This window comes from Paramacrobiotus metropolitanus, unplaced genomic scaffold, assembly GCF_019649055.1.
Source record: "Paramacrobiotus metropolitanus isolate TYO unplaced genomic scaffold, Prichtersi_v1.0 Parri_scaffold0000088, whole genome shotgun sequence".
Lineage (NCBI taxonomy): Eukaryota > Metazoa > Tardigrada > Eutardigrada > Parachela > Macrobiotidae > Paramacrobiotus > Paramacrobiotus metropolitanus.
This window is the reverse complement of record NW_026570308.1, coordinates 84,457-155,079: the sequence shown is the minus strand read 5'-3', so window position 1 is coordinate 155,079 and position 70,623 is coordinate 84,457. Positions and strand designations below refer to the sequence as shown.

The following is a 70,623-nucleotide window of genomic DNA, read 5'->3' as shown; positions in this document are numbered from 1 at the left end:
TACAAGTGCTGCGCTGCTTAATTAAATTTTCAGGGATATGTTTCTTTGGTACCTCAATTTTGGCATTTCGCGTCACGATCTCAATCTTACGATCTAGCAGATAAGATTATATTGCGTTGCCCGAAAGTACGGAAAAAGTCACAGCTGCTCGATGTGACAAGCGCAATACCGGCATGGGTATCTGCGTCCTTACCTGACAGCAACTTCATGGGGTGGCTACAGTAGTCATTATTCTAACCTGCAAGTATTTCCAAAACCATATTTTACCACCAGCCCGAGTTGCGACAATAAAATTTTGATATTATGCCGGGAAAGTTATTAACTTCAATAGGGAGCAAGTAAAAAATTAGGCTCGTGCACAGATACAACGTTGTTCGATTCAAGTTTTGTACTGACATGCTGCGTAATATGTTCATGGGACAAATCGCAACAAGGAGGGTCAGCCCGTTCCGGTTTTGAAACGAAGAAGGTAGAATCTACACACCAGATAAATTAAGAAATTGATTTTGGGAATTGATCACAATAAATACCTGTGTCGAAATACAAGAGGCGGTTCTTTGACCATATCAGGAAATGCACTCTTCGTTTTTTGTGAAAACTGCGCGATTATTAATTCTTTGACAAATTATTAACTTTGAAGAAGGCAGCTTTAAATGGTTCATTCCGGAAAAAAACCGTGATGCGAGCACGCTACGCTTCGGTCATGCAGTGCCCGCAAAAAGCGAGTGCACTTTCCTAGTATAATTTGCGACTGCGCTGGAAATGGGTAAACATACACCAGTACTAATAAGTCCGAAATAAGTACGAATAACTAATGAGTACTAGTAAGTTCTCATAGCACGGTTGTATATTTGATGAAATTGGTTAATAATTTTAAATCCACCGGTTGTATGCTTATAAAGATTACTGTGTCACTTTGCAGCTTTATATGGTATCATATAAGTACGTAGCGGCGGTGTTATGACATACAGAGACACAGTAACAATATCCGGCCTCCTTTACTGCCCGTCTGTTTCTTCTGTCTGTTTTTTACGTGCTTCCTTCCGCGAACGAAGGACATCCTGGAGACTCTGCCAGTTGAGCCAGGCTCCATACACCGCTAACACCAGCAGCAACGCCCACAACTGCAGCGCTTCCGGGGCAAATAGAGCCACCAGTGGATAGGGCAGACCGATAAAGCACAGCAATCGCCGGAACATAATCCCCCAGTAGGTGATGAAACTAGCGGCAAAAGGACAGGCACAGGAGAAGGGCGTCTTGGGGTCATTTACCGTCTTCTCCACGAGGACAACGGTATCGGTAGTGGGAGAGGTCGTATTGGGGTCGGTCGTACCAGTGCTGTCGGCAGCCAGCATCGCTTCCTGGAGCTTTTCGCTTTGATTAGCCGGGATAGCGTCCGTTGTGGCAGCACTGCATATACATGAAACAATGTCTGTCAACCTAAACTGGAATTCCGAATATGTAACAGATTTTACGGTAGAAGCGTTGAAATAAAATTTCAGCGCAAAACGAGGGTAACCGACCCGGGCGTCGTTTTGGTCGTTAAACTTAAACCGACTCAACCGTCCGGGGATAAAAAAATGTCCGCCATAAATTTTGTTCACCTAGCTTTTTTTGCGCTCTTAATGCGAATTGTACCTGGTCACTTTGGTCTGAGCACGATTTAAGCTTTGGTTGGTTTAACGATCAAAACGTCCGCGGACGTCTTCGTCGGTTTCAGACGAGCTGCCGTTGCATACATAACTGCGTAATACGGAGGGGCTCTGGTAATACGTACGACACATTTTACGCCAAACGGTAAGAACACCGGTTTCTCTATGCAGTAGAACATTGTTAAACTCAACCTCATATTCATGGTTTACGATTCGACGGTGAGTCCTCATTGTAACTAATTTGTCTTCCCACCCAGGAATCACTAGGAGGACATTTGCAGACCTGTTTTTTTCTTGACGAGGACGTGAACGAAAAGTAGTCCAAGCACACATGCACAAAATGACGAGGCTTATGACACCATTCAGGATGATCAGGGTTTTCGGCGATGCTCGAAAACACACGAACCATACTGGCGAATAGGTTGTGGAGAAGAGGGAGAGTAGCGCGGGATGGCTGGTGTTCCAGTGCGGATAGTCCAAGTCCACCCAATACGACAGGATTGCCTGAGGGTAATTCATACCCTGTGGCGCAAAAAATAGCATTTTACGTTACGTTTTTGCACATGACCGGACGCCAAACTTGCCGTAAGTGTGAGCGTCCCAACCAGGTTGCCATACATTGCAGTGCGTCGAATAATTTTTATTTATTTAATAGTGCGAGTACCGTAATATAATAATAAAACTGCTTCTTGCTTAAGTCGGTGCGGCAAAAAAGAAACAAAGTAATTAATTTTTTAATTTTTTGTTATAAGTACATTTAGTGTAAGAATGGGGGCTACGAATTAAGTGTAAAATGTAATAAATATCATTGGACGCCGAGCTGAATATATTATATTCTTACCGTTTTATAATCTTTGCAGTACGCTCCGGTGGGGTCATGGCCCCGCAGGTGTGGTCTCCACGACTCTATCCCAGTAATTCTAGGAGGCTGTCCAGACCGGTCTGTACATTGGGATCGACCCGCGTGTTGCGCCATTCCGGGAAAAATCGCGTACCCAATTTCAGCACAATCTGCCATGTCAGCCAGAGAACGAACAGCGCCTCGGTTAGGATCTCCTGATAAGCCCATACACCTTTGCGATTCAAGATGTTTCTGGCTGTCTTTGGATATGTGCTCATTGTCAAGATAGCACCATCAGGACCGGAAACGGTCAAGGTCAACCGGCGCCACAATACTAATAATTGTAGTTAAACTAGCGACAATTTTTTTACTGTTATTTCCGTAAAGAATCTTCTGCTACCAGCATCGACGAACTAAGATCGATTATCACTGCGCAATCACTGCGATTATCACTGCGCTGCGCAAAATAGGTTGCCCGGGATCGGCTGATGCGGTACAGTGCATGCTGGCGGAGCATCCCTTCACGGTGGGATCCTACGCGGTCGTACGTACGCTCTTGTGCGTGGTATTTCTGCTCAACACGCTAAACTGGAAAATAATCAATACAGATGACCTATCTTCAGTTGACGGTGCACACCGTACGTGTTCATCAAAATAATGGGTGCTTGGAACTTGGAAGTAAAGATGGATCGCCCGGCAGGTGATTGCTCTGTCGGAGGTATCCAGTGTTCCTTAGCAAATCCTTTCAACGATTACTACTGTACTATCTGTACATGCTTCGGAGAGTGAGGCATGCGGCAGCCATTAGTTCTGCATTGTTAAAAGTTTAAAGGTCATGGTAACAATGGTACACGATATTTGCCGGTTCTGCTAACGGTTTGTTAACTGCGTTGTGTGTCCTGTTGCGGCAAGGTGATTGTGTGACACGGCTAAACAGCTATTTCCTTCTCCTTTTGTTACAGTATGTGTAATATTGCGAGATAAAGAAATCTGCGCTAACGCATCGCCATTCTGCAGCTGCAGTAATGAACCATGATGTATACTACGAAACAATTTCGGACAACCAATAACTGGCTGCCGGTTGATGGATCTGGCGTACGTGTTTCCTTCCGTAACACAAGAGCGGACACTTGTATGCCGACTCTACCAGGGAATCCAGGCTCCACATGCGATAAACACTAACAGTAAATTTGCAGAACGTCCGCGATCAACCGGTTTTGCGAAAACGATAATTCTGGCTAACTGATTAACTGTTTGATGTATGGTACATTAACATTTGATGTACAGATTTGTAGCTCCTGCTACAGTATCGGTGCACCAAAGATTTACTGTAGCCGCTAGATGAAGTGGCTCCACTGTTAGATCCGACCGCTGCCTGCCTCTGGCCGGGCATTGAGCACGAGCCTTCCCCCCACTGAGAGGCGCACACTTTGCTTTTCGATAAACTGTTGCCTGCCCCTGCCAGGGGCACCCCAAAAACCACAACAAACCAGGTTTATAAATTGAAAACTGTCAGTGCTCTGACATTATGCTCTTACAATAATTATTGTACTTTGCTAAAAAATAATAAAACTCAGTAAAACATGTAGAACGTCAGCATCAGAGTCAAAATTGTTTGAAACCAAAAACAATTCTGCACGGAGCAATGTGTGTTTATTGGGCTTGCATTTTCCCGTATACCAGACTCTGTGGAGCCACTTCATCTAGCGGCTACAGTATTTAAACCATCCGTACAGGTCTGTTAATTTGCCGGTTGACTGCGCCTTCCTTGGCGCACGCAATGCAGCGCCACCATCTGCTCTGACGTCCACATATTAACGTGATCTTTCTACAATTTCTGCGTAATCTGTAACAGTGAATGCGATGGTTAATAGTTAATACGGTTTGCAGTGCGGTTCAAGGGGAGATCCGGAGCGCATTAAATGTTGTGTTTTGATCGCTCGGCGATACAAAATTCTCTTGGTTAGGGATAAAAGGAGTTCCGTTTATTATATTGGTACATAGTTGGTACGCGCGTGTATGCCGGCATTCTTTACGTGCATGTAGCAATTTCTGTTATTTGATTTTTCACAGACAGCGGAACCGGACGGGCGGTATACGAAAGTCTTAGTTGGTACTAAGCAGAATAGTTACTCGTATAGTCGTATATAGGATGATTTATATCTGGAGTATGTAAAACAATTCTACTGCCGCCACGCTAATAACAGTTGAACAGTACTTTAATTATACGTTAATTTCTTTTGACGGATTTAAGGGGATGGCTATGAGGGCTTTAGTTCTAAAAAGTCATTTTGCAAAAAGAAGCCGCTATACAGATCGACCACCGCTCTATTAGATGGCAAAAAGACCGAAATGACAATACTGCAGGGTTATGAAATATGAATTTTTTAAGCTGGCTACCGGATTGGCGTAACGGTGGAAGCAGTGACTAGCTCGGCTCACCATTACGTACGCATATGCGAGTTTGCGCATGTTCAATGAAGGCAATGGAGAAAAAAGATTTGTGATCTACATCTTTTGTTTTACTGACAGCCATAAATCGAGCACTGGTCAGTGGGATGAAAGCAAACACCGGAAGACAATAGATTTTGGTCACACATACGTGTGGTAGGAATCGGACAATCGGCTGTCTGGACAGTCTCTTTGGTTTGGTACACATGGTGGGCTGTAACAGTCAGTATGTCCGTGACTGATGTAAACTTGCATGAACGTCCAAAGGCACCCGTTTAAAACGCGGTCGATAAGCTTTGAAATGCAACTAGTCATTAACGGAAGACATTTTTTATTACAAAAATCCCGCAGTCAGTGGGTGAACATCTCAAAAGTTTAACTGCGAGAGCGATTTTGAAAAAATTAAGTTTTACTGAAGTTATTGCTTAAAGAAGCAACTAGAAAAGTGTTTATCGCCAATAACAACTTTAAAATTTTGTTTTTTCAAAAAAGCTCTCGCAAGGTGCTGGGGATTTTTATTGTCCATTTTGTGACGGGACTTCCCCAAATCTCCCTTGAGTGTGTTCGGACTAGTTAGTTTTTTGGGGTGGTAACTTTGAGACCGATTTTAAAGTGACTGGCTCAGTTTATGTTTGGGGTTGTTAGTGCTGAATTTTCCTTGGATTTAACTATGTAAACAGGTAGAGCGAGAAACTGTTTACGTTTTGGAATAACTAGGAATGTTATACTTTCTAAACGAATAAAGCCCTCATAGCCATGGCCTTAAATGAGCATTACCTACTGGTGTTGGACGCTCATGCCATGCAGCTCTTGCTACTGGGTTATCAAACGTCATATTTTCTGACGTGTTATAAGACTTACAACAATCAAATTGGCGGCATGATGGACTAAAAGCGCATTCTGAGCAACCCGACTGCTTCTGTCCATCGAATGAATGAACTGCGTGCATTTTAAAAACACCAACGAATGGCAAAAGTTTTGCCAGCCAGCTTCGATTCGGCACGGCCGGCAGCTTGTCATCGCAGTCGGTCCAGTAATACGGCCACCCCGCCGATATCGTGTACCGACTGCGGAAACGTTTTGCAAACAAATGTTAAAAAGAAATGATTTTTTATTTTCCAATTAAACGCTACAAACCAATTTTTTTTATTTTGAAACCAATGTTTTTATTCACAAGATATTTTCACTACCACAGAAATATCTTGATCAAATGTTTTCTAAAAATGTGACATGCAGTAACAGAACTACATAACGGCATGAGGCGGTATTAAATAGTAATCGTTAGCGCGACCCGCTTATTAGTTAGTGCACCCCACGGCAGGGCAAGCCGGCCATCTGCACAAGGCTTTATTGCTCGTGGGCTATTTGCTAAGCGCTTTTAAATTTCTTTTTAATTTTTTTAAGTTCAGAGCGAGCGAGTTATATGCATACTGTAGCTTAAAAGATGATAAAATAATTCTAAGATTTTTGATATACAGATGATATTGATATACCAATTCTAAGATTTTTGATATCAGATACGTTAGTCTGCGCTGTATGTACAGTCAGTACAGAGTACAGTGAAGCTGATCAAAATCATTAAATTACTGTTGAGAAAAAAGTTTAGATTTAAGCAAAAACACGGCCGCAGTTTTAGACATTTGGATGGACACCATATAATTGTTTTAATGGAACCATTTTGACTGAAATCAAAATTCGTAGCCATAGTAATGATTAATGAACATTGCTAGCGTATCAGAAAAAAAAAGTTTACTATAAAATAGAAATCCAGATTTATGTAATTTGACTTTACTTACCTAGTGCGTCATAAACGAACTGTATTAGGCAACAGCCATAATATCCATTAAAATTATGGCCCAACCAAATATTTTGCAAATTGCTGTGCAAATCAGTTTAAGCTTTTTTTCCTTTATACGGTAGTTTGTTTTGAAACTTGGCATAAAATTGTGATGTATACAGAAAGTAAAACACTCACGTAATATGCTTGCGAAACTTTTTTGCTGAGATCAGTGTAATGTACGGGTATCTGTACAACATCTTTCTTTGTATCTGTATGCTTAGTTAGTTTAGTCTATTCAAGAGCAGAATAACCCTGAGGCACTCGCTAGTCTGGTCAGATAATAAAATAAAAATTACTAAAAACAACATCCAGATGGCAGAACAGTCTAGGTAACATATTATTACAGAAGGTTATTCGAACGTAAAATAGCCAGGTAAAGGTCCATAGAACCACAACCGAACACCTCTTCCCCTCGTAATTTTTTAGTCCTACCATCAACAATTTTAGTAAACATTCTCCCCATTATTTTATTATACAACTGCTTCAGCCTCATCTTCAGGGTTGTCTTCCCGATGCACAGCCTTGTGGTGGCATCGATCCGCTCTGTGCGGCGAAGCTCGTACCTCGCACTCGTTTCGTTGAAAGTCAGCAGGTTGGTCATGTAGGACGGCACTTTAGAACTGCTCCGGTAACCTATCTTGTACAGCCATACCGCTTCCTTTTGTCGCCATCGGTCGTTCGCAGGTGATGTTTTTTTACCCGACTGCCGCTTGCGCGTCGCGTAATGCTTACACAGAGCAATTGACCTATGCCATTGTTATGAGCATTCACGCGCAAAATTTGAAAGGGATCGGTCCATAATGAGACTTTTGGTACACTTGAATGCATTTAAACTTTTTGGAATTTTGTAACCCTCACAACTCAGCAACCGGATGTTGCGCGCGAAAACGGATTTCACGCCCATGTACACCAATCATTTGCCTACACAATGTCAAAAAGCAACCCAAAAAAGTGTTTGAAAGTGCGCGAAAGCGAATATTCCCGTCAAGGTACACAATTTTAGCGCTATGTACCGGGCCAAATCCCTTAAATGCAGTGTACCATAAAGAACCGAATTGAATGAACAATTTTGGCTTGGCTTTTGTTCTTCTAAGCGGATGCCATATCACATAGTAATATTTTAATATACATGATGTAGAACACGTATGTGTATGTGTAATGCATTAATGAGTTTTGTATGGCATAATAACAGGAAATTGCTATCAACACTGCAATTTATTTATTTTATTATGTACCAATTATGGACGGCCGTAGTTTAAGTTTTGCATGACCAGGATAGTGGAGAAATGTTTGCCAGAATTCCAAAACACGTAGCTGAAGTCCAAAAAAATCTCACAAGGTGAACGAAGGATACGTAGAGTTCACGCAGTAAGAATACATTTGAAAATTTACATAGGTAACATAAAATAACAAAAGCCGTAGAAGTTAGGATTAATGAGTAAAACCGTGGTTAATGGATTTGGCTCTATACATAGGACCAAATTCGTGTACTAGTACTCCATGGGAACTTTTGCTGTCGAGCACTTCCAAACACGTTTTTGTATTGCTTTACGATATTCTGTAGCCGAAAGATTTGTATACATAGGCGTGAAAACCGCTTGCAACATCCGATTGGAGAGTTAAAGGTAAAATAATATTCCAATAGTTTATACGCACGGAGGTATACCAAAAGTCTCATTATAAACCGCTCCTCTTCAAATTTTGTACAAATGGTGATTGTGACGTACGTTTTCTTGCAAAATTTGAAGAGGACTTGCAAAATTTGCAAAATTTGACTTTTGGTACACATCCGTGCGTTTAAACTTTTGGAATAATTTTTTACTTTTAACTCCCCAACCGGATGTTGCCCGCAAAAACGGTTTTCACGCCAATGTACACAAATCATAAATGGCTATAAAATGTTATCAAACCACGCAAAAAAGTATTTGGGAGTGCGTGAAAGCTGAAGTTTTAGCACATGTATCTGAATTTCGTGCCATGTACCGGCACACTTTCTTAAGAGAAACAACCACAATAACAAAAAAAACTTATTACTTGCAGGATGCCAGGTGATTAATTTGCATGCGTGAGAACTCCAGAAACCACAGTGGCCCATCGTTTTCGCACTGCATACGCACAATATCACCGCATGTACATGATCTCTGTTTGGCTGTTTTTCAAGCCGTGTCCAGTTAGGATCCCACATCAGTAAGCTGGGATACGGGGAATACAATTTAATTTGCGCAGAAGTGCTTTCTGAAATGCATTTTTTACCGATTGTGCCATAGGTGCTCTTGAAAGCGCCATAAAGTGTTACGGACATACGGCACATAACCAGACACAGTCATTGCCGGCGAGATAAACAGCCGTCTTACGGCCGCACTTATGGCCAGTGTCCATCACCAATAGCAATTAACGTATATATCTAGTAACGCGTATCGAGTAAACAGCGGTCTTGTGCCTTAAGGATAATGTGTAGTAATTATCGTGCTGTCTTATCAATCATAAGCATATGGGCTAATAAAGATGTACGTACTGTCCGTTGTCCACTCTGGGTGTATGTGCGACTGCAAAACATGGCAATTACCTATTCGTGCACTTGACCTAAAATATTTAAACGTAGTGTGAGTGTGCATTGGGATTGAATTGGTTTTAGTTTTCTCTTAGTCCGTTTCTGAGTTGTTCGGTACTTTTAAATTAAAGTTAAAATACAAACTTTAACATTGCCGCTTAACTGCTGCGGAAGGTCTGCAGCGATACGTAGTAGTGGAGCGTTTAATGTATCATTTGGTGCTGGACTAGGACGGGCAATAATATTGTTATACTAGACGCAGTGTGATAATATTATTTGAGACTTTTGATTCAGTCTAATAACTACTGGGATTATGTCGACAAACGGAGCGCCACCACCGCCCCCGCCTCCGCCGGTGCAGAATGAGCGCAATGCGACACCGGTCGTAGTGGATCCTGTCAATCTTGCACAACAGATGACAAAGCTGTCTTTGACGGAGCCGCCCTCCTTCAGCGCGTTGGCAGATGAAGACGTAGAATACCGGCTACACCGGTTCAACACCGTATCCACCGCCAAAGAGTGGAATGAGGCCAAAAAGATACAGAACGTCGGTCTGTATCGTATTGGCCACGCTGGTAGTTGGTACAGAAAGGTCACCTCTGACGGAACGGTAGCCCCATACGCCACGTGGAAAGCATTCACCGATGCTCTGATCGCACGTTTCCGTAGTAAAGACTACGAAGACCAGGCAAAGCGCCAGCTGCGCGAATGGAAGTTATCCCCTAATGAAAATGTGGGCAACTACTACAATGATATTCTGGCGCTATGCGATAGAGTGGACAGCTTAATGGACGACGAAGAGCGCATCCATCGCTTGCCAAACGGACTAACGCCGGCATTGTTCGACGCGGCACTGAAACCGCAACGACGCCTGCGGAATGGCTCAGCCGGATACGGCGTGCATTGGAGAACATGCGTTTGGAGTTGCGCAACGCACCTGAACGCGCCTGCCCTGGTCAGGAAGACACCGGAAGAAGTAGCTGAAAGGGCAACAGACGGGAATGGAGGCACAGTAACCGGAATAGTAATTACAGCAACAATTACCAGCCGGAAGCCAGACAAGGAAGTGGGTCAAGCATGAACCAACAGCGTCGAGGACCGGTCAGTGAAGGTCACAATGGCGTGGAGGTGGAAGAGGTTACCGCGGCCAGCGTGGAGGCCGCGGCGGGTGGAATCGCCCGCGTGTGCAGTGCTTTAACTGTGGCGGATTGCACACCCAAGAACAACAATGCCAGACAGGGCGAAAGTGGAGCCCATGCGAGCAGTTCTGTAACCCCCGGCACAGAAGGTGAGCATGCAGCTTATGCAGCGTATTATAACGCCCAGTACTCTTCGATGGCTAGCAAACCCGGAAATGCCAGATGGAGCGTGCTGGAAGGGGGCAAACAGTACCCCGGCGACCCGACGTCACCGATTTCGGTGGACAAAGACGGCATGGATGAAGCTGCCGGAAGAGCCGTCGAGCGGAACAAGAGCCGCGTGAGTTCTTCTCTTGGGATCGGGTCGGGAGTAGTCGGCCAGCCGGTCACGTTCTTGTTGAACGGCCGCTCCGTGACCTTTCAGATGCAGGCGAACGCGACTGTAATGATGAAGATGCCGCCGAAGGTGTTTTTGAACCTCATGGGCGTGGTGGTGCCAGTGGCCGCACCCGTCGTAATCGACCAGAACGGCGATAACCCCGACGATCTTGCGCGCCCGTTTGGACAGCCAGAGTTGGCGATGGCCATGTCACCTGCGTCGCAGGTTGGGCGCGAGAGAGGCGTGGCTGTGGCAGCAACCAGCGTGGATGGCAGCGAGGTAGGAGTCGGTGGTAGCTGTGGAGGCGGAGTGGACGCCTCCGATGACCGTGTCGAGAAGTGGGTTGACGCTGTTGACCCCGGAGCCAGGGTGGACCGGTTGATAACGGATGTGGAGAAAGCCCTGGAAAGTGGGCGGAGATGGAGAGCGTCAGCAAAGCGAGTTTTACCAACGACACCGCCAGCACCGCCACAGTTAGTGAAGATGCCCGGCGCATGGAGGCGGTGGTGAGTGAAGTTGTGGCGGTTACGGCTGGCACTAGCAACGTTGTCTCTGAGAACGGGATGGAGGCAGCGACTTACAGCCCACCATCGTACAGTATCCCGAATTACTGTACATCACCATATTCGGGGTTGCCATCACCAGGCCTGACGAGCGAAAAGAGCTGGCACAAACGGTAATGGTGGAAAGGTCACCAAATGGCACCGAAGTGGTGTTCAGCAACAACCCGTGGTTCGACGAGGAGACACAGCAGTGGTACGAACCGACAGGAATGGTCAACATGGTGCGGAAAGTGGTGCGCGCTAAGAACCCACAGGCCCGACATGTCGCCGGCCCGCCGGCGGACTATCCACCTTTTGGAGGCTCAAAGGAACTGCTGCCACTCAGCCGCGTAGTATCTATAGTGGACCTGACCATAGCCGGCAAGGCAGCCACCGCGTTGATCGACACCATAGCCAGCCTGTCGATTGTCAACGTCAGCTTTGTTCGGGGCCTGGGTGTTGAGGTTCTCCCACACGCCATGGATGTTACAGTAGCAGATAACCGGGTTGTCCGAACTGCCGGTATGGTCCCGCTCAACATCACACTCGGTGGCATGCACGGAGTCGTGCCATTCGTGCTCTTTGACAGCTCGGCAGCGGCAAATATGATGCAGTGGCTGGCTGCAATGTGCTCGCCATCCCAGGCGTAGTGGTCAACATCGGCAGCCGGACAATAGAGCAGGCAAGCTCACCAGCTAACAGTCCATACGATTCAAACACACTACAATGCCCTCCCAGGGACGCGGAAGGAAAGGTCGGCGTAGGGAAGAAGCAGCCCCAGGCCAGTACCGTACTGGCAGGCGACTTTGCCCAATTTGCCCGAACCGAGGTGAGCCGACAGCAGCAACTACTTGCAGCCACATCACCGGGAACGGAAATGAATTTGAGCCACTTGTAGTGTCAAAGTTGGCCAAATGTCTCGGTAGACGCTTTCGACATAGTTTACAAACACACGGCGTCATTGGCTGGCGAATGTAAGGAGCTGCTACGCCAGTATGAAGATATTTTCCATACGGAAGGTCGAAGGCTAGGTAACGCGAAGGTCCCTCCTTTTAAAATCGAACTTCGCCCAGGTACAAAACCACGGTACCGGAACCAGTATCGCCGTGCACCAGCGGAAATGGCCGAGATAGAGCGACATGTGCGAGAAATATTGGCAAAGGGCGTGTTTCGCGAGTCTAACAGTGAGTGGTGTTCACCATCGATTCTCGTGTACAACAATGCCAAGACCGACCCCAGACTGTGCAATAACGTTAGGGCAGTTAACGAGGTAACTGTCCCGGACCGCTTCCCACTACCACGGGTAGACGACTCTCTCCAGGTACTCGCCCGCGCCAAATTCATCTCGACCCTGGACTTACAGTCGGGCTTCTGGCAAATCCCACTCGCAGAGGAAAGTAAACCAACTACATCTTTTCAAGCGGGAAACGGTCTGTACGAGTTTGAAGTGGTTTTCTTCGGTCTCCGCAATGGCCCGGCATACTTCCAGCGCGTTATGTGTGAAGTTCTTGCCGGCTTTCTCTGGATCTATGTATTTGTAGTGTATGTGAAAGTACGCAGTATGTATCGGGAAGTACGCATCTTTAATGGAGCTTGACATCTCGCAACTGAAAATGAACCGTAGTAACTGCAGCCAGTACATCATAGCGCTGCCAGGTAGGTAACATTGCAGAATCTCGAGAATCTCGTGTACGTACATGTCGTACGTATACTCGTACATCACAGTATTCGTTTACATAGATGACATCGTGATCGCAACGGAAACAATTGCTCTACTTTGGGAAGTCGTCACAGCCGTTTTGGAACGCCTTCGAGCAGCCGGTCTTATCCTTAAGCCGTCGAAATGTCACTGGATAAAGTCCGAGGTAAAGGTTCTGGGATTCATTGCCAATACTGAAGGAATGTTACCTGACCCAGCCAAGGTCGACGCCATCACGCATTTTCCCGATTCATCAACATTGAAGGCATGCCGTTTGTTCCTTGGTCTCTGTAGTTACTACCGAAGGTTCATTAAGGGATTCTCCCAATTAGCTGGCCCCTTGTCATGACTGACCAAAAATGACGAACCGTTCATTTAGGGCGAAGCTCAGAAACAAGCGTTCGAGGCGCTGAAAATTGCAATGGTGTCTTCGCCAATCTTGGTACACATTGACGCATCAAAGGATGTTGACATGCACCCACACGCATCGGGATACGCGTTAGGACTAGTCTTGGTATAGCGCGACGACGAGGATATGGAAAGGGTCATCGCTGATGGCAGCCGTCGTCTTTTGCTTGTGGAGAAAAAGTACTCCACAACGGAAGGCAAGTGTTTGGCAATTGTGTGGGCTTGTGACAAGTACCGCTATTACATGATCGGTCGGAACTTCAAAGTGGTTTACTGACCACCATTTGCTTTGTTGGCTTGTATCGCTACAAAGTCCTATCAGCCGACTTGTCCGCTGGGCCTTAAGACTGCAGGAGTTCGTGCTGGAAATTGTGCATTAATCGGGGAAAACGCACGCCGATGCCGACTGTCTGTCCCGATATCCACCGGAAGAGCCACAGCAATGGCACGTCGCCGTCGCCGTCGCTGACGACATTGGATTGGCCAAATTGGATTTGAAACGGGAACAAAAAGGTGACGCTTTCTGCAAATCAGCCCGTGACCTTTTCGAGTACAACAAAAGCGTCCAAAAGGTTCACTCCGTGCGGGACGGTATACTGTACCTTCACTGGAAGTCACAAGGAACCCTGCACTGGCTGTTGGTTATACGCAAGCATCTCCGCTACGAAGTCTTGGTGTACGTGCATGGTGACCCCCTCGCCGGCCATCTCGGTTCAGTCGCACGTATGAGAAGCCGCGCAATTGTGTCTACTTTCATGGAATACTCTCGTTTGTCAAGTGATACGTGGAAAGTTGTGGACCCTGCCAGCAGCGGAACCGTCCAACACAAAAGGTCCCAGGGCCACTGCAAAGTTTTTGACCTGCCGGCCCGTTCGAAATCGTAGCCGTTGACGTACTCGGTCCATTACCTCGTTCAAAGCGAGAAAATACATGCATAGCCGTGTGCACCGACCTGTTTGCCAAGTGGGTAACCGCGAAGGCACTTCCGACGCAAAACTCAAAAACCATCGCTCGGTTTATGTTTTTTGATGTTTATCTACGTTTTTTCCTGCCTCATAAGGTGCTGTCGGATCAGGCACGCCTTTCGTCAACCAGTTGGTGAAAGAGTTGTACGATTTGCTAAAGGTAAAACGGGTGACCACAAGCGGTTATTACCCGCAGTGTAACGGCACAGTTGTGCGCTAGAACCTGACCTTGGCTCACATGTTAGCCAAGTGTGTTGATGCCGAACAGAAATCTTGGGATGCAACCCTCTCTTGTGTTACTTTCGCAACTAATACAACAAAACACGAATCTACCGGAACGGCCTCTTTTGAGATGGTCTTTAGACGCACGCCGACACTGCCTTTGGACTTGGCATTACCCACCGACAAACACCCGACTTGAAACGACCTGCAACAGCGGCTAAAAGATATACACACTAAAGCATTTGCGAAGATAGAGATGAAAAGAAACTATGTCTACGCGCACAAAGATCGTCTGGATATCGACTTTTTGCCCGGCCAAATGGTCCTGATATACAATCCGAGCGGAAAACCCGGCCGAGCCTCGAAGCTCTTGAGCCGTTGGTGCGGACCGTACCGGAGCATTCCACGACCGGAATGACCTCTACATCGATAGCGAAGACGAAGACGGTGAAGGGTGGATCCCGGTCAATCTTAGGAAAGTGTTGCCTTGTGCATCGCCGGCAGACACGCAACCCCTTGGAGAAAGAGACGAATCACCCGGCTCCGGCTATAGGCCCGAGCACCCAGGCATCGCAGTCTGAGTCGCTCGAACCAGAAGACCATGGGCCGTCGGAAGGCGAACAGCTGCCGGTTATTTCTACGCCCGAAGGAAGCGAACACGGCACCGACGATGAGGAAGCAGAAACTACCGGTCGTCCACAGCGAATCCAAAAGGAGCCGGATCGCTTCATCAAGCATTACAAAGTGTCGGCTTCATTTTCCAGCATTACCGGCTGGGAATATTGGCTCTTTGGCTTGCTTCTTGTTAGTTGCATCCCGACCGCGATCGGAGTTCCGGTCACGGCCTGTGACTGTAGCACCCCCAAAACGGTTGGAGTAATCAGTTTTGACAGACTGTTCTCCACATGCTATAAACACCAAGCACGAGTGCAGGCTCTGGATGTTCGTTACGTGTCGTACGTGGAAAAAGGAAGTGAAAAGGCGCTTAAAGGTCACGCACGTCGCATATGGACGCAGGAGCAGCAGATCGCCGAAGGAATTTTTTCAACACGGACACGATTTATCGGACCAGACACCGACAGGTCTCCCCCACGGAGTGCTGAACGCTAAACCAAACACTCAAATGTGACGACCACCAGATGGAAAAGGAAGGTAACCGGTGGATTTACGAGGCCGAGCCGACTGGCCACGGTTCTTGGAACTCCGTTTCGACTTACAAAACAACAAACTGCGAGGTCATGGACGTCACAATGGAACAGAGGTGTGACAGTTGTCAAATCTTCACGGTGATGGGCAAAGTCTCCCAGAACCGCACAACAGGTCATGTGATTCAAGGGCACCATACTTTTGTTTGGTCAGACATCGGAGTCGCTGACATCGGATGTAAGGTAAAGAAAATGGAGGAGCGTCCTGATAAATTGTTTGTTGAAAAAGGGGCGATACGGGTTCGGGACCAGGAACGACAAATTGACTTTCTCCTAGCCGATAGCAGCAACTACAAAGTATGTCCAGCCGTTCTTCGTGGAGCTCACGCCGTAATGGGAGAAAGACAGTATGTGCAGTTTAAACAACATTTGCAAAAGAAAGAACCCAGGAGCAGAAACAAAAGGCTACGAGTCCGATCGAAGTCGACACAAGAAGGCGAAACTATGAGCGAAGAGGAATTTCTGCCGCATCATCTACAATGGATTATGGACACCTTTGAAACACAAGAAAATGCAGCAGCAGAGGCATTAAATTCTTAAAAGTGCAAATTATCGGCGGTACAAATTCTGGAGTTATTCAACCAGGTTGTTGTATTGCGCAAATGCAGTACCGTGAATGTTGACGTCACAGTGGACACCAAATCGCCATGTGGACCGCAACCACGTAGTGGTCAATACGGAATCGGCCCAGACGGCTTCCTTCTTCTACCATATGCACCTTGTTTGTGGCGTTCTGGCATCATGAACTTAGCAGGAAATGCCTACATCGCACGGGATAATAAACGTGAACCTGTGTGAACGTGAAACGTGAATCCACCATCCATGCTGAGCATAAATGGATTTCGATGCATTTCGATCGTCATATCGACAATTGGGCACCATGCCTTCATTCCGCGCTGGAGAAAGAACATTCGAACACCTTTAACCTGCTGGCACAACTCGGAAGCGCAATGGAAGAGCACGGCCTAATCAGTGTTGGTCAACTAGCACAAGCCGGCACACGCACAGCTGAACTGCCCAATTTTTTTACCGGCTTTCGGTTTCTTTGAAACGGCGTTTATATTGGTGCAACTTTATTGTTTGTGACTGCATTTGGCTTTGCCGCTTGGTTCTTTAGATCGACGGTTCTAACGTTCTTCCAGTGCTGCAGTAAACAAAAATCCAAGGTGTCAGCAGCCGAAACACAAGCATCGCCTTACAACCGGAAACACAGCTTTCTACTGAAACAATTCCATGTGACACTATAGCAGCACCGCGCATTTATCCTGACACTGTTACTTTTACACAGGGATCGGAAAATGTCGTCATCGGATACGCGCAGTAGGAAGTGCTGATGGTTTGGAGGGCCAAATCCTTTAAGGAGGGAGATATGTTACGGACATACGGCAACCGGACGAAGTCATTTCCCGCGAGATAAACAGTCGTCTTAAGGCCGCATATATGGCCAGTGTCCATCACCAACAGCAATTAACGTACATATTTTGCCAACAGACTGGATGTTTCGGAAAAATGCCGTCACTTTATCATAATACGGATGTTTCTGCGAATAGTCCGCAGAGTGCGCAAAAATGCAGTCATTGGTTCGGAAACTTCAGTGTTTTCGCGAATTGTCCCAAGCTTTCGCGAAAATACCGTCACTTTTCCAGAAAAACGATGTTTTCGCGAATAGCCCGGATATTTAGAAAAAAATACTGTCTTTCTCACGAGGACATCGAAGTTTTCGCGAATGGTCCGGATGTTTCGGAAAAATGCCGTCCTTCTTACGATTATATCAATGTGTTCGCTAATGGTCTGGAGGTTTCGCAAGAATGCCGCTCTTTAATCGGAAACATCGATGTTTTCGGAAATGGTCCGGGGATTTCGACAAAATGCAGCCATTTTTTTAAAACAACGAGGTTTTCGCTAATAGTCCTGATTTTTTGGACAAATGGCGTAAATTTTTCAGAATAGCGATGTCTCTGCGAGTAGTCCTAAAATTTCTCGAAAATGCTGCTCTTTAATCGGAAACATCGATGTTTTCACGAATGGTCCGGAGGTTTTGCAAAAATGCCGCTCTTTAATCGGAAACGTCGATGTTTTCGCTAATAGTCCGGAAGTTTTCGAAAAATGCCGTCGTATTTTCAGAATAGCGATGCTTCTGCGAGTAATCCGGAAATTTCGCGAAGATGCTGCTCTTTAATCAGAAACATCGATGTTTTCACGAATGGTCCGGAGCTTTCGCAAGGATTCCGCTCTTTAATCGGAAACATCGATGTTTTCGGGAAATTTCTCCGGGGATTTCGTAAAAATGCAGTCATTTAAAAAACGGCGATGTTTTCGCTAATAGTCCGGATGTTTTGGAAAAATGCCGTCATATTTTTAGAATAGCGATGTGTCTGCGAGTAATCCGGAAATTTCGCAAAAATGCTGCTCTTTAATCGGAAACATCGATGTTTTCGCGAATGGTTTGGAGGTTTCGCAAAGATTCCGCTCTTTAATCGGAAACATCGATGTTTTCACGAATGGTCCGGAGGTTTCGCAAGGATTCCGCTCTTTAATCGGAAACATCGATGTTTTGGGAAAATTTCTCCGGGGATTTCGAGAAAATCCTGTCATTTTTTTAAAAAAGCGATGTTTTCGATAATAGTCCGGATGTTTTGGAAAAATGCCGTCATATTTTCAGAATAGCGATGTTTCTGCGAGTAATCCGGAAATTTCGCGAAAATGCTGCTCTTTAATCGGAAACATCGATGTTTTCACGAATGGTCCGGAGGTTTCGCAAGGTTTCCGCTCTTTAATCTGAAACATCGATGTTTTTGGAAAATTTCTCCGGGGATTTCGTAAAAATGCAGTCATTTATAAAACGGCGATGTCTCGCTAATAGTCCGGATGTTTTGGAAAAATGCCGTCATATTTTCAGAATAGCGATGTTTCTGCGAGTAATCCGGAAATTTTGCGAAAATGCGGCTCTTTAATCGGAAACATCGATGTTTTCACGAATGGTCCGGAGGTTTCGCAAGGATTCCGCTCTTTAATCGGAAACATCGATGTTTTGGGAAAATTTCTCCGGGGATTTCGAAAAAATCCAGTCATTTTTTAAAAAAGCGATGTTTTCGATAATAGTCCGGATGTTTTGGAAAAATGCCGTCATATTTTCAGAATAGCGATGTTTCTGCGAGTAATCCGGAAATTTCGCGAAAATGCTGCTCTTTAATCGGAAACATCGATGTTTTCACGAATGGTCCGGAGGTTTCGCAAGGTTTCCGCTCTTTAATCGGAAACATCGATGTTTTTGGAAAATTTCTCCGGGGATTTCGTAAAAATGCAGTCATTAATAAAACGGCGATGTCTCGCTAATAGTCCGGATGTTTTGGAAAAATGCCGTCATATTTTCAGAATAGTGATGTTTTTGCGAGTAATCCGGAAATTTCGCAAAAATGCTGCTCTTTAATCGGAAACATCGATGTTTTCACGAATGGTCCGGAGGTTTTGCAAGGTTTCCGCTCTTTAATCGGAAACATCGATGTTTTTGGAAAATTCCTCCGGGGATTTCGTAAAAATGCAGTCATTTACAAAACGGCGATGTTTTCGCTAATAGTCCGGATGTTTTGGAAAAATGCCGTCATATTTTCAGAATAGCGATGTTTCTGCGAGTAATCCGGAAATTTCGCGAAAATGCGGCTCTTTAATCGGAAACATCGATGTTTTCACGAATGGTCCGGAGGTTTTGCAAAAATGGCGCTCTTTAATCGGAAACGTCGATGTTTTCGCTAATAGTCCGGAAGTTTTCGAAAAATGCCGTCGTATTTTCAGAATAGCGATGCTTCTGCGAGTAATCCGGAAATTTCGCGAAGATGCTGCTCTTTAATCAGAAACATCGATGTTTTCACGAATGGTCCGGAGCTTTCGCAAGGATTCCGCTCTTTAATCGGAAACATCGATGTTTTCGGGAAATTTCTCCGGGGATTTCGTAAAAATGCAGTCATTTAAAAAACGGCGATGTTTTCGCTAATAGTCCGGAAATTTCGCAAAAATGCCGTCTTTCATGAGAAAACATCAGTGTTTTTGCAATAGATCCGGTGGATTCGCTAAGTTGATGTCATTTTTTTAAAACAACGATGTTTTTGCTAATTGTCCGGATGTTTTGAAGAAATGCCGTCATTTTTTCAGAATGGCGATGTTTCTGCGATTAGTTCGGAAATTTTGCAAAAATGCCGTCTTTCATGAGAAAACATCAGTGTTTTCGCATCAGGTCCTGCGGATTCGCAAAGTTGATGTCATTTTTTTAAAACAACGATGTTATCGCTATTTGTCTGGATGTTTTGGAAAACTGCCGTCGTTTTTTCAGAATGGCGATGTTTCTGCGATTAGTTCGGAAATTTTGCAAAAATGCTGTCTTTCATGCGTAAACATCAGTATTTTCGCATCAGGTCCTGTGGATTCGCAAAGTTGATGTCATTTTTTTAAAACAACTATGTTTTCGCTAATAGTCCGGATGTTTTGGAAAAATGCCGTCATTTTTTCAGAATAGCGATGTTTCTGCGAATAAACCGGAGATTTCGCAAAAATTCGCAAAAATACCGTCTTTCTCACGATTATATCGATGTGTTTGCTAATGGTCCGGAGGTTTAGCGAAAATGGCGTCTTCCATGCGAAAACATCAGTGTTTTCTCAGTTGGTCCGGTGGATTCGCAAAATTGTCGTCATTTTTCCAAAACAACAATGTTCTCGCTAATTGTCCGGATTTTTTGGAAAAATGCCGTCATTTTTTCAGAATAATTAGGCTCAAAATTCAGTCATGAAGATTTCAGCTAAGGAAATCTGTGACACACGCTTTAAAAAATCGAACTTTGAACCTTAACAAACATCAAATAACTGCACGACAATGATGCATCAGATATCTGCATCGAGCGGGCAATTGCTTTCCCATAGACTTAAGCATTGATTGCAAGCCAAACGGTTATGAGCACAGATCCTATGCTGTGCCTACGAGAAAGCAAAATGGCTAGAATTTGTGCTGTTCGCCATAAACAGCCACAGGTTTAGTATCAAAAAGTTTGAAATTTTTTTCTACACCTTTTGATATGCAACTAGTATAGCTGCACTTTGATATTCACGGAGCGCGAGCGTCAGAAAGTAGTGAGTAAGCGTCCAAGTTTTAGTGGTGGCGTGTCGTTGCGAGGTTATTTTGAACCGCGGACCGACTGATCGGTTCAACCTCTTTTTGTCGTACATTGTATGTTTGTAATCCATTTACCGCGCGCGCCTTTAATTAATATTATAACTGCTACTGACGTAAAGAATCCTGTTGGCACTGTTAAGTGTTTCTATTACTCCTCTGTGTGCTAGATTGCTGTACTTGGCCTTGCTAATTCCTCCTCCGAGCTTGTGTTACCGTGTTTGTTAATTGCCGCCTCCATTTTACGTACAAAATGCAGCACGGTTGGCGTGATCTTCCCACAGTTTAATCGGCTTAATCGGTAGCAAACGATACAATGGTTCCTGCTGTTTCGACAAGAGTACTGTAAATGGGTTAATCGGCGAGAGTAAATCAGTGATCCTCAAATCCATTCGAGGGATATACACCGGTGGCGTCGGATTCCAGTGTTGCGGTGACCTTTGCTGTTGCAAGGTTGAATGTCAGGATGACATTATTGTGAAGGTTTTTGGAGAAGATAGAAGATAGTTTGTGGGTTGTGATGCTTGCTCGGGTTCGATTATGAAAACAAGGCAGGTACAGATACATAATTCAGAAGTTCACATCAAGCTGGAGTTCAAATACTCATGACACGTGAATTGTGAAGTGTATGTTACAGTATGTATAAAGGTCATACTTTAATGGCTAAAAACAATTAACGGCGCAAAGCAGCATATGTATTATTCTACCGTTGTTATCACATTCCGATTACGCTGCACCGCCTAATTTAACAATGTCGACAGACAGAAAACAGTGCTTGGTTTGTCATGAACTACACATACAGTATGAAGCGTAAAAATCAGTGATTTATAGTTTTCGCGATAATAAAAAGCCATATTTGTTCGGAGAGGCAACAGAACTGATTGACAATTTGTCCTTTAATCCTCAAGCACAAAGTGATTATGCAGTAGATAATCATAACTGAAAATGCAGACCGTTTGCGATCGTTGCATTTTTGTCGTATTCACTCACTTAACCGGTAACAAACTACAAATTTTTAGACATTTTAAATACTGTACGTATTACCAGCTTCAGAGCAAAGCAAAACAGAATACCGAACACTTATTTAAATATCCATCAGGCAAGATGCATATAACACACAATATATACTGTATAAATGCCAATTGTCAAGAGCGGTAAACGGTGCCAGAACAAAAGCCGCAGAAGTGCTTAGAAAGCGGTATTTGTTTTTACTTTTGCGTATGTAGAAGAAGTTTCTGCTACTAGCATGGATGTCGACGAGCTGAGATTAACTATCACTGCGGAAGAATGTGCTATGTACTATCATGCCGGTACTTATGATGCATTGTTGTGCTTGCTGACTGTGCCTATGCTTATGCACGGAATCCAGCGCGGAATAATGTGTGTGTACTGATGTCGTATGAATGTGCAAAAATTACGATAAGGGAAAACGCGGCCTGCTAGACACAATTTAATTGGTTTAAAATTTTAAGGTTTAATTGAATTTTCCATGAATTTGAAATTCGTTGAATTTGAATCTTAGTAATGAACATTGCTTGTTTACTGGAAGGGAATCAGATTAGAAATCTACATAGATTGGATTTGGCTCGACCTGGATGTAATAAATAACCTTCATATGATGTATAAGAATTTGTGACCGAATACAGTTTCTTGTTCGGGCGTATTGGATCGTTGCGACCCATTTTTGCGGTACATACGGCGAGCGCGCATCGTGACGAATAACATTTATTCGCAATCCGGTAGTAATTCAAACAGGGAAAACTGGAAAGCATGGTCAGCATGCTATGCCGGTTATGTAGCCTTATCCAAGACAAACAATGCTTTTCGTACACGTACACTAATAAATATTTATGATTTTAATACTTTCAATACTACTGATTAGAATTTAGAAATAGTTTTTAAATGCAACACCGTAGTGGTGATACCATGCAGTACACATGCTGAGTTATGCAGAGATTTCCATACACACTGAGTAATTTCCATAAGCCCTGGCATAATACTCTGTCGACTGAATCGATAACCAAAATCACCCACATATACAGGAAAATTAATAAATGTGTAAACCTTGGATTACTATATCCACTGGCGACTGCTCTATATCCTACTAAATGTTTCACAAGTTTTTCACCAGCTGTAGGCAGTCTGTATAATTTTTTATAAGGATATCTGTTTGCTTCTGCGTTGACGCATCGTAACTGCAGCGTTATATATCTAAGGAAATGGGCTCTGACCACCATCCTTCACCGGCGCCAGTTGATGGAATCGACGCCGCTGCCAGGGTTTCTCTCCGCAACTCGATAACTTCGTGCAGGTGCTTCCAGCCAAGCCAGGCTCCATATACGGTTACCATCAGCAAAAGCGCCAACAACTGCAGCGGCTCCGGAACAAGCAACTGCACCAGCGGATAGGGCAGACAGAAAAAGCACGCAGTTCGCCGGAGCATAACCGCCATAATGGCGATGAGGCCGACGTACAACGGGCACGCACAGAAATCGGGCTCCGATGAGTCGTCCACCGGGTTCTTCACCGGGATAGCGGTATCGGGAGCACAGCATGGCGTATAGGGACTGGTCGCCCCAATGCTACCTTCGTCCACCGTTTCCTGCGGCTTTTCTTCGTGACCAGCCTCGAATTCGCTGGGTTCGTGGGCCCTGTAATGCCAGTACTTCTATACAGCTAAGGACAAAATAAATAGACATTGCCTCTTGATGTTTTGAGCAGCATTTTCACGTTTCAGCCCGGGTGGACTCTGCAGTAAATACTGCACCAACCTGTTTTTGCGCAGATAGGCACATGCCCGATCCAGAGACCTGTGGCCAAGTCCGTAGATGACGAGCGCGAACATCGTTGGTAGATTACTTAACCAAGGCAGTATCCAAATCCATCGCCATAGAACCTCGTATGTTAGCGGTGAATAGGTAGAGGAGTACAGGGACAGCAGTGCCGGATGGCTGGTGTTCCAGCGCGGATAGTCCAAATCCACCCAGTAAGACAGCATAGCTTGGGGGACGCGCATCATACCCTGTTGGGCCCAAAACGCCGGTCAGTGGCTCTGTACACGTGTCTGCCCGCATAAAACTAAGGTCACTTCTATGCGCACGTGTATGCCCGCATAAAATTAAGGTCACTTCTATGCGCCAGTCATAAAGGTCACTTCTACGCAAGCTGTAAACCTGAGTACTGTGCAGTGAAGGAAATGAAATGCACATTTGAGTGCCCTTCCGTCCCGCAACAAGGGACTGGTTCCACTAATTGTGGGATATGTTCAGCAGCGTTTTGCGTCGACCATGTTCTCTCAAAAAGCGCAAACATCGAAAGCGCGAATCATGGCAAAGAGTCCAAATTTCGAGACTGGCCAAACGAAATTATTGAGACGGAAATGTTGAAAAAACAAGACATCAATAATCACGCAAAGACCGAGACGCAAAAAATTCGGCGTATGTTTCCGCCAAAAAGATTGATGCAGCTTGAAAGTCTTGACGTAAATAACGATATGATGTACTAACGGTGTGAAGTATTAACACCTGAATTTACAGCGTATATGGTCTAACATTAGCTGATATATACTTCCTACCAGCACCGTTGGCGACTGTATTAAAAAAGAGATTTTTTTAAGTACTGTAGTGATAAAGAAACGGACTGTAATCGCAATCAGACGTATGGGTTGTAATTAGACTTCGAAAAGTGATATTACCCACTTAAAAAACTTAAAATTTAATTTTGCGAGAAATTTTCCTGCGCATGGCAAATTGACTATGCGCCAAGAATTTTCATGGCGCATAGCACTTTCGTAAAATTAAAGGCAACCATAGTTTTGCAGCGCCTTGTAGTAAATGTTGTACAATACTCCATTTCTATATAACATATTACTGATTATTACTACATATTCAGCATTGTTTTTTTAATTATTCAGTTTCATTAACATAAAAATCAAATTTTATGGAATTAGAATGGAAAAACGTAAGAAATGTTATTGTATTACCATGATACTGCTATTTATACCGATAGAAAAATCCCTCTCTGGCCAATAATGCCGGTAGCGCGCTCTTTTAAACGGGTCCGCCGTGAAAAACACACGTCGAAAAACTAATATTTACGGTCCGTAGCAGAAATTGCCAATAAGCCCAATGATTTGCGCTTTTTTTGTGTATTACGTAGAAAATTAAAAAAAACATTAACTGCAAAACTTCTTTCTCCCGCTATACACTTGTGGTATTATTTCCGGACGGGCTTGTACGTACAAACTACTAACTCAGTATGTTTCAACCTGAATTTGTCTAGTCAGGCTGATGTCCTTTTCTTACCGTTTGATAGGTAATACAATACGTTTCACCGGTTGCGGTGCCGTTAGGATAAAAGGCACGGACGAATAGGCTCCACCAATCCCATGATCGGCGCAAGCTATCCGACGGAGGAATGAAAATTTCTATTGGTCGGATAGTTTCGATTACAGCATAACACCAGCATAATAAGAAGCTTAATTTCAATAAGGTCGCCCAGTATCGATAAAAGAGTATCCCTAGTATTGTTTTCTTCGGTGTTGTGGGCGGGCTTGTAATTTCTGCCGCTGCGAGCGGGGCTTCTTCCACCGCTACCGAATCCTTAACCAGCGCCGTACCACGCATACGCCTGTAAACAAAAAATACGTAGAAATAACTACACTTAAACGTACACTGATAGAAATCAGCGCGATTCAAGATCGGTCCAATATTTTGTAATGGCCGGGTGCGACTGTCCGTAGCACTGATAAAAGTTTACTTTATTACTCACTGAATGATAAATAGGTTATACAATTTGGAATAAAGTCGTTCATATTCAACCAGTCTTTCATTTAGCCATTTACAGGCAGTGTTAAAGTCAGGGAATACGTAAGACACAAATACAAAGCGAAAACATAATTAATAATAAATAAATAACAAGTATCGGTCGCGCTAGCGCGCGACCAGTTGTGTATGAGGTATGGAAGAATGAAGAAATACAAAATATACTTCGTACAGCAATAAAAAAATTTTCGAGAAATATTTCAAATATAAAACCCAGCGAGGCCAGCTACGAAAATATTTTAAACATGCAGAAATGCGAAATTTTTTCAAGCTTTCCGGTTAAATTCGACCATTTTCTGAAAACTGTGAAAGGCCCCGTAAGTTTTTCTTTTTTCATGGTTCTTTATCGCGTTTTTAATGTAACTTTATATTACCGATCTAACGAACTGAAAACTTGAATTTTTTGGTTCCACAGATAATATTTTAACGGTGATAAAATGGATTGAGTGGGGTCATATACTGTATGTATCTGTACACGATGCCCATAAAATATCATTCTTTCAGCGCAGAATTAATGGCAACTTGCGGGGAACAGTTAACGGTCGCCCAAGGTGTCCTTGCAGGCTGCATCTTTAAATGCTAAGTATAAGATTTTTTCAGCCATCAGTCAAGCTCTTCAGTATTTATTAAAATAAAATAAATACATGTTTATTAGATTTCGAGGTTAGTGAATGCCCAAGCTACCACCAGTATCACAGAGCCGCCATGTGAGTGAATACGGTAAACGGGCCGCGGGCCGGATTTTAGATATTTAGAAATTACATATAAATTAGACAATTAAGGGATTTGGCCCGGTACATAATACCAAATTCGGGTAAATACACGGGCTGTCGCGCAATCCTAAACACTTTTTTGCATGGCTAGGTATGTACCTAATATTCATAACGGCTCTCATACTCATACTCATAATCCTACTTCTAATTCCGAATTCATACTCATAACGGCCCTTATAATCATAATTATACTTTGGTCCTACCGGTCATCATACTAATTTATTCATAATTATTGCTCATATCTTAACCATTGCTCATGCTGGTGTGTCAAAAATGTAATATTCAATTACAACCATGTGTTCATGTCAGTCTACTCAACCGCCCGCTTACGTCCAGTCGTAAAAATCATTTCACATGAATTAGTAGCGAAAAAATATTTATTAGAAAATGGCTTCATTACAATATGACTTCAGTAAACATGAACTGAGTAACGAAAGCTAAGTAATTTAATCTGCATATAAAAACTGAGCAAGAAAATCTACCATTGTCCACTTTCGTCCATTTTTTAAACTGGTGCTAAAGTTCAAAAACCTGAAATGTTAATGGGCTTATTACGTAGCTTCTACCAAACAAAAAGTGAACGGACCGTTAACTTTTCATTTCCACAAAACTAAATTTCGACAAAAGCATCGTGTACACTGTACAGCAATGGAACACAGGAACAGTAATAACACAGTTTGCTACCCAGGACAAAAGCAGATATCAAAAAAAATTTTTTTTAAAAAATTCAAGAACGGTGCACAATTTGCGCAACAGCTGTTACTACTTAGTGTCAATATTACGATTTTTACGATTAATAAATAATATAATGCTTTCACTAATAACATTAAGCGCAGTAGCACACTGGTATGAGTAGCGGTAAAGGTTTGAGTTATGAATATGAACAAAAATATGATAACCGGTAGGATCAAAGTATGATTATGATTATGAAAGCCGTTTTGAGTATGAATTCTGAATTAGAAATAGGGTTATGAGTATCAGGACCGTTATGAGAATTAGGGTTTAGGAGCGCGCGACAGCGAAAGTTGCCGTGGATATATACACATTTGGTGCTATGTAGTATGTACTGGGCCAAATCCCTTAAGACCGCGAGATATTGAGGTACTCAGACATTTCTAGACATTTTTAAAATTTCGAAACTCTGGAGGCTAAAAAAATTAGAGGTCACGGCCCCGCTGCGCAGGGCCGAGTCGAAATATTTAGAAATATTTCGAAATTTTGGAAATGTAAAAGCTGTGGAGCCGACTTTGGAAAAATTAATAGTTATTTTGAGGTATTCGAACATGTTTTAAAAACGTCTTACCTGGGCACATAGGGGTCCTCCAAATTCAGAAAAATTTCATATTTTGTGAAATAGTAGTATACTATCGTAGTATGCTTGAAAAAATATTTTCATCTGCCATGGTCAAGGGGGCGTGGCCAGACAGCATTTAAAGGTTTGCATATGATCACATACTATGCAATGCAGTGAGTGGAGTTATTCGTAATTAGTAATTAGTTATATTAAATTTTTACTGTAGCACCGTGAACTTTTGAAATTATCGAGTGGTGATGTAAACGAAGACCACGTGCGGCGGCTTGTGTCACTGCTGCCTAAGGCCCTAAATACACTTTTCGAAAATTTCAGTACGAGTACATATCTGCTAATCAGTAAAATAAGTTTTTTGCACGGTTTACTACATACAATACTAACTGATAAAAAATTTTTGAAAATGTGTACTCAGGCAACAATGACACGAGCCGCCGCACGTGGGCATCGTTTACATCACAACTGGACAGCTGCAAAAGTTTACGGTGCTACATACAGTAAAAATTCAATATAAAACTAATTACGAATAACTCCGCTCACTACATTGCATAGCATGTGATGTGTTAACACGCAAACTTTTAAATGCTGTCTGACCACGCCCCCTTGATCATGGCAGATGAAAATATTTTTTTAAGCATACTACGATAGTATACTACATTTTACAAAATATGAAATTTTTCTGAATTTGGAGGACCCCTATGTGCCCTGGTTAAAGGTTTCAAGAACTTAAAAAAAGTTATAATTTTGAATTTTTGATGGAATTGACAATTTAAATAACATACACAGATCTGTAGTTCAGGTTGCTAAGCTGCGAAATTTGTATTTGCTCACTCGAGACGTTTCCAGAATTTACTGGAAATTTCTATGAACTTTAAACGTTAAGTACAGAAAGTTTGAAAGGGTTTCTGAAAACGTTCCGGAAACCAGAAATTTTTTCCAAACTGCAGGTAGGAAGCTTTGGGAGACGCTTTATTTTATAAAATTAACAACTTAGTGGAAAAGTCAACGCTTAATTAGGAGATACAGTAATTTCCAAAACTAGTAACCGTCAAGTACTAACAACCCTTAAGTACTACAACTTTTAAAAAATTTTTAGACCTTCTCCAAAACTTAAGATTTTTTTAAAGATAAAGGTAGGAACGTTCGTGCGATGCTTTATTTTATAAAATTATCAACCTACTGGAAAAAATCAATCTTGATTTAGGAGATAATTTCCAAAAAATAAGGACATAAGGATATATGAATCTATTGACTATTGATAAGGTATTACATAGTAACAATTAGTACTGTAATAAATAAGGAATAATAATTCGATTACTGTTTTAGATTAAAAAGCTTCGTGGGATGTTTTAAAAAACGACTTTGAACGATATTATTTTAGCATCTTGCCTATGGTACCTGAGCTTGTTGCTGATCCAGGAAAAGTATGTTTCCTTCATCCATAAACCCCAAATGCGGCCGGTACAGTAGATACAGAAAATGTTCATCAGCAACACACAGCATGGGAACACGGCCTTCAGACCGCACGTTTTAATGGCTAGGGCGGCCGCAGTTCCACCCATTAGGACAACTGGCAGTACCCGCAGCACCAGCCAGACGAGAGCACAGACCGATGCGATAAAAAGCACAACTAGCAGGTAGAGGAATCTCTCGATGAAGGACACCCAAGTCGGTAGTTGATGGGACCAAGTGGCGAACGGGATGTGGTTGACCCAGCGGCAGTGTTTTTTCCATGGCGAATATCTCCAATTCCGATTTACCAGCAGCGAACATCCCACCGATACACTGAGGAGGACCGCGGCGCAGACGGTAATGAAGACGGCGACATAGCCTAGGCGACCGCGGTGGTCATCAGCGGCCGGATCCGGTGTGGACTCACTATCCGCAACGGTATCGGCCGTCGTAGGAATCCAAGAGGATACAATCTCATCCCAAATGCAACCGTCCACTGGCTAAAATAATTGTAATACTATGTGATAGATGCTGCTTTAATATTCCGACGGTATTTAGGCGGGTATATGCATATTTCGACTTTTCTTAAGAGAAAACTGATAAAAAACATTTTAAAATTGGAAAATAAGGCCAGAATTCCGGTTCCGTGTCCTCATGTTTATGTGCATTATTATGCACCACTTTAAGGTGATCGGTCCATAACTAGACTTTTGGTACACCCTTCTAGCATTTAAAATTTTCGAAATCTTGTTTACACACACAGTTTCCCAACCGGATGTTGCGCGTACATACGGTTTTCACACGAACGTATACAAATTATTTGACTTTAAAATGCAATAAAACGGCGCAAAAAAAAGCACGGAAGTGCGCGAAGTGAAAGTTTTCATGTACTTAAGTTTTTATGCATGTACTGGAACTTAGCAACATGTATAGGATCACTTCCTTTATTACCGGTCATTTGCGTTATATTTGAACGGTCACCTACGTATTCCAGTTTCCTCATGCAGAAAAAGTTTCAAAAAATTTGGCTAGTAGTCCTCGTTTTGCATTTGACATTCATACATAAATGTTCTAATCCCGATTCAGGAGTTCTAATCTCACTTCTCATGTAAGGAAACATAGTATGACCACTATAAATTCTGAACTGCGATCCGCACTGCACCTGGTGTGAGATCAGTATTGCAGTTTGCAAATCTATGAGTAAATGCCAAATACAGTTATTGAAAAAAAATTTCAAAAATAATTGTAAGGCAACTGTATTTGAAATTTTTCCGGTTTAGATAAAATCGGGATAAGCCCGGATAGTTTGTGTTTTGCTGTTTAAATTGTGGGCCAATATAGTGCAGTTGAACACCGAAAAATATATAATTAAAAAACTAAGAGCAAATGCAGAAGTTTTCCTAAAAGCTTGTTTCTGTTGATTTTGCTGTGGACAAATGCGCAACAGCAAAATTAATCAAACACTTTTATTAATAACTTTTCCTCATCCATTAACCCTATTTTACACACCCTATTTAACCCTATCTGTATGGAACTTACGTATCCCAGTTCTGCCAGAATGCTGTCGAGGCCAGTTTTATAATCGGGATCAAGCCGAGTGTTCTGCCATTCGGGGAAGAATCTGGTGCCGAACTTCAGCGCAATTTGCAACGCGAACCACAGAACCACTATGGACTCGGCGATAATTTCCTGATACGCCCATTTGTGATCACGATTTAGGAAGTCTCCAATTGTTTTTCGATATTTGCCCATTGCGCCAACTGATGCTGCACTGCTGCGAGAAACTCTACTAAAATTTACAATTGGCAACTCTTGCATTAATAGCTGGCAGATGGATTTATAACTAAGTAAACTGCCTGACTGCTCCTCACATGACGAGCTCCTGTTCCTAGAATCGTCGCACCCAGATTTGTACTATGGATTATTTTTGACTCCGCCTTCCTTGGTGCACGTAGTACTATTACTGTATCTCTTCCCTGCGCCCTTATACTCGTATTAATGCGGTCTCTCTACACTAGTTTCCGCTTCAGCTTGAACAACGCATGCGTCGATCAATATACAGTTTGCGATGCGGCTGAAGGCGGAAATCGTGAGCGAATTGAATTCAAATATTGCGTGATCGCTCGGCGATGCAGGTTCGTTGTATGGATCGAAGGGGTCCCGCCCCTTCGATCGTTGTATGGATCGAAGAGGTCCCGCCCCACGCAAAGTGCGTGCGTGCGCGCTTCTGCATTCTTCTCTTTGCACAAAGTAATTCCCGTTCACCAAAATAACAAAAGACGGTTGATGGCGGAAATAGTTGGAACTGTATCCTAGCCTAACACTGCTGACAGTACTAGTGAGAGTTGCTGAGCAGTGTGAGGAGCTGACAGAACAATATTAATACTGCCACATTAACAATGCCTAGAAAATCTTTCAGTCACCACGCTAAATCCTTTCGAAAGATCTCAGTATAATGTCAACACGTCGAGTGCTTAAATACCCGGCAGCATTTTTCCTGAATTGCTAAAGGTCACGATGGCACTGATACAAATATTCACCGGTTTCTTTGTGTTTTATTGCTTTTTTCCCTTGGGTGACTTACTACGGCAAGATCATGTTCTTTCCGTGATCCTGTTAAATATCTATTTCTTTTGAGAGCAAGCAGTTCTGAACCATGTTTTTGAGCATTTTTTTCCGGCTGTAGTTAGCGGCCGCACGTTTTGACCTATGGCGTAGATGTAGGTTTTCCACATATGGCGTGGCAGACCGTATCCACCGGCGCTTCGGGATAAAGGTCACCCCAGTACAAAACCTGCTTAAGTCGGAAATGAAGGTGCACAGCAGTGCCTTAAACGATATGAATGCCGGGATATTTGTTTAGTATGATTTTTTTCGTCTCCAGCGCGGGTAGAGATTGAAGACTATATATATATATAGGCTTCGTCACTGCGGGCTTCTCAACGCTGCCAGCAATATTTTACAACACAATAAGCCAATCTAAATTCGCTAGATGTTTCTCATTAATACTTTGTAGCCCAATCAAACCACTAAGCTTGTTTGCATTTCGTAGGTTCTAACGAGATATTTTCTTACATGTTTTCCATTGTCTTTCTTTCTCGTTTTCTTTTAATTCGTTTTCTGGCTATTAGTATGAAAACCATGATTTTTTTTCTGTTAGGGCATCTTTATATTCAGCACTGTGGACGCCGCCCACTTTAAAAGATTAAGTGCGCAGTCTGCTGAAGTAAGGTCAAAGAGTGCGCATTCAATTAGCATAAGGTACTGACAGTTCAACAGATATAAAAAATTATAAGGTTCTAACAGTTGTAATTAATGAACACCTTGTCTTCCGCATAGAATATTCTGTGTGTTATTACACACTTTGCGTATTATTAAATGTGTTTTGTCTAGTACTAACTTCTCGAATGCACAAGATTTAAAAAAAGTTGAAATTCGCTAAGAAAACGTTAGAGGGATCATTCAAAAAATAATTTCAATTTATTTGTGTCTTTTATAGAATTTGGTAATTTTCTAAGACAAAATCTACCGTCGCCTTGCGCTTCGCGCAAAACGGCTATCATTATACGTCGCAATCACATCGTCATCGTCGTCGTCCCTTATAAAATGGACTTTTACGCACACATGTAATAAACTTACATAACCCAGCCTTCCCAGGAGAACGTCCAAATCGGTCAGTGTCACGGGATCGATGCGAGTGTCCTGCCATTCCGCGAAGAAGCGATGTTTTTTTATGTTTTACACATATTAATTATCTTGCACCTGCCGCAATTCGCGAAGGTGAGCTGCTTAAACAGGGATAGGGAAAAGCCGTGTTGCTATGAGCCCACGATGGCTTCCCGGCACACGTGAGCCCTACGTCGTCAACCGCCCCATGGCTGCAGCGCGCTGCAGATCACTGCCCTGGACACTGGGTAATGCGTGTACAGATTCCCATATCCCACACTCCGTTCCGTTTGACTTGTGACCGTCGGTGCTGCAGTACCTAGTACAGTTTGGCATAAAATGACATGTACTGAAATGCACTTCAAGTTCGGAGAACCCAAAAAAACAAAAGTTTTATTGGAGTAAAATATGGTATACAGGAATTTGTTCCCAAGTGTGCCGGGCCGTTTTCTGAGATGAACATATAAAATCCGTACGAATCGTTTCCGTCGGGCGCCCATGCTGTTTACAGCGGTCAGCCATTTTCAAGAACTGCTAAAAGTCTTGTGGGCCTTAGTGCAAAATGTTAACCTGCTCTGCCGTAGCCCGTGAGTCAATGCCCTGCCCTGAAGATAGTGAGAGGTTCCTGTGACTCTGACTACATTATTTATTTTTGTTCAGGGCTTCGCGGTCAGCCATTTTCAAGAACTGCTAAAAGTCTTGTGGGCCTTAGTGCGAAATGTTAACCTGTTCTGCCGTAGCCCGTGAGTCAATGCCCTGCCCTGAAGATAGTGAGAGGTTCCTGTGACTCTGACTACATTATTTATTTTTGTTCAGGGCTTCGGTTGTCCGCAGGAGATTTGACGTTATATAATAAGACAGATTATGTAGAGAGATATTTAGTGTTCGGTTGTTGCATGGCATTTGATAGAAAACGTTTTATTTTATGCAGAAGATAGAATACTTACGTAGTATACTTGCGAACCTGTTTTGCGGAGATCAGCGCAGTGTACAATACTACATTTTTCTTGTGTTTTCTGATAATCGAATGTGTTGGCAAGCGCTTATTTCCCACCTGCGTACCGAAAAGACATGAGTTCGAATAGCAAATCTGACAGTTTAATAAGAGTGGTCAGTATAATTCACAATGGCGCGCACTGGGAAAGCAATCCGGTTGTTTAAGTATGGAAAACATTTTTCGCATTCTATCCATTAGTCCTACTCCTACCGAAGACGGACACTGCCTTTCCTCGCTGTATGCACTTTGGAAATTATTTATAATTTCGGACATACTTTAATGTGCAAAAGTCAAAACTACAGACTAAAACACAGACAACAGACTACAGACTTTAATGTCAAAACTACAGACTAGAAATACAAGAGTAGTTTCTGAATGCAAAGCTGTAGTGGAATACCGTACGGAACAGATGGTGAGTGCTTCAGAGCTGTCCATACGCACGAAGAAATTTTCCGGATCCAGGCTGCTACTTAAATTAATAATGCTCAGTCAAATGAATCAATAACAACAATCACTTATGTATTTTGGAAAATTAATAATTTGTGTAAGCCTCGGATAAATGTATCCACTTGTTACTGCTCTGTTGTATTAGTAAAATTTCCCACTAGCTGTAGAAAGTATGCTTAAGGATATCTAATTGCTCCTGCGTTAACGCATCGAAACTGCGGCATTATATAGCCCAGGAAAAGACGTTGGACCGCCATCCCTCACTGCCCGTGGATGGAACCAGGGCCCGTGTGTCCTGCCGCAACTCCCGAACCTCCTGCAGCCGCTTCCAGCAAAGCCAGGCTCCATGCACGGTCACCAGTAGCAGAAGCGCCCACAGCTGCAGTGCCTCGGGAACGAGCAACTGCACCAGCGGATAGGCCATATAGAAATAGCACACAACTCGACGGAGCGTAGCCAAAATGAAGGCGGTGAGGTCGACGCCCAACCAACACGCACAGAAATAGGGCTCCGAGAGGCCGTTCAGCGTGTTCTCCACCGGGATTGCGGTGTCGGAAACGCAGCACGCCGTATCAGGAGTGGTCGTCCCGATGCTATTGTCGTTCATCGTTTCGTGCGGCTTTCCGTCGCGGCCATCCTCGATTTCGCCGGGTTTCGTAGCGCTATAATGCAAGAAGGATATTAACGTAAGGACAAAATCAGTAGATGCTTCGCGCATAATTACTGTAAACAGCATTTCCACCTTCCAGTCGGGTGGAATCTACATATACCAACCTGTTCTTGTTCAGTTCGTCACGTGACTGGTTCAGGGATCTGAAGCCACGGGCCCAGTAGACGAGCGCAATCATCACTGGTACACTGTTCATATAAGGCAGTATCCAGATCCACCCGTAAAGAAGCTGATATGTTATCGGTGAGTAGGTGGAGGAGTAGAGGGACAGCAGCGCCGGATGGCTGGTGTTCCACCGCGGATAGTCCAAATCCATCCAATATGACAGCATTGGCTGGGAGACGTACATCATACCCTGTTTGGGGCGGCAAAACACCGGTCAGGTAACGAGTTTACGTTCGCTTCCAACCGTAATTTTTACAGGACATTGTAGACGCAGTATTATGCAGACGATTATCTGGGTTCATAAGCGTAAAAATCAAAAACCGAATTAGGGTGGAATATTGTGATGTACTGTAACTTGCTGTTTCTGCAGTTGGCAACCATATCGTTGCCAACCTATTTTTACGTACGTAGTAACTCACCATTAATTTTGACAATCAGTTGACTGCCGGCAAGGTAAAGTCATAATTATTTCATGAATATATAACAACTACTATATTGTACGATGATTGTGCCGGTACAAACAGCCGTTCCGTGGCCAGTGATACCGGTAGCGTGCGTTTTTAAGTTGACCACCAGGTCCAAAGTTAAAGAAAGAGGTCAAAAAAAGGATTTGGTGTACATACGGTGTGTAGCGGAAATGACCACCCAGCCCATTTAGTTGTGCTTTACTCGCCTTATTTATGGTTGGAAGATTGAAAAAACAACTGCAAAACTTCGCGTTCGATCGAAGGTCATTGCATTACGGGTGTGGCGGCTGATTTCTAGTAGGGAAATAATTGCGCTACCGGTTTCATTGAGCCTTTTTTTGTACGGAGGAGCACCCGATAAGAGCGCTATTTAAACCCCGTTACATATTACGAGTACTATCCGTACTTTTAAAGTTCGGTGCGGGTACAAGCACGTCAGAGAATACGGACGCAAATGTCGCGAAATAGATTGCGTGAAGTATAATGATGAGTAATTACTGTATAGTGGTTCGGTTGCTTTAGTGATGTGTACTATGTGTATAGCGGATGCGAGCACCCGTGGCTGCGTAAAATGCTTATGAATATGACATTGTTGTTTTCATCCTGACCTCAGTTACCGTAAAAACAGGGCCGCAACTTCCCGTATGTTGTCCGAATAAATTAAGCCCATTCGTTTCATTTCTCCCGCTGTACACTTACGTCCTTATTTCCGAACGGGCTTGTCTCAGTTGTATGTTAAAACTCGCATTTCTTCGAATAATCATTCAAATTTAATACTCTTCAATCAGGATTTGTCTGGTCAGGCCGGTGTAATTTCCTTACCGTTTTATACTTCATACAATACTTTTCGTCGGTTCCGGTGTCGCTATCTTTCGGGATGAAGAGACGCCACCAAGCCCATGAACGGCGGAGGAGATCCGACGGAGGAATGAAAACTTCCAATGGTAGGATATTTTCGATCACCGCACTATACCAGCATATCATGAAGCTTAATTTCAATAAGGTGGCGCAGTATCGGAAAAAGAGTCTCTTTATCGATCCTTTTCGCCGTGATCCCTTTCGCTACTGCAAACGGGCTTCTGGTTTCTGCCGCTAAGAGCGACATCGCTACCGAATCTTTAAGCAGCGCGGCACCGCACATCCGCCTGTACCCATAGAAAAACACGTAGCAAAGGCGTTAAAGTATTGCATAAGAACCACTATGTCTAATTTATAGATAATCATTTAATTACACTCCGTGAAAGGAGTGCACTGTAAATACGAGTATCAACGATTCTAATTTAGAATTTTGTCTATGGTACCAGAGACCTGTTTTTGATCCAGGTAAAGTACGCATCCTTCATCCACAAACCCCAAATACGGCCGGTGCAGTGGATGCTGAGAGTGCTCACCAGTAGCACACAGCACGGGAATACGGCATCCTGTCCGAATATTTTCATGGCCACGGCGGCCGCAGCTCCGGCCACTAGGAAAACGGGCAGTACCCACAGCACCAGCCAGACGAGAGAACATACAAAAGCGCTAGAAAATGCCACCACCATGTACACCCAGGTCACTGCGGCTCTTAGCAGTGTGGGTATTTGAAGGAGCGAAGTGCCGATGGAGGACCGTTTGCACCAGCGGACGTGCTGGGTCCCTGGCGGATATCTCCAGTTCCGGTTGACCAATAGCGAGCATCCCACCGACACACTGAGGAGGACCGTGGCGCATACGGTGACGAAGACGGCGACATACCCGAGGCGCCCTCGGCGTTCGTCGGCGGCCGGAATCAGTGTGGACTGATTACCGGTAACGGTATCGGCCCGAGATGGCTTCCATGCGGACACAATGCCATCCCACATACAACCGTCCACTGGCTAAAATATATTATGAGGTATAATTACGATATGATTGTTACGGTACATAATTACGGTATGTGTATTTCGTTTGTTCTTAACAATCTGTTATTTTCTCTATAATTGATAATCATCAATCTATCATTTTGAATGATTTATTAAACCCGTATTCTGGCTTGCTAGAAAATTTTGAAAAACAACACCATTACAGTTTCCGTTTTGCATTTCACTTTTATACATAAATGCGTCAGTCACTATCTAAGAATTCTAATCTGAATTCCCACACACAAAAAGCAAAATTTGTCAACAGTTTAACTGTAAACTATAAGCCGCGATCAGCACTGCATTTGGCATCGGGGCGTGCATGTGTGTCAATTAACTGATGGTTACAACGTTAAAATTTAATACAGTGAGGCTCAGAGAGTTATGCATAACAATTATTTTAGAAATTTTTCCCGTTTAGATAAAAGCGGTAAAATGTGCCTTTCTGCTGCTTAAAATGCGGTGAATATAATGCAGCCGATTAAATACTGGAATTTTAAGAAATCAAGTGGTTTTGTTGTTTTAATGAGCACAGCATTAAGATAAAGCACACTTAAGCACCTCACTTAAAATACTCTTCGGAAAGAGTAAGAGCATAATTTTCCTGCACCTTTCTTCCCTATTGCTTTCTACTGTGCACACAGGCGCAGCAGCAAATAAAAAGCTCCTATTACTACTGTAATTTGTTCTTCCTCCATTAACCTTATTTTGCCCAAATGGCCCAATCTGCATAAACACCTACATGTCCCAGTCTTGCCAAAAGTTTGTCCAAACCAGTTTGATAATCGGGATCCAATCGAGTGTTCTGCCATTCGGGGAAGAATCTGGTGCCGAACTTCAGCGCAATCTGCAAGGCCAACCAGAAAAGCACCACGGCTTCGGTGATAATTTCCTGGTTCGCCCAGGCATGATCCCGATTCAGGACGTCTCCAACTGTTTGATGATATTTGCCCATTGTCAGTGGCGGCTAACCGGGCGTTGCCTGTTTGGAAATGCTCTACCAAAATTTAGAAAGCAGGTTTTGTGGTGCTGATACCTGGCAAATGAATCTATAACTAAGTAAACTGCCTAACTGTTATTCGCACGAAGAAGCTCAAACTCTTCTCCGTGTATCGACGCACCCAGATTTATGTTATTGATTATTTTTCCATACTGTCACTGACTCCGCCTTCCTCAACGCGCGTAAGTTGTGCGCTAGCATCTCCTCCCTGTACATTTATACATATTACCGTGGTCTCCCTACAGTTTGCATTAAACCCTGCACAACACACATGACACAACACAAACGGCTCTGGACGGAAGTCGTGAGCGCATTAAAGTGTTGTATGATCGCTCATCGATGCAACTTGCATCGACATACATTGTATAACGAGTACTTGTATATAACGAGTACTTGCATCATGTAAGTACAGAGTACTCGTTATATGACAAACCTGCTGCGTGCGCGCTTCTCGGTATTCTTCCTTTGCACGAAACACTTTGCGTTAACCAAATCAGGAGGCATGACGGGTGATGATGGAAATACGAGGGCCATTTCATAAAAAGTTTCAGTCGATAAGCCGTTTTTCACTGTAACATTTTTTCTTGCTCATTTCCATAAGTTGCGTTTCTCGAGTCTTGGCTGCTCTGCAGGTACATGTTTCCTGTCACTTGAAATGAATCCAAAAAAAATTATGCGGCAAAAAAGAGATCAACCCATAAAAATTTCGACCATCGCCCGATTTCGATTCTCCTTTCTCTTTTACTTTTTGCCACGCAATGATTTCTTTAAAGTTTGAAAAGTTTTTAAAGCAACAGATTAAGGTATGTGAATATAGCGGATGTACTGTATAGAAATATTCCAAGTTAAGGTCGGGAAAATATTACTGCAGGGATGGAAGCGCCAAAGTATGTGTTTCCCTGGTGTTGAACCATACGGATGATGCCGTGATAGTGCCATATTTTACCAAATGTACCACTATTCATCCGTGGTCATCTTGTTATGATACAGATAAGATACAGATAATTATTAAAGTAGTCATTAATAGTTGTTATTGAGATAGTTATTAAGCTACAGATGAAATAATAAATACAAAGGATTAACATCATTAGGAACCAAGGATTAACATCAAGGATTCCAATAAGGCATATGCGACTGTTTACGCGTAATAATGTATGCTCGAGATTAATCACCAGCCACTAGCCGCTGCCTGTCACGCATATTTCGTGGATGCTGCTGCGCATTAAATAATTAATATATAGCACATGCAGAATAGCCAGCTGATAAATGTTTTCGACTTTTCGCATCCGTCGTTCCATCGGTTCCTCCAGTTGCACTTCAACGTACATCTGCATTCGGCCGCTTTACATAAGAAATTCCAAGAATTCCAAGCAGCATGACGAAGTACCGGTAGCCAGCGGCTTTCGCAGCTGGAGAACCTCTCGCAGACGCTTGCAGTTATTCCAGGCTCCGTAGCCGGCTAACAGCAGCAGTAGTGCAGCCATTCGGGATTAGCAGCTGCACCAGAGGATCATATAGGTATATATAGAGGATCATATATAGCTGCACCGGATAGGGCAGATAGTACCAGAACAGCAGGCGCTGGATGATAACCGCCGCAATGGCGACGATGCCAGCGACCCGGGTACAGATACAGTAGCACGCACAGCTGCCACCGGCGTTCATCGTTCTCTCCATGGCGACAGTGAAATGATCACAGGATCACGCGTCATCGAGTTCGCTGGTATCACCGCTATCGTCTTCCACGATTTCCGGCAGCTCTTCGCTGTGATAAGCGTCGCTGTCGTCGGGTATGGGAGCATTGCAGTCCAAACAGATTTTTATGGACATTTATGAAAAACTCAGTCCGTACCAAAGATGCGAAAGGATTTCAAGATAAAAGGGTACAAACACACTCGGTGCTATATTTATTTACTGAATTTGTTGTCTGTTTTACTAAATATTTTGTAGGTCGGCAAGTCATTTATTGATCGACAATGGTTAGTGTTATTTACTAATAAGAATTTTCCGGGATATACAGTAAATAACCGCAAGAAGTGCGACCAAACGACTCCAAGCCGAACCTCGGATATCAAGCGCACACATAGTGGATGTGTGACGGACCGGCGTCACGAGAAAATTCGTAACAGACAGTCAAGCGCGGACGGACGTGAGAACAATTTGTTGGATGACAGTTAGCGGTATGACATTGAATTTGGTTGTACGGACATTTCATCGCGGGACACTTTCAGTCACGCGTATTTCTCCGCAGAGACCATTCGCTTTGGGAGAGCTAGTTGCGCCATCGTTTAGCTCTTCTGGGATTCAGAAAACTAACGATTTCTTATAAGTTTATGGCAACGAAAAGCCATATGATTATTTTTCGCAAAAACAAATTGTCTTTATACTAACTGGCCTATCCCCGGGCACAATGCGACAAAACAACTTTACGTAGAAATGCCGGTGCGGTTTCTATGCGCAAGGGACATCTATTGTGTATAAAACGGCGGCGGCTCAGTTGATTAATGAAGGATTGGTAAATTATTCCCAGGAAAATCGCAGTCACTATGAAATGCGCTCTGTTTGGTGGAGTCTAGTGCAGAAACTGAACATACCTGTCCTCAGTGTCGTGGTCTTGACCGGCACGTGGCTGCTGTCGAAACCAGGAGCCACAATTATTGCAGAGCCAGATGAGGTAAATAAAGATGATCAGCGCCGGTACATAATTCATGGCAGGCAGTGACCGGATCCAGCTACAAATAAACGCACCCGCCACTGGTGAGTAGGTGGAGGAGAAGAGGGACTGGAGTCCCGGATGGCTGGTGTTCCATTGTGGGTAGCCTAAATCCATCCAATATGACAGGATTCCCTCGGCATATTCCATGCCCTGTTGGAGCAAAACGCATGTTAGTGGAACGCGGCCTTCATCACATGGCCTGCGACTCGCGTTGCATAGTTATCGATAGGCTACCCAAATTTTCAACCGATTCGCAGTACAATACATTGTAAGAACGAACGTATAACGAACGTACATGTGTGTCGTATAACGAACGTATAATGAACATAAAATACGTTTGTGGAATGTCTATATATTCAGATAGTCCCTCCTAAACACCTTCCTTTTACTAGTATGGTCGTACGCGTGTAAACAATACTGTCGTTCCCATGTAATTATCCTTCTACCATATGTAATCGTCATTCTTTGTATCGCCGTTTCGGGTGTGTTTTTATCCTTTGACGCTCTACAGTAGTCCTTGTACAGACAATTCGGTCTGTCCTATCAGAAAAAGCGACAATGTTCATCATTAAGGTTCATCATCACTGTCATTATTAGTAGAACAATAGAACGTAAAATTAAACAGTACAATAAAGTAACATATCATCTACCATACGTTGGGTTTGACTAGAATGCTAATTTTATTATCCTTACCGTTCTGTAATCATGACAGTATGTTCCGGTGTGGTTATAATCCCGGTCGTATGGTCTCCCCCACCGCGATGCCGGATCCTAGGGATCAGACGAAGGAATGGAATTCTCCAGTGGTTTGATAAGCGTATACGCAGCATAACTCCATATAGCTAAGATGCCAAGTTTCAATTTGAAAAAGTTGCGTCGCAATTTCAGTCTGGATTTCATCTCCATCTCCGGTGTCCAGTTCAGTAGGGATGGGGGGATTTGGATATCTGCCGCTTTAAGCGGAACTTGTTTGATCTCTGAAGAATCCCCCACCAGCGCCACACCGCACATCCGCCTGTACACACCGAAAAGACAGATGCACGTCTCGAAAACACGCAGTCAACCCCATCTATTAGAGAACTATTTACCAGGAACTACTGAAATATTCAGTTCGTAGATTCTGATGATGTTGCATTTTTTGGTTTTGATTATGAGATAAAGGTGCAAGAAATCGTTATCGAACCAAAGACCGTTAGGTTCAGCCGAGATATCGCATAAACTGAACAGTTGAGATAATCAGTCAGAGAACAAGAATATTTTATTCATTTTTAACAATAAGCACCCTGCCTTCCGTACTTGAATTTACTGTTTATCCAGTCAAAGTATGTGTCCTCCATCCACAATCCCCAAATGCGGCCAGAGCACACACACACACAGGACACAACACGGGAACACGGCCGCCTGACCGACGGTGTCAGTGACTACGCAGGCAGCGGCGCCGCTCACCAGCACAACGGGTAACCCCCATAACAACAGCCACACACAGAAACCGACCATCATGGTGAAACCTGTTGCCACCATCGCGCCGAGCAGCAACCCGGTGAATGCGCAGCCAGTTAGTGGTGATGACATAACGCCGTCGAAGAACGCCCGGATGCACTGGCACCGCCGAATGTGTTGTGTGAACAGGTGGTAGCGCCAGTTGCGATTGACAAACATTGAGCAACACACGGATACACTCAGAAGAACCGTGGTGCAGACCATGGTGAAAACGGCGACGTAGCCCAGTTGGCCGCGGTGTTCGTTGGCCGCCGGGTGCGGCAGGTTGTCTTTATCGTTGATGCTTTCGGCGCCCGAGGGTATCCATCCGGAGACGATATCATCCCAATCGCATGCGCCCATTGGCTACCGTATTAACTTTTAACGGTAAAATTATAACGACGGTTGCAAAACTTTAAGAACCGGACGTGTCACGGGCCCGCTCCCATCCCAGAATAAAATTTTTATTTCGCATGAAGTAGAAACAAGTTCGTTATAGTAATTTTCGTAATTCTTAATCTAGGTGGGCGAAACCTCGTGATTTTACTAACAGAATAACGTATGTTTAGATTTTGCAGTTAATTATTATTAAAATCATGTTATACCTTCAAATGACATACGAAGATTTCTGGGATGGGAGGCGGTGGCAAGTCCCTGATGAGTTTGCGCTTGCATTGTCTGAAAAAGTTTGAATTGCTAGCGCTTGATAAGTTATTGTAATTTTGTTTAATGATAACGCGGCATTTACAGTATAAAAGGCGAAACATGATTATTAATATAAGGCGACACAGTATATATTTTTCAAGTCAAAATTACGTGCCAGCACCGTGCCTTTTGCTAAATGTTTTGCATGAATAGTAAGTACTACGGTACTGATATGTCGATGAACGGCAATAACTTCTTCAGTAAATTTCCTATCATGTTATTCATGGATTTGAGGTTTCGCGCATGCATCTATCACACTTACATTATACATAACCCAGTCTGGCCATGAGGTTGTCCAGATCCGTCGGTACAGCGGGATCGACGCGAGTATTCTGCCATTCCGGAAAGAAACGCGTGCCAAACTTCAGCGTAATGTGCAACGCCAACCAGAGAACAACCACGGCTTCGGTAAGGATTTCCTGATAAGCCCATGTACGGTCCCGGTCCAAGATGTACCCAATTGTCTTTCGGTATTTATTGTCGACGGTTGTCGACGGCTGTCAATCGGCGCTAAACTGGTGGAAAAAGCTTAACAGAACTCCATAGTTTTTAAAAATTTGGCGTTGGTAATAGGCGTTTAGATTTATGTACAACTGGCAGTCACGTAAGGAGCTGAGATTTACAGCGGAAAGACATATGCGCGGTTATTATAGTTTAATACCATCCTTGGTGACTGCGCGACCCTTTATCCACAGAACGCAGTGCTTTAATATAATCCTTGCTCCCACATACACTGTAGAAGTATATGTTATTGGGTCTCTGTACAATTTCCGATTTACCTACAGCAAGGACTGCGACGATCAATACCGTTTGTGGTGCGGGTAAAACTGGAAATCGTGAACGCACTGGAGTAATTATCGATCGCCTAACGATGCAAGTTCACGGTCAGGAGTCGAAGGATCTCCAGTGCCCACTTGGAGCGCTGCTGGTCGGTTCATTTCCTTTGCAAACTTTGTTTTCTTGAATTTCGGCAAATGACGAATTTTGACGGACGATTAAAAAAATACGTAGCTGTACGACTGCATCGAAATACTATACAGTATTAAATAATATACGTAAGCGCGGCACGCCTACTTCCGGTGCGACATCACGGCAAGGCAAGAAATCCATATGCAGATTAACGCTCGTGGGCTTCATAGATGGCGATGTTATTCGCTTTTAAGTTCGCACAAGGTCAAAAGTAGCGAGCTACAGTATATAGCATAAAAAACTAAAGACATTTCTAAGACTTTTGGTGTATATGCAATGTGAGCGCACTGAAGTCCGAATTAACCTTGTAAAAATTTAGCGATAAAGAAAAACGCGGCCGCACTGTTAGACACAGAAACACATTAATTTAAATCTAGATTCATAATCATAGTAATGGACATTGCTGGTATGGCGGAAGGAAAGGTGATTAGAATTCCAGATTTGATTTGGCTATACTAATTAGTAGTCTAGTACAGAGTATGTCATTATCAATCAGTATTCTGTGCCTTCATTATCCAGTTTAATTATGCAATAGCCATCAAAATATCGTGAACTCGGACACGGTACATCACCGGTAAAATTTACACGTCGAAAGAATTACTACAGCTTATACCCTCCTCTCTTGGGTTAAAAGGCTATAAAATAATTAGTACAAAAAAGTATTTCCAATTGCACGAAGGAAGAATTCTATAAGAATAAATACGCCATACACCAATTGTTACCAAGCAAGTACCGGGCCATTTTCTTAACAGACCGGACAGACTGGACATGTTGAATCCTTGCGACTTATTTCCGTTGTACTGCGGGCGTTGAACACCCATAATGTGTGCAGCGGATAGCCCTTCTCACGAATTGTTAAAAGTCTTGTTGGCATGAGTACGAAATGTTCACCTGTACGTTCGTAGCCCATGAGTCTTTGCGCACTCAGTACCCTGATAAGCAAGGTTTCGGTGATCCTATAAACTGATATCTTTTCGTTTTTCTACTGTTTGCGCAAGCGATTTGGCGTTATGTAGTAACCCAAATCAGAGAGATATTTAATGCTTAGCTTAAAAAAGGATAAGTTTCTTTTCGTTCGGAGTTTTCGGTAGATACTTGGCGATACGGAAAAATTTCATTTCTATACAGAAGGTAAAATACTCAGCTGATATACAGTAGTTGCGAAACTGTTTTGCTTAGATCAGCGCATTGTACTGGTACTATACCTTTTTTTCTTGTATTTTCTGATAATCGAATGTTGGCATGCGAACATTTCCCGCCTGCTTACCGGAAGAACTGAGTTCAAAAACTTCGAATAACAAATTCAACAATTTGATTTTTGTTAAGCGAAATACGCAACTTAGGCGCGCACCGGTAATTTGTAAAACAATAAGCAACATGGTAGTTTACACAGGGAAAGCATTTTCCGCTTTCTGTCCATTACTCTACCCATTAAGGCAGACTCTGCATTTTCCCGCTGGAACGGACAATAACAAAAAATTACTATTCTATTTTATTACTCTAGCTTCAAAAAGTATTTCCAAAGTTTTATGTCCAAAGGACAAAACTACCGACTAGAAATAATTTAATAGAAGCCGCCGTAGTGGTGATACCGCCCAAAAAGGTGCTGAGTTGGTGTGTAGTTACTAATGCAGAGATTTACAACACATACAGGAAAATTAATAGTTTGTTTTTGTGTATAGTCTCTGATTAATGCATCCACTGCAACAATAAATCCCGCTGAATGTTTAACCAAGTTTCACCAGCTATAAGAAGTATGCGTGCAAAGATAACTAACTGCTTCCGCATTAATGCAAACTGTTGCTTTATGTAACCCAGTAAAAGGACTGCATTGGCAGTCTTCATCGCCGCATCGAAGCTGCCGCTTTACATAGCCCAGGAAATGGCCTCCAACCGCCAGCATTCACAGCCAGTTAATGGCAAGGCAGTTTCCACATCGCAACTGCTGATGCTGGCCGTTTCTTTTCGCAACGCGAGAAGATCCCACAGGCGCTGCCAGCAAAGCCAGGCTGCGTATACGGTTAACAACAGCAGAAGCGCCCACACCTGTAGCGGCTCGGCAACGAGCACCTGCACCAGCGGATACGGCAGATAGAAAATGCACGCAGATCGACGGACCATAACCGCAATGGACGCGATGAGGCCGACGTCCAACGGGCACGAACAGAGAAAGGGCTTCGATGGGCCGGTCAACGTGTTCTCCAACGGGATAGCCGTATCGGCAAGGCAGCCAGAAGTATCGGAGTTGTTCGTCCCAGTGCTATCGCCAACCACCGTTTCCTGCGGCTTTTCGTCGCGCCCAGCCTCGATTTCGCCGGGTTCGGGAGTACTGTAATGCAAGTATTCTATTAAGAACAAAATCAGTAAATACTTCCTTCATGATGCTGAGAAAACTTCCACGTTCTAGTCGGGTGGAACCTATGCCGTTAATAATGACTACAGCACCAACCTGTCCTTGTTCTGATCGTCACATGACTGCTGGAGAGACCTGAAGCCACGGGCCCAGTAAACGAGCGCGACCGTCACTGATGCAATAGGGAGCACAGACAGTGCCCAGATCCATCCGCGAAGAACCTCGTAGGTAATCGGTGAATATGTGGTGGAGAAAAGGGAGAGCAGCGCCGGATGGCTGGTGTTCCATCGCGGATAGTCCAGATCCACCCAGTATGACAGGACTGCTCGCGGGACGCCCATCATACCCTGTTGGCGCCACAACACCGGTTAGGTACACCGTACGCGTGTACGTCCGCATCCAACCGTAATTTAGGAGTACATTACCGAAAGTGTTATTCAAATATTCGGTCTATTTCATTAACGTCAGAATCAAATTTCATGGTATTAGAATGGAAAAACGTATTTTTCTTATATGCCCTGCTACCGTTGTATGGCCCGCGCTCAGGCTCGGACTTTGGACTATTACGGTAAATCTTGGATTACACTTACATTGACCTCCTCAACTTGGACGTCGTAACTTGGACTTGGACTTACGTAGTCCAAGTGCGAGCTTGAGCGAGGGCTCTGTTGTATATACAGACCGACAGCATCGGCCGAAACAAAGATTTCCGGGCGCGTTCGTTCAAACTGGCCACCATGCATGTTTGACATGCAGGAAAAAATAAGCGCCGAAAAAAGTATGTTTACGGTCCGTAGCGAAAAGTGCCAATAAGCCAAGTTATTTGCGCTTTATTCTCGATTTATGTACTTATACAAAGAAAAACTAATTGCAAAATTTAGCCATCGATCCAAGATTATTGCACTACAAACTACTATCTACTATAAGCACCTGATAAGAGCGCTCTTTAAACCCGGTTGACTGTAACGAGTACTTAAAGGTTGGTGCGAGTGCGTGCCCGTCCGAAAATAAGAGCGCAAATATCGTGGAATAAATAGACTGCTATAAGTAATGCGGAATAATTATCGTAGAGCAGTTATCGTTATTTCAGTAATGTGATACATCAAATGCAGGCATAAAATGCTTATAAAATTAAAATAAGTTTGTTGTTTCCATCCTGATCTCAATAACCATGAAAATAAGGGCGTAACGCGCCGTAGGTTATCCGAACGGCTCACGCCCATTTTTTTATTTCTCCACCATACACTTGTGCTCTTACTCGTATTTTTGGACGGGCTTGGACAGATATGTAAAAACTAACATTTATTCAGGATTCACTCAAATTCAGGACGCTTCGATCTGGATTTGTTTGGTCAGACCGGTGTAATTTCCTTACCGTTGCATACTCAATACAATAAGCTCCGGCGGTTCTGTTGCCCTTAATCTTATGATTGCTGATGTACAGGATCCACCAATCCCATGAACCATCTGATGCAGGAAGAAAATCGGTTAATGGTCCAATATTGTGCATCAGAGCACACCACCAGCATAAAAAAAAGCTTAATTTGAAGAGTAGAGCAGCGCAGTATCGATGAAAGAGCTTCTCTAATATCATCTTTTTCTGTGCTGTTGTCCGGCTTTTCATTTCTGCCGTTGCGAGCGGAGCTTTTTCCATAGCTACGGAATCCCTGGCCAGCGCCGTACCGCACATCCGCCTGTACACATAGCAAAACACGTAAAATTAAGTGCACTTAAACCCATACTGAAAAAAATTAGGAGGGCAGGAGCTACGAGGTAACTAAGTACTAAGAATTTTCAAAAGTAACAAAATTTCCTTCTCAAAACACGCGAAAATTTGCAGGTCACGGACAGGAAGTTACGTATTTCAATGTGGAATAGATCTGTCATATAAATTAATAATTAATTTTCAGGCAATGCTAAAGCCTGGAAAATGGCACAAATACAGAGCGTAAGGATAATTAATAAAATCAATAAATAATAAAGTATTACAACAACAACAATTAATAACAAGAGTAACAACAAATAATACTGTAATTAAGAAATAACAATTCGAATACTCTTTTCGTACAGAAATTTCGTGAGAACGAGTACAATGCTAGCATTAATATCTAATTCAGCATCTTGTCTATACAGATATGTGTCACCTGAGCTTGTTGTTGATCCAGGAAAAGTACGTCTCCTCCATCCACAAACCCCACATACGGCCGGTACAGTAGATACTGAGGATGCTCACCAGTAACCCACAGCAGGGGAAGACGGCTTCCAGACCGAACGTTTCAATGGCCACGGCGGTCGTAGCTCCACCCATTAGGACAACGGGTAGTACCCACAACACCAGCCAGACGAGAAGACAGATGACAGTGCGAATAAACACAACCACAAAGTAGACCCCGAACCCGATGCATTTTAGCCAAGTCGGCAGTCGACGAAGCCACGTGAGGATGGGGTGACGTCCGCACCAGTGGAGGTGTTGGGTCCATGGCCGATATCGCCAGTCCCGGTTAACGAATAGCGAGCATCCCACCGACACGCTGAGGAGGACGGCGGCGCAGATGGTAATGATGACGGCGAAATAGCCGAGGCGCCCGCGGAGTTGGTTGGCGGCCGGAATCGCTGTGGACTCGTTATCGGTAACGGCATCCGCCTTGGGTGGCAACCATGCGGATACAATGCCATCCCAAGTGCAACCATTCATTTTCTATAATATAGTTATATGAAATAAGCGCGTTTCCTTTGAGGGAAGTGACCCGGATACATGGTGCCGAATTCGCCAAATTCGTGTACATGTACTGTACGGGAGTAGATTCAGTGCAGGTACACGAATATGCATAGACTTCAGTTTCACACACTTCCAAACACCTTTTTGTATTGTTATATGACATTGTGTAGCCAAATGGCGCGTGTACATGGCTGCGAAAACCGTTTCGGTGGGCAACATCCGGTTGGGGAGTCATAGTTAAAATAAAAATTCCAAATAATTTAAATGGTGCATTAAAAGTCTTATTATGGACCGATTTTCTAAATTTGCTGAAAAAGATGCATACATATAAAGATCGTTTTGACACGGAACCAGAATTTTGGCATTTTTTCAGATTTCAAAAGTTTTTTTTAATTTTCAGAATTCGTTTTAAAATTGGAAAAACGTGCTAAGGCTGAGCATTTTCGCTTCTGTTTTCGAACGCTTGATCACCACCGCATTCAAACAAAATTGTGTTACTGCCCTCGTTTTGCATTTGAAATTTACACATAAATGTTGCAGGAACCATTTACGAGTTCTCACAAAAAAATCTGACCACCATAAATTCGGAGCCGCGAATAGCGTGTGGTAGCGAAGTCAGAGATCAATATTGTAACCTGCACATTTTTGTGTAACCATCACTTACAATGAGGGGAAAGCAAAACAATTATTTTTGTAGATTTTCCCGTTTGGATAAAAGCGAGAAAGTTTGTAGTTTTGCTGCCTAGAATTAAAATGCGTGTGAAACCTGATTAATTCTTATTGAAAGGCAAACAGATCAACGTGATTTTATTTAGTGAGTTCAACATTAAGGTAAAAAAATTTAAACCGTTCATTGAACACCGAAAAATATATTCTACGAACGAAGTACGTACATATAACAAACTGCATGAGTTTTTCTTAACCCAGGAAAGCCGGGTACTAGAAGGGATGGGACTGCAGTTTTGAAAATTGGCAGTCTGGAATAGAAAAATTCAATTAAGAGAAAAATATTTTTTCAGAATTTTAGCGACCATAGGTCAAGCAGGAGATGACCACGTCGGCCTAACACGCATGGTAACCATGTTGCACCGACATGTTATTTATTGCCGTTTATAACAGCTGATAGAAAAATTGCACAGAATATGCCGATGGCTCAAACGATAGATTTCAACGAGTACTTGAATATAGGGGCATTGCGATGGTCATCAAGATGACCAGTGGTCAAGGAAAATGCAAAAACAAAAAAAGCACTAATATGCCCCAGTACATTAGTACTACTTCAATATTTCGTAACAGCTGGTCACTTCTGCTCTACGTTTTGGACATTCGGTCATCGGCCTCAGTGTGAATCACAGGAATTACGTGTACAGTGGTAGTGATACTATATCCGGTCGTGCAACCGAAGGGGATAGCCGAGATCAAGAACAGGAAACATGGCTGACATAATGACCATCGTTAATGAACCGGTGGCCAATTCTGCAGTGTTCTACAAGTGACCAATCGTTCAGATTCATATGGAAGTATCGTGTACGACGTGTAGTAAGGTCAGCACAGGTCTCCCAAAAAACTAATAATTATGTCGTTACAGGGCAGCAAACTTCAGTATTTTGAAAGGAAGACATTACTTCTTCTAGCCGATATACGAGTATTTACCGCTTTGCACAGATTCATTTTTAAGGAATACGAGCGCTCATGAACCGGAAGGTCCAAATAGCTCGCTTGATTTTTTTTAGTGCAGAGGTAGAAGCTGAACAAGCAGAGGATTAACGCGAGATGAATAACTTGTGCAGGGATTTCTCGCTCATAACTACAGTCTAATTCACATGAAATTTGCAAAGAATGTCCACATTTTCTCAAGAAGAATGAAGTAGCCAGGGGTCCAGGTTGCGGTGTATGGCAATAACACACAAGCAGATGCACTGCATAATCTTCTGTGTCGTGTACTTCGTATATATTGTTCAGTGGACTGCAAGAGTGACTTAGCGTTGGCAAATAATATTATAGTCGATACAGTCGACGTTGAGTCACTTTTGCAGTCCATTGTAGGTAATCAGGATAGTATGGGAAGTAATTGTTTCAGGGCTACCCAGAACAGTCATCACATATTTTTTTTGCATTTTATTCACATGAATTATAATGGCGTTTAGTCGAAAATCACTTTTTTCGGATTTCCGGTCTGTGCTGACCAGTGGTCACTTTTCTGACCACTGTGTACAAGTCAGTTAATGCAATTTTTTCTGGGCTTTCTTTTGATAGTTCATTGTGCTGTGTACGATGCTTCTGCCAATGGATATAAATTTTTAACGAAATATAATTAATTAGCACCCTGCCCAACCGTGTCAAAACCGACATGGTATTTTCATTTGACCAGCACTGACCAGTGAGCGTTTTTTCTCCGAACTTTGTTTCGTTCTTATATAAAGCTTATCAATCACTTCTTTTGTATTTTTTTTGGCAATTATCTGATGTGAAGGTGGCTGTACAGGTAAGCAAGACCTCCGAGAACTCCGTTTGGTCACTTTTGACGATGTTTGGTCACTCTCTGGACTTTACGGGCATGGCGGAGCTAAATGTTACACATTGTAAAGTGTTGTCTAACATCTGTCCTTTGAAATAAAACAATTAAACACTTCCTACGACTATAATTACGGATTAATGAGAAGAAGTCCTCCACCATGTCGGCCTAACACGCATGGTGTGGAACGGGTTAAACGTTTGTTCCCTGTTGCTGTTTGCTGTGGACAGGTGCGCAGGAGCAAATAAAAGCTCATTTTACCTATTTTACACCTTTACCTGTAGAAGTACCTATTTTTACACGCATCTGCCCAGAGTCACAGACACTTACATATCCCAGGTTTCCTAGAAGACTGCCCAAACCAGTTTTATAATCGGGATCCAAACGAGTGTTCTGCCATTCTGGGAAGAATCTGGTGCCGAATTTCAACGCAATCTGCAACGCGAACCAAAGAACTATCATGGCCTCGGCGATAATTTCCTGATACGCCCAGCCATGATCCCGATTCAGGGTGTATCCAAATGTTTTGCGATATTTGCCCATTATCAGCGGCGGGAGCTGCACTGCTGGGAAAAACTTTAGTAGTGTCTAGAAAGCGATGATTCTTGTGTTAATATGAAACAAATGGGTTTATATGTGACTTTACTGATATTCATAGGAAAACTGCTGCTGTTCGTATCGACGCACTGAGATTTACCGCAGCGCAAATCCAGCCGCGCGGGTATTAAAGATTATATTTTTGGCTGATTTCATTTCCGACTCTCTTGAAACAAGTACTGTAATATAGCGTTATTAGCCGCTCCCTGCTTCCTTTAATATATCAGCGTGGTCTCTCTGCAATTTCCGTTCCACCTTGAATAATGCATACGAAAAAAGCCGAAAAAAGCTCTACATAAGTTCGAAAATTGAAGGTATCAACGAGAATAGCTAACAGATGGAATTATAACTTACTAAACTGGCGAAATGTTACTCACGCGAAGGCGCTCCTGTTCCTAGAATCGGCGCACCCAGATTTCTAGTATGTACTATGGATTATTTCTCTGATTGACTCCGCCCATGCACCTTGGCGCACGCAGTTTAGCGCTATCATCAGCTGCTCCCTGAGAGCGTACATTAATGTGCTCTTTCTAGTTTACCTTTAAGCTTCGACAATGCATGCGCCGATCAATATACAGTCCGCGATGCGGCTCAAAGCGGAAATCGGGAGCGTTTTGAACTGAAATATTATTCGCGTTGTGTGGATCGAAGGGGCTCTGCCCCGGCTGCAAACTTTGTGCGTGCGCGCTTGTCAGTATTCTCCCGTTGCCCAAAATAATCCCCGTTAACCACATAACCAAGCCGGACGGGTGATGGCGGAAACAGCGGGTGCATCCATAATGCAACTACGCAGAATTAGTGAGACTTGCATAGTACGTGATACAATATCACAACAGAACAATATAACTTAATGCCGCCACATTAACAACGCTTAGAAAATCTTTCTATCACGTACGTTATACCCTTTCGATCAAAGAACAGTTTTTTTAAAGCGCTACATTCATACATGCACACTGGTGCAGGTACATGTTCCGCGCAACTCGTTATTAATTTAAAAGCTCTAATAATGCAAATCGTATGTTAGTCAACCTTTTAACAATAAACAAAACTTTTGAGATCAGGTATCAATCAAAATTCAAATTATGTTAATTACTAACATGTTGCAATTTGCATAATTTCCACTGCCTGGGAGGTGCATAGCGTCGCTTTGCGTATCTCGAGATGCGTACGTACCGGGACAGAACTGAATTTAAGTAATTTATTTAACAGTTTAGTAAATGTTAAACTTAATGTATAATGCAACGTAGACCAGAAGCAGAAACAGAATAACATTTATTCCCAATCCGCCAGTTGAAACATGGTGCATTCTGTCTAGCAGTCCTTTCCAAGACAGATACTGTGATTCCCCGCTGGAAAATACACATAAATTAACAATTATTTATAATTTCGAAAATTGCTTTAATGTGCAGAGTGCGGTGGTCAAAACTACAGACTAAAATTAATTTTCGAATTAATTCAAAGCCTAGCGGTAATACCGTACAGATGCAGTACAGCAGAGGTTTTACTAACAATTAATAATCTGTGTCGACCTCTGGTTGATGTGCCCATTGGTTACTGCTAAATGTTTTGGCAAGTTTCCACCAGGTCAGGCTGTAGCATGTGTATTTAAAGATGTCTAACTGCTTCTCCCTTAACGTATAGAAGCTGCAGCTTTATATAGCCCAGGAAATGGCCTCCAACGGTTCTTCTTTGGCAGCTAATGGAATCGGCGCCCGGGTTTCCTTCCGCAATTGAAGAACCTCCTGCAGGCGCTTCAAGCAAAGCCAAGCTCCATATGCGGTCAGCATCAACAGAAGCGCCCACACCTGCAGCGGTTATATGGCAGGCAAAAACAGCATACACTTCGTCGGATTATAACCGCCATAAAGGCGACGACGCCGACGCTCAACGTGCACGTACAGAAATAGGGTTTCGCAGAGCCGTTCAGCGTGTTCTCCATGGGGATAGCGGTATCGGGAACGCAGCAGGACGTATCGGAATTGACTGTCCCGGTGCAATCGTCGTCCACCGTTTCCTGTGAATTTTCGTCGTGACCAGCCTCGATTTCGCTGGGTTCCGGAGCCCTACAGTACAGTGCAAGTATACAGTTAAGCCTAAACCAGAGATACTCCCTTGTTACGCGTATTGCACAAACAAGCGTCCTGACTGCTGTAAAACACAATTTCCCGTTCAAGGCGGATGGAATCTATCACGAACACTGGACCAACCTGTTCTTGTCTTGCTCATCACGTGATTTCTTCAGAGATCTGATGCCACGGCCCCAGTAGACGAGTGCGATCGTCATTGATGCAATAGTGATAATTGTGAGCACAGGCAGTACCCAGATCCATCCGCGAAGAAGCTGGTATGTTATGGGTGAATAAGTGGAAGAGAAGAGCCACAGCAACGCCGGATGGCTGGTGTTCCACTGCGGATAGCCCAAATCCATCCAATACGAGAGGAGTACCGGAGGGATGTGCATCATGCCCTGTTGGGACCACAACGCCTGTCAGTTACGCGTGAACGACCGTATGAAACCACAAGCTGCAGTGCTTTATTTTGCTGTACTACTGATCAGTGGATTAAATTAACTGGTAAATATTAATTATAAATTTATCAGTGATAATTATTCCATGAATTTTCGTTTCGCTCGGGAAACGAATGCTCTACCGGTTTCACTGAGTGAATCCTCGTACCGGTGAGAACAGAACAAGAGCGCCCTTTGAACCCGTAGTCTTACTGGTCCGTGCGATTACAGACCCGTCCGAAAAATTACGGCTAACGCACCGTAATTTGTCCAACTGGGCTCGAGTCTTTTTTTTTATTTCTCCCGCTGTACCGGTACACATGAGCTCTTACTTCTGGACGGACTTGTATGTACATACAACTACAAACTGCATGCGGTACGCTGCAGTCTGAATTTGTCTCTGCAAGCCGGTGAAATTTCCTTACCGTTGCATACTTAATACAGTACGTTCTGCCAGTGCCGGCGTCGCTGTGATCCCGGATATAGCGGCTCCACCAAAATCCGATGCACGGCGCAAGCGAGCCGACGGCGGAATGAAGTCTTCCAGTGGTTCGACATTGTAGCACATAGCAGTCCACGAGCATAATACGAAGCATAATTTCATTAAGATCGCACCGTATCGATAAAGGAGCCGTGTCCTTGGCGTCGACCCTTTCGGTGCTGTGGCGGGCTTCTAATTTCTGCCGCTGTGAGCGGTACTACTTCTAAAAATAGCAATTAGGTTTTAAACGGGCCGAAAAAAGGCGAATGAAGATGTTTGATACGAATACAATTCATAAATTTGTGGTTATTATGCTAAAAACGTCAAATTTCTACCACCGGCTTTTATTATAATCATTATCGTTTTTATTAACAAAAAAGTATTTACTGCTACTTAACGGCAGTCAGTCGCCTTTATCGCACGTGAGATTACAATTCAATTTTTTAAATGTAAACTATATCAACCGTACCTGAATTTGTTGTTAATCCAGCCGAAGTATCGTTCCTGTATCCACCATTTCCAAATGCGGCCGGTACAATGCACACTGATCAACACATCCATAGTACACAACACGGGAACACGGCCGCTGAACCGACAGTGTTAATGACCACAACTGCAGCGGCGCCGCTCACCAGCACAACCGGTAGCACTCACAGCAGCAGCCAGACAAAAAACTGGCAATCTTGCTGAAAAATCTAACCACTACCCCAACGAAAATTAGCAAAGTAGGCCCTTCCAGTGACGGAGGGTGGGGAGCGAGACGTTGGCACCAGGGAATGAGCAGTGTACAGTGCGAATGTAAGCGCCAGTTGCGAATGACAAACAGCCCGGGGATATACTCATTAGGACCGTTGCGCAGAAATGGTGAAGGCGGCAACGTAGCCCAGTTGGCCGCGGCGTTCGTCGGCCGCCGGAGACGGCAGAATGTCTTAATCGGTGAAGGCTTCGGCGCCCGACGGCATCCACCCGGATACGATGTCATCCGAATCATACGCGCTCATGGGCTATTAAAGTAATTTAAAGTGTTTGAGCACGTAATATAGATTCGAGTGCAATTAATTTTTGTTGTGTAGATTTTGTAAGAGTAGTCTTTTGTGTAGAAGCTGTAGTTTGGCCATATGTGTCCTGTCAAAGACTAATTCTGAGTTGGGTATTTCGATATAAATGAGGCCGCTTTTGAAGTTCTCTGACGAAATGATTTTGGATTGGATGGTTTTGAATGGAGGGGGTTGGTATTTGTTGGGGATTGGTACAGTAGTTTTTTGAGCGCAGTTGAGCTTTGGGTATATAAAGGAGACGCGGAGTGTGGTGAGAATTCAGTTGGTGCGATTGCTGGAATGAGAAGTTTGTTGTGTGAACAGAGTTTTGATTTATGGTTGCGTCGTGAGTTTCGTGATTTCTGGTGGAATAAATTTGGTAATTGTGTTTGATGGTATTTCTTAAATGTTTTATTATTTAATTGTTTGAATTTTAAATTTTGTTTTAATAGGGTGGAGAGTGTGAATTGATCTTCATTGCGTGGGAAGTGGTGTGAGTGGGATTTCGGTGGATTTTTGCCTAGGAAAACATTTGATTGGTAAGAAATTATTTGTGTATGTTGATTAGCATACGATAATACTAGGTATGGGTTTGATATGGTTAAAATGATTCTATATAGGAAAAGTGGTATATTGTGTCAAGAGAATTAACTTTGATTAAATTTGTACTGGAATAATATTATTTATTAATTGGAGATATGTTTATGTGTTAGAGGCAGATGGTGTGTTAATGTATTTGTTTAATGAGCGGTATTTTGTCATTGTTTTGTGTTAGTTTGTTGAAGTTGATATGGAAGTGTTATAATACACCCCGTGCACGCCAAGTTGGCGATGTGCCATTTTAATTTTCTGCCGAATCGTGCAGCGCATGTTTTGCCAATCTTTTTAAAGGTTATAGCGTAGTTTTCTCTTGCGCATTTATTGAACAAAAACGTACAGTAATGGATTTGTGATAGCGGTGCCGCGCGAAACGCCTTCCGAAGTGAAGGCACCGATGAAACAAGTCATGGCAGTTCAAAAACACAATTTAATTCTGCCAGAAATGCAGGAACGACTTTAGGCGCTTGGAATTGAGGTCAGGTTCAGGACCCCCAAGAGAGTGCTTCAGGAAAAAAAACTAGAAGTTAGCGGCTAGACCAAACCTGCAAACCGCCTCGGGAGCGAAATCGTCTTTTTCGCCAAAAAAATGCGCTTGTTGAAAAAAGAGATGGTGTTCACTGAAAAGTGTTCCAATGGAGGGTCGCGTGCTTATGCTCAGGATGGTAGTGAAAATGTTAACGCCCAGCTCCTTGCAAATCGGGTTTTATGTTGCACGTTCAAGGAGGACTTCCCATGGCTGCATGGTAACCTCGCGGAGGAAATCGTCCTACAGTTCGGCCACGCCCGCCGTTATACCGGTGCCCTGCCCCAGGAAGGGCTTCAAGTTAATGGTGCAAAGTGCACCCCGAAGGGCCGATGCATGGCCAAGTGGGCAGATTTAGCGTCCATGGACTCCGGCATAAACGGGAATTTAAAATGAATTTTTTGTGGGAGGGACGAAACCGCGATAGCTCAACTGCAGCGCATTATTGAAGTGGCCTGCTCTAGTTATAAAATTCCTGTAATTCACAAATAGCTCAAATCTTAGAAACCTCAATTTAAATTATTGATTTTTATAATTTAGTAGGAGAACTAAATTAGGATTAATAGACTGAAATTTGGTTTTCAGAGTAAAATGCGTGCGGAAAATTTGTTGGTGTATATTTTTGTAACGGATGATTTATGTATTGCGGAATTAAAGGTTGACTTAAAAATTAGGGCATTTATAGAAATTCAATATTTCGTAAAGTGATACGGAGTGGTTTGATACAATTAATAGAGTTAATAAGTGTGAATTAAGATATTGCGTACAATGTGTAGAAAATTATGGAGTGAGGTTATGGAGCGTATTTAGTCAGTTTTAACGTGCTACACCGCATATTAGAAATTGCAGTTTAGGTCACTGTAGTCATATAGGTTAGCCCGCTTGAGTGACTGTGAACGTGGCATAGTGTTAGAAATATTGACTCGCATAGTGTAACCGTTCGAAATAATGGTAAAAGCTAAGTATAGAAAATTTATGTGGCATTATAGAGTCATGGTGTGTAGATATTGAAGTTGATAAAATAAATTTGAAAAAACAGGTGGATGTAGTGTTCCGTATGGTTTGGTGTATAGCAAATTTAGTAATGATTGAATGATTTTATGCTGAGAATGTGGATTAATTATGGAATAAATATGATGTTTGATATTTATGTGTTATAGATGATGGTGTTATGGATGATTGTGTATGCGATAAAAGTATTTTGAAGAAAAAGGTGGGTGTAACGATCCGTATGATTGTTGTATTTAGGGAACAAAGATTTTTGCGGAAATTGTCTGACTGAGCCGAAACCGTCTGAAATTGCATTTGTTTTCAAGCCGTTAAATGTAATTTTAATTTTAGAAACAAATAATTTTTTATGTATATTAAAAATATCTCTGTACAGTTGCAAATTGCGGACGATAGTGGTGTCGTGGATGTCGTGGCATATAATCAAATTCAACAACAATTATTTGGACATTCAGCAGCTGCCCATCAAAGTGGACTGATTGGAGTTAACGATTTTTCGGTTATGAATAAGCAATATCGTGTTATTTTGAAGCAGGCTTACAGTAAGATTGAAGTAAGTTGAAGTTCTATATTTTAATACTTATTGTAATATGTATGAATAGATATTTATTAAATATAAATAAATAGAATTTAATAATTATTAAAAAATATTTATGAATAGATATTATCACTATTGTTATATAAATGTTATTACAGGGCCGCAGCAAAGAAACCATCAGTGTAACCTATATGGAAGAAAGGATGCTTGGTATAAATTTAATCAAACTGAAAACGCAACAAATTTAACATTAAATTAAACAAAGAAATTTAAGTATGAAATTATTTTGTTTTTGTAGAAGAAAATCCATGTTCAGCTATGGATATTGGTGTCAGCAAAGAGCAAACAACCACAGTGCAACCTGAGTGCAGCAAACGATCGAATGGTAGGAAATTAAACACAAATAAGTTATATGAATTTGAATATGTGTTTTTGTATACAGTTACTCCGAAGAAACGGAATAAATGAGTGGAAAAGTGGAATTGAACTGCGAAGCAGAATTGAATGGTCCCAAGGCTTTGAATTTGGATAACATGATATTATTCTTTTACCAGTACAAGTATCATTTTGTATTATTAGCTAAATTCATTAGTGGTATGCTATTTGTATGAATGGTATAATATTATTATGGTGAATTGATTATGCCCGATTTTTGTACTATTATATTATATACCTTAGTATCATAATAATTATACTGTTGTGATGTGAAGTTTCAAAAAATCATTATTATGGTGTAATGTAGATATAATAAAATTTTTGTTTTACAATAAATTAGGATCTGTGTATAATAAGTATTGTAAAATAAATAAAAATATAATAATGAATGGAAGTGTAAGATGATTATGCTGTGCGTTATAATAGTACTTTCTAACCAATAATTGACTGCCAATTGGAAGATGGTGACAGAAAAAGTAAGGTATATGTAATAAATGCGTGCCCAACTGCGCCCAATAATTGTCATTTGGAAGGTAGTGACATAAGTCGTATAATATCGTATAATAATGTGGTTAACAGCTACCGCTAATATAAATATACGCCGTACTGCGCCCAACCAAGATCTTGGTGCCATCTGGAAGGCGGTGACATTAAGAGTAAAATGTATGTTATAAATATGCGCCCAACTGCGCCCAACTAACTAACAACTTACTGCCATATGGAGGGAGGTGACATGAAGAGTAACGTGTATATTATAAATATGCGCCCAACTGCGCCCAACTCAACTAACAACTTACTGCCACCAGGAGGGAGGTGACATAAGAGTAACGTGTATTAGTACTATAAATATGCGCCCTTATGCGCCCAACCAACAAAAATCAAGATAATTATGTCATATGCTAATTGTATAATTGATGTGCATAAGAAAATATGCGCTCCTGAACCGCCTGCCACATGGCCCCCTCCCCGAGGTGGCCGCCCGTTAGGTGTTTGACTGAAATTCAAGTAAAGGAATTTAAATTCACGGTGCAAAACCATATACCCGGTAACCCTTTTTTATCCTTGCTGCCTGCATCTGCGTACATTCTGCGTCTTCCACTCTATGCAGCGCTGATATATTATTTAGGTCTCTGCAATTTTCTTTTCATCTTGAAGGGTGAATGTACCGATCAATACAAGTATGCGGTGTGGATCAAACCCAAAATCATGAACGCACTGAAGTAAGTGTTATTGATCGCCCTACGATGCGATCCCCAGTTAGCAGTCGATAGATCTCCGCTCTCCGGGTGCCGGTTTAGTGGGCATGCGCTTGTTAGTTCATTTCCTGCGCAAAAATTTTTGTTTTCTTAACTGTCGGCAGTTGACAGGATTTGACGGGCGATGACGAATTGCGTAATTGTAATGGAACGCAAGTTTCAGAAAACAGCAATAAAAACGGGCAACGCGAGCAACAGACCAGGGCGCTGCTACCGCCTCCGAATTCGGAAAACTTTCATCGTTTCTAAAAGGGTATTAGGTATACTACCGTAGTATGCTTAAAAAACATTTTCATGTGCAAAGGTAAAAGGTCTTGACCAACAAAAATTAAATTAGATGAGTACACTGTACACGGTATTACGTTGTGGAATAAATACATAGCATTTTATGCGTTAACAATATATCTATATATACAACATAATTATATACAAATAAAATAGCATACAACAATAATATATATACAATATTAACAGTATTAGGAAGTATTTAGAAAATTCAGGGTGTGGCTACCGGACCCGCTGTTTCAGTTTCAGTTATGTTACCTGAAAGGGTCCACGGCTGCTCCAGTGGCCTCAAAATTATTATATTATTTTGTTAACTGCCAGTACAGCGTAACAGTACTCATTTAATTTTTGTTTTGTCGTGCCCAGTTGACCTTTGCAGATGAAAGCATTATTTAAAGGTCACTTCTATGCGCCAGGAAATTTCCTGGCGCATAGTCGTTTTGCTATGCGCCCGGAAATTCGCCGCCAAAATTAAATTTTATCGCTTTAAATTATTAATAACATAATACTGTCACTTGGTGAAAGTGCTTTTTATATAGACAGCATAACAACACGTGAGATTCATTACAAAAAGCACAAACTACGCTTTCCAAGAACTCAATATTTAGGAAAAACTAAGAACTGGAGTACCAGCAATACTTGTGATGGGCATTAGATGGGCATTAGACCTAAGGAAGCATTTGCGACTGCTCGAACAGAACATGGCAAATAGAGCTGAGAGCGTTTTGCCATGATAAAAGCGATAATGAGAGGATGAAGCCGGCGAACACCAAAGAAAATGCACATGTGGGTATGCATTGTGTTGTTATGGTCGCGTTGAAAAGTAAAAACACCACTGTACAGTTTTGCCGAATTTACAAATCAGCAAAAAAGCAGGGCATGCACGATTTTCCGACAGTCGAACGGAATAAGAAGCAACGGTCTCACCGGCATGTTAGCAGGCCGCGTTGGAGGGGCGGCCGCCCCCCCCTTTTTTCGATTTTGGCCGCCGTGAAGGCGGCGATTTTTCGGTTTTGATCGGGGGCGAATTTAAAGTATGGCGCCCCCCCCCCTTCCGCACCCTCCGCCCCGACCAGTTTCTGGCCGCCACCCCGGCGGATTTTAGCCAAAACGCCGCCCCCCCTACCAAAAAAACCCCAGCGCGGGCCTGCATGTTGGTACTGGAATGGGTTAATCCCAAAAATCGCGAGTACTATGCACACTTAAGCGGAAACCGATGGACTTGTATTAAGCTGTAAACCTGGATACATACATTATTACTTTGCACTCAAGGAAACGAAATGCACATTGAGTGTCCTTCCGTCCCGCAACAAAAGATCGGTTAGAGTAATTGTGGGGTATATGCACCAGCGTTTTGCGTCAAACATGCCCTTTCAAAAAATGCGAACATCAAAAGCGCGAATTATGCCAAACAGTCTACATTTCGAAACTGGCTAAACGAAATTATTGAAAACGGAAACCAGTTTCAAAAAATTCGGGGTGTCCTGGATAAAGTCCGTCTTGATGTAAAGAACGGTGTGCCGTATAAACAACTGGAATTACAGCCTTTCTGATCTAACCATCAAGTTGATAAAATTTCTTATGAAGGCTCGGGCTGTAATCGTAATCGGACGTGTGGGTTATGATTAGACTTCGTAAAGGGATATTAACAACTTAAAAACATTTACATTTTAATTTTGCGAGAAATTTCCTGGCGCATAGCAAATTGACTATGCGCCAGGAATTTTCCTGGCGCATAGCACTTTCGTTATTTAAAAGATACCAAGGTAGCATATTACCTTTCTACATACAGTATATGAGGTTTTCTGAATTTGAAGGCGGGTGTGCCCTTGTTAGACAAGTACGCTGTACTGGCGCCGGGAAACAGGCTGTACGCGTGACTTCAGAAGGCTGACCAATTAGCTGATCATCGTCGCCAGTCTCGCCACGCCACATTGGTAGCAATTTAGCAACATCTAAGGAAAATGGCTCGGGGCGTGCAGTACTGAATTCATGTACATTCAATAAAACTGACTTTTTTCGCGAACCCCGAAAGGACCTTGTTGTATTGTTTTATGTCGTTGTTCAGCCCAATTATCTTTGAACGGTCTAAAAGTGACCGAAAACCGCCTGCGCATTTCTTCCGGCTGCTTAGATGAGGTAAATTAAGGAAGGGGGCCGGTACATGGCACCAAAATCTTGTTCAAGTACTGTACATGTGCGAAAACATTCGCTCTCGCCCACTCCCAAACATGTATCACAGTCTTTTATTTTGTTCTGCAGCCGTTTACGCCAATATAATATCTACAGCAACTTGTGTACATATTATATTGGCGTAAAAGCCGCTTGTGCGCGCAATGTCCGGTTGCCGAGAGAGGACGAGTTAAGTGGATAACAAATTTGAAAGCACCAAAACGCTGCACCAAAAATCCCCAAAGTTAGGTTACGTGCTCGATCTTCTTGAAACTTTAGTGTATAAACATAGGACTATGAAGCTGAATCTGACCAGGGCACATAGGGGTCCTCCAAATTCAGAAAAATTTCATCTTTTGTAAAAACGTAGTATACTACCCAAGTATGCTTAAAAAAATATTTTCAGCTGCTGTAATTAAGATAGGCGTGGCCAGCGCAAATTAAAAGAGTACGCAATACCGCATACGTACTATGTTATGACAATGCACAGCGTAGACTTTATGCATTCTGTTCGAGTAGCAGCTGCTAGCACCGAGCAAAAAGAAACCCGCACGCGGTGGTCCCTACCACCGCTGTCAAACTGGAAATTTTCCAAATTTGTTATTTCCGGATTAGTGTGTTTAGTGTTTTCTAATTAGTGGCCTACTGCAATATATGACGGGCCGGCTACTCGTATGCATAAAGCCTGCGCTGTGCATTGTAATAACATAGTAAGTACATACATATTTGGTACTGCGTACTCTTTTAATTTGCGCTGGCCACGCCTATCTTAATTACAGCAGCTGAAAATATTTTTTAAGCATACTTGGGTAGTATACTACGTTTTTACAAAAGATGAAATTTTTCTGAATTTGGAGGACCCCTATGTGCCCTGGTGAGACAATATCAGGTTTTAACTAGAATTCGACGAAATATGCTCATCTGCTCTGCTGCGAGTTGCGTGTTAACTGTTGCGACAAATTTACTGTTAAAAAATTATTTTAATTTTCAGCCATTTTTATATTTATCAACAGATTAGGTAATTTTGTATTCTTCAATTTTATTAAAATTCGCAATTTTAACCACAAAAAGGACTGCACAACTTGTACAATTTTGGCCACCGCAGTGTGCAGTGGTAGAAACCATAGTTCTTAACTTAGACTTTGATAATCGCAACCAGACAAGTTGACCGTTTCCGGTTCTTTACCATAACCAACGACCAGTTTTCTAGAGAAATTATATTGTCAGCGTAAAAAAAGGAGTTCACGAAAAGCACAACAGTATTAACATTAACCGACTTAAGAAAAAATCCGGTGGGCAAGACAATAATTATGATTCTTAGACAAATCATATTGTAGATAAAGAAATGATCGATTAATCTCCAGCGAAAAATTTCATTTTAACGGCAAACTCCGATTCTTTGATAGTTTTCAGTCAACCGATTGCTCCCATAGTCAACTGCGACCGAACTGCCTCCGATAAGCAAAGAGCATCGGGCAGATAATTCCACTTCCGTCGGCCAAATTGGGTAATAAGAACATTAAGTAGAAAAGCGGCTAAGCTACGATTACGATAACCAATTTTAACTACATTGCCTTTTAATCCGAGAGAGGATAAGGATTTTGGTTGTTTTTTTAATGTTTAATTTTTAACTATTAAGTAGTGTACCAGCGCTTGCAATTGTTGCTATTTGGGTGGCTATTGCAATTAAAGTTCATTTTAACTAAACTGATTAGTAACTTTTATTGCGCATTGTTTTAAGCTTTCTAGTTTCTACCAATCTGTATAGCATATTATATATAGCATATTCTACCAATCTTAATTAAAGCATATGAATGTTGTCCAAGCGGTTCACTTTGTGTGGCTACCTGTTCTGCCCAGCTTGCCATGATCGTAGCATGATAAGACACATTATCGGAAGCTGCCCATTCTGTTTCTACACCTGATTTTAGTTGTTCTTCTTCCGTTCGTACGAGACGACGTCAAATAAATTAGGCCTGAGATCTGGCCGCACAGTAAACTCGTGTTTCTCGATTCTGATAATCGGAATCATAACTGCTTCGTGACCTCACATCCTTTTCCAACCTGTACAGTCGTAAACTCCTTCGAAGCGCTGAGTAAGTAATTCGAGTTGAGATCTTAAGAGCATCGTTTTAGTATCCGCAGTGAAAAGGCTTCGGCCGATTGGCAATCCATTTGCAGTCAACCGCCCACAGCGTAGCGGACAAACTTTCCAGCATTACTGCAACCGAGCACACCGGCAAACTGATAACAGCCTTATATACTCGGTTACAAAAATGCTGACGAAGTGTGGCTCCTTGATTAACGTAGCGGATTTGTCCCGATTCGATGTTCTTTGTGGAATATTGAAGAGGTATCATGCTGACTGCTGATATGCAGAACAAAACAATTAATAAACAATCAACCGGTCACTAGGATATACAGCCTGATTTTTTGCGGGTTGTAGGTCAAGAAACGCTCTTTCTCCACGGGGACAATGGTATCGGCAGCGGTACACTCCACATCCGGATCGGTTGTACCCGGGCTGTTATCGTTCTTTGCTTCCTGCGGCTTTTCGCCTTGGTCAGCCTGGATTTCACTGTCGTTTATGGCAGTACTGCATGCAAAACGACAAGCTTAACGAAAACTCCGTATGACTCAAAAATATTATGGTAAAAGAGTTAAAATAAATAATTATTGTTGGTGCAAATAATGAGCATTCGTCACATATCGCATGATGCGCAAGCAAATGGCTTTTTCTTCTAAGCCGAATTAAGGTTATTCACTTGCATTATTTTTGACCGTGTGTAATGTGGATTAGCATTGGAAGGCGCACTGGATCGATTCAAGACTAGCGCCTCATAGCTTCTAACGCACATGATCGATTCCCTTCAGAGTGACCTGTTCCTTTTTTGAAATCACTTTCCTGTCTAGTATGGTTTATATTTCTTGACAATCTCTAATCAGCAATTTCAAATGCAGGAAATTCACAGACTTCCGGCGAAGGGGGTAATTGCAACCGCTCGGTGTGGTAGGTGGCGTACTGCCGTTCTGTTCTGGGAATGTTTCTGAAAATTCTCAAATTTTTCTTTTTTGTTATAAAATAAGACACTGCTTCTATTAAAAAATTAAGAATAAATTACAAAAAAGTTGGCAAAACCAATCTAATCGTTAATGCGTCGTTTGAGGCCAACTCATGCAAAACCCACCGATCTGCCTTCACAGTGCACTGCGTACAAAAATGCGGCATAAATCAAATAGTGCAAGTTTTTTTTAAAAAGAAATGTATAAAAGTATTTTTCACTTACGTGCATGCAGCTGTATGTACGACACGTAGCAAAACACGGAACTAAAACTAAAAGTAGTCTACAGTGAGACTACCCTTAACACTCACCTTCGTATAACATTCACCCCTTTACTGCATGTGTGAGACTGGGAACCGGATTGTCCGGCAGGTTAAAACACAGACGCAGTTCTCTGAATGACATTCACCCCTTAACAGCTATAACATACACCTTTTATGGAACCGATAACAGTTTTACCGGCTTATTCACCCCCAACATAACATACATCTCGCCTGACCAGCAAAGAACTTTTACGGTTCTTTTCAAATAAAGCTCCGGCTTCCCGTTTCAAACAGGTCAGTACCGGATCTCTCGGCTCCAAATAAGTAAAAGGGCAAGCAGCATTGGCGCCCCGTGGCGCGCTCTGCGTTTTGTCACGTACGATGTTATTTATTACGTCACCAAATTGCAATCTGTATATACGAGGGTACCTAATCAAGTCATGTCGTATATTTTTTATTTATTTACTGGTTCGCACAATTCACTTTATTTTCTCGAAATACTCTCCCTTGGCCTTAATACATTTTTTACATCTATCCCTCCACTCATCGAACATCGAAACAAAAAAACGGCGACCCAGAGAAGAGATGGCACTATCAAGATTTCCTTCGAGTTCTTCATCACTTCCAAACTTTTTTCCGCGAAGTTTATCTTTCAAAGTGGGGAATATTTTGAAATCGTGGAGGCCAAATCAGGGCTGTAGGCAGGATGCGGGAGAATTTTCATACCAGACGCAGCTAAATAATTTTTTGTGTATTTTGAGGTGTGTGGACGGGCGTTATCGTGATGCCAAATCACATGGGTCGTTCCACTTTGGGGTCGTTTTTCTCGCATTTTTGCAAAGAAAGGTTCAAGTACATTTTCACAGTACCACGCAGAATTCACTGTAGTTTTAGGAGGTAGAGCTCGTTTGTGAATGATTCCGTTCCTGCCCGATACAAAGGCGTACATAACTTTCCGGGTACTTCGGGATCGCTTGACAATTGTCGGTCTTCCGCTTCCTTTGGTGATCCAAGTTTTATTCTGCTGCTTCCGTTTTGGTTCGTAGTATGCAAACCAACTTTCATCTTCAGTGTAGATTTCATACTGACGCTTGGATGATAAATCTTCTTGCATTAACTTGGCCAAATTCACACGCGAACGCTTCTGGGCAGAAGTCAGCAAATGAGGTACCCAACGCGACACTACTTTGCGCAAATTCAGATCAACACGCAAAATGCAGTCCACACTTGCCTCGTTAATCCCGGTTTCGTCCACTATCTCTCTAATAGATATATGGGAATCCTTCTCAACCAGGCGCTTAACGGCGGCAATCTTTTCCGGAGTCCTCGCTGAAACTGGTCTTCCCGATCGCCGATCATCGTCGAGATCAAATTTGTCCGCACGGAACCGCCAGAACCATCGCTCCACTGTGCGCAATGAAGGACACTGGCTTCCAAACAGTAATTGCATTTCCGAATGGCATTCGGTTGCATTAAGTTTTTTTAAAAAATTTGCGTACATGATAGCGCGAAACCCATGTTTCGTCATGCGCGCCATTTTTAATAATGAATTAAATTTTCTCCCGAGTGAATGGCACGCTGACTCATGCTGACTGCCGAGAGGGGGCATTGACTCGGCCATCAGCCTACTGATACAGTTATGAATGCCCTATTTTTTAAAAATGATTTCATATTTTTATTTTCGTAAGTTATATGCGAACGACATTACTTGATTAGGTACCCTCGTATAATTACAAGTACCAAATCTTAATACCACTGAGTTGTGTATTCAGTTGCACAAATTAGATAATGAAACATTCGAACAAAGTAAATACAAACCACAACTTACCAATCGAAAATCTGGTCTTGTTCAACTTGGATTTCAGGTCAGCACAGGCGTCTGTCAGTTTAGTGATATGCTCGGCTCTACCGTCCCCGTAATTTATTACAGCGTTGGATAAGTTGGAAAACTCTCCCCAAAAAGCCAGATAGACTTTGGATCTGGCTTTGATTTCTGTCTTTCACAGATTTGCCACTGGAAGAACCTTACTGGCCGTGCCAATGTTAGTGCGCATTTCCTTTTCCAGGAGCTTGGTTTCGTCTTTCTTCTGTTTGTTGTCAGCTATAATCTTATGTATTGGTTGGTAATCGGTTTTTGCATAATCTTTAATTTCATCGATCCAGTGTCCCTCGCCAAATGCTGCCATGCTTTCTGGAGGGCATAATTGCAAATGCTGTTGAACCCCCTGAACGTAAAATTGTTCCATTGCCTGGGCAGCGTCGAGCAACTTCTTCCACAATACAACGAGTGCCGTGAACAGCTTTTTCTGTTGGTGATGCAAATAAGCAAGATCGTAGGAGCTCTTCCGAAAGCGTCGTACCAGCTTCCCCTGCAACATAATCATATTGGCAGTTATATGTGATATACAATACAGATATAACTTACTGTTTCAGTACGCCACTTCTCAGGTTGACTGCTCAGGCGCTTGGTGATGTATTTTGCTGTTTCATTCCGATAATCTTTGTTTCGGGTGTAGTCTATGCTGGCCCATTCTTGGAAATATTTGGGCAGCTTTGTAGAACGGGATTCGGCGGGGCATCTAATGAAAAATAATATGTATTATTTTCCAAAAATGTTTGACGTACGCTAACTTAACTGACGGTGTTACTGTCTAAAATTCAAACTTGAAAAAAAACGATTTCTTTAAATGCATCACATATTCCAAGCGTTTTTTTGGAGCATCTTTCGTTTGCCTGTTTTACTAAAAAACAGGCAAATGAAGGATACTACAAAAATTAATACTATGCTGTATTACACTTCTTGAAACTAAAGGACCTCGTTACTTTTAAAGTAAAAGAAATCAGCTATTAGACAGAAAGGATCCAGCTGTTATTTATGTTTTATTGTGCAATGTATTTATTTCTGGAACACTTCTCGTTCGCCTGCTCGGTTTATTAAGCAGGCGTTACGGGAAGTGCTGCAAAAAGTAACACACTGAATTCCCTGTCAAGCGGACGAATAAAGAAAGAAAAATAAAGACAGAATAATCCATATGACTTGCATAGATAACTGTCATTTTGCCAATGAATTTATATATCCAATCATCAAGTTAAACGCTGGAACATGCTGGTCGACTTTAAAATACCCCGCCACAAATTCCAGCGCAACAAAATGCTGCACGTTAGTTTTTTATTTATACACAAGGTAATAGCAGTTTTTATGTGTACCAACCAGGCAGACGACGAACAAGCAGCCTCAAGAAACTGGTCCTCTTACGAGTATAGTGATATGCTTAACCATGAACTGCCGGGAGATCCCGACGACTCCGGTAAGTGAATCTGGGTAGTTTATATTTTTTACGTTGACAACTCGAAATCCTGTAGGATATGAAACGGATTCGGACCGTTCCGACAGCTCCTATGAAACAGAAGAAGGAATTGGTAATTAAGGATATACATTTCGAAGGCATTAGAAAATCTCCTTTATCCAAATTTCGACTTTCAGGCGACGGTGACTGTACCGAAGAGCAACGCGGGGTCAATGGAGAATGTCAAGTTGCCTGTCATGGAAAATCTTGAGGAAACGAAAAAAAGGAGAATCCGAGCACATTCTATTTAAAGAGATGCTGGAACTCTTGATAAATTTCCGATAGGTGTTCAACTTTTTTAACACCTAATATATTGCATTTTCCACTATTAAAGATTACGCATGCGCCCTTTTGCAGCT

The 70,623-nt window shown here is 42.7% G+C and overlaps 4 protein-coding genes across 8 annotated transcripts; 1 reads left to right on the top strand and 3 right to left on the bottom strand.

Annotated features, from left to right (window-relative positions):
- Positions 1 to 22,800: 22,800 nt before the first annotated feature.
- Positions 22,801 to 31,255, bottom strand: LOC129596307 (uncharacterized). Its single transcript, XM_055493546.1, has 5 exons — positions 30,949 to 31,255; positions 29,356 to 29,909; positions 25,357 to 25,681; positions 23,824 to 24,074; positions 22,801 to 23,703 (listed from the first exon to the last, which is right to left on the bottom strand). The coding sequence occupies exons 1-5, from the start codon at positions 31,225 to 31,227 to the stop codon at positions 23,256 to 23,258; spliced, it is 1,857 nt and encodes a 618-aa protein (XP_055349521.1). The 5' UTR covers positions 31,228 to 31,255; the 3' UTR covers positions 22,801 to 23,255.
- A 3,148-nt stretch (positions 31,256 to 34,403) lies between these two features.
- LOC129596290 (uncharacterized) lies at positions 34,404 to 44,271 on the bottom strand. The gene is made up of 11 exons (XM_055493527.1): positions 43,861 to 44,271; positions 43,499 to 43,571; positions 42,711 to 43,259; positions 42,108 to 42,429; positions 41,818 to 41,954; positions 41,293 to 41,564; positions 38,441 to 38,695; positions 37,130 to 37,677; positions 36,644 to 36,966; positions 35,294 to 35,544; positions 34,404 to 35,181 (listed from the first exon to the last, which is right to left on the bottom strand). Exons 7-9 carry the CDS (start codon positions 38,651 to 38,653, stop codon positions 36,789 to 36,791), a joined length of 939 nt encoding a protein of 312 aa, XP_055349502.1. The 5' UTR covers positions 38,654 to 38,695; positions 41,293 to 41,564; positions 41,818 to 41,954; positions 42,108 to 42,429; positions 42,711 to 43,259; positions 43,499 to 43,571; positions 43,861 to 44,271; the 3' UTR covers positions 34,404 to 35,181; positions 35,294 to 35,544; positions 36,644 to 36,788.
- A 2,058-nt stretch (positions 44,272 to 46,329) lies between these two features.
- On the bottom strand, positions 46,330 to 53,056 carry LOC129596327 (uncharacterized). Of its 2 annotated transcripts, XM_055493568.1 has the most exons (6): positions 52,852 to 53,056; positions 52,485 to 52,742; positions 49,065 to 49,618; positions 48,296 to 48,614; positions 47,017 to 47,267; positions 46,330 to 46,896 (listed from the first exon to the last, which is right to left on the bottom strand). In XM_055493568.1, the coding sequence occupies exons 2-6, from the start codon at positions 52,695 to 52,697 to the stop codon at positions 46,434 to 46,436; spliced, it is 1,800 nt and encodes a 599-aa protein (XP_055349543.1). In that variant the 5' UTR covers positions 52,698 to 52,742; positions 52,852 to 53,056; the 3' UTR covers positions 46,330 to 46,433. The 2 variants fall into 2 exon arrangements, with proteins under 2 accessions (XP_055349543.1, XP_055349542.1); XM_055493567.1 differs by having other exon boundaries at positions 52,485 to 53,056.
- A 4,005-nt stretch (positions 53,057 to 57,061) lies between these two features.
- LOC129596329 (uncharacterized) lies at positions 57,062 to 60,153 on the top strand. 4 transcript variants are annotated; one of them, XR_008691410.1, is made up of 6 exons: positions 57,062 to 57,154; positions 57,228 to 57,314; positions 59,283 to 59,459; positions 59,603 to 59,654; positions 59,743 to 59,829; positions 59,887 to 60,153. XR_008691410.1 is itself a non-coding variant. In XM_055493571.1 (5 exons), the coding sequence occupies exons 1-5, from the start codon at positions 59,070 to 59,072 to the stop codon at positions 59,910 to 59,912; spliced, it is 384 nt and encodes a 127-aa protein (XP_055349546.1). In that variant the 5' UTR covers positions 58,889 to 59,069; the 3' UTR covers positions 59,913 to 60,153. The 4 variants fall into 4 exon arrangements, 2 of the variants coding, with proteins under 2 accessions (XP_055349546.1, XP_055349545.1); XM_055493571.1 differs by lacking the exons at positions 57,062 to 57,154; positions 57,228 to 57,314 and adding an exon at positions 58,889 to 59,111; XR_008691411.1 differs by lacking the exons at positions 57,062 to 57,154; positions 57,228 to 57,314 and adding an exon at positions 59,154 to 59,223.
- Positions 60,154 to 70,623: the final 10,470 nt, after the last annotated feature.

What these genes read in the sequence shown, in the direction of transcription:
- LOC129596307 (XM_055493546.1), bottom strand. Translation starts at nt 31,227, where the DNA reads ATGCAAGAGTTGCCAATTGTAAATTTTAGTAGAGTTTCTCGCAGCAGT. An exon ending in TGGATCAGCAACAAGCTCAG is followed by an intron (nt 25,682 to 29,355) that starts GTACCATAGGCA and finishes TTTTGTTTACAG; the next exon opens with GCGTATGCGTGGTACGGCGC. An exon ending in GCCTATCTGCGCAAAAACAG is followed by an intron (nt 23,704 to 23,823) that starts GTTGGTGCAGTA and finishes CTGGCATTACAG; the next exon opens with GGCCCACGAACCCAGCGAAT.
- LOC129596290 (XM_055493527.1), bottom strand. Translation starts at nt 38,653, where the DNA reads ATGGGCAAATATCATCAAACAGTTGGAGACGTCCTGAATCGGGATCAT. An exon ending in TTTTGGCAAGACTGGGACAT is followed by an intron (nt 37,678 to 38,440) that starts GTAGGTGTTTAT and finishes AATATATTTTAG; the next exon opens with CCAGTGGACGGTTGTATGTG. An exon ending in TTTACCTGGATCAAAAACAG is followed by an intron (nt 36,967 to 37,129) that starts GTCTCTGGTACC and finishes CTATGGGTACAG; the next exon opens with GCGGATGTGCGGTGCCGCGC.
- LOC129596327 (XM_055493567.1), bottom strand. Translation starts at nt 52,697, where the DNA reads ATGGGCAAATATCGCAAAACATTTGGATACACCCTGAATCGGGATCAT. An exon ending in TTCTAGGAAACCTGGGATAT is followed by an intron (nt 49,619 to 52,484) that starts GTAAGTGTCTGT and finishes ACTATATTATAG; the next exon opens with AAAATGAATGGTTGCACTTG. An exon ending in TGGATCAACAACAAGCTCAG is followed by an intron (nt 48,615 to 49,064) that starts GTGACACATATC and finishes CTATGTGTACAG; the next exon opens with GCGGATGTGCGGTACGGCGC.
- LOC129596329 (XM_055493570.1), top strand. Translation starts at nt 59,070, where the DNA reads ATGGATGATTGTGTATGCGATAAAAGTATTTTGAAGAAAAAG. An exon ending in AGGCTTACAGTAAGATTGAA is followed by an intron (nt 59,460 to 59,742) that starts GTAAGTTGAAGT and finishes TTGTTTTTGTAG; the next exon opens with AAGAAAATCCATGTTCAGCT. An exon ending in GTGCAGCAAACGATCGAATG is followed by an intron (nt 59,830 to 59,886) that starts GTAGGAAATTAA and finishes TTTTGTATACAG; the next exon opens with TTACTCCGAAGAAACGGAAT.